The 72,089-nt window shown below is 42.8% G+C and overlaps 2 protein-coding genes across 2 annotated transcripts; both read right to left on the reverse strand.

Moving 5' to 3' along the window:
* Positions 1-43,217: 43,217 nt before the first annotated feature.
* LOC129842504 (uncharacterized protein C18orf19 homolog B-like) lies at positions 43,218-46,341 on the reverse strand. Its single transcript, XM_055911074.1, has 3 exons — positions 45,879-46,341; positions 45,047-45,158; positions 43,218-44,675 (listed from the first exon to the last, which is right to left on the reverse strand). The coding sequence occupies exons 1-3, from the start codon at positions 46,319-46,321 to the stop codon at positions 44,136-44,138; spliced, it is 1,095 nt and encodes a 364-aa protein (XP_055767049.1). The 5' UTR covers positions 46,322-46,341; the 3' UTR covers positions 43,218-44,135.
* An 8,649-nt stretch (positions 46,342-54,990) lies between these two features.
* Positions 54,991-55,908, reverse strand: LOC129842499 (adrenocorticotropic hormone receptor-like). Its single transcript, XM_055911069.1, has one exon. It carries the CDS (start codon positions 55,906-55,908, stop codon positions 54,991-54,993), a length of 918 nt encoding a protein of 305 aa, XP_055767044.1.
* Positions 55,909-72,089: the final 16,181 nt, after the last annotated feature.

Below are 72,089 nucleotides of genomic sequence, written 5' to 3' on the forward strand. Positions count from 1 at the left end.
CATTATCAACCTGCTACAACTAAACACAACATTATCAACCTGCTACAACTAAACACAACATTATCCACCTGCTACAACACAACATTATCCACATGTTACAACTAAACACAACATTATCCACCTGTTACAACTAAACACAACATTATCAACCTGTTACAACACAACATTATCCACATGTTACAACTAAACACAACATTATCCACCTGTTACAACTAAACACAACATTATCCACCTGTTACAACTACACACAACATTACCAACCTGCTACAACTAAACACAACATTATCCACCTGCTACAACTAAACACAACATTATCAACCTGTTACAACTAAATACAACATTACCCACCTGTTACAACTAAACACAACATTATCCACCTGCTACAACTAAACACAACATTATCCACCCGCTACACCTGCAACAACTAAACACAACATTATCAACCTGTTACAACTAAACACAACATTACCAACCTGCTACAACTAAACACAACATTATCCACCTGCTACAACTAAACACAACATTATCAACCTGCTACAACTAAACACAACATTATCAACCTGCTACAACACAACATTATCCACCTGCTACAACTAAACACAACATTATCCACCTGCTACAACTAAACACAACATTATCCACCTGCTACAACTAAACACAACATTATCCACCTGCTACAACTAAACACAACATTATCCACCTGCTACAACTAAACACAACATTATCCACCTGCTACAACTAAACACAACATTATCAACCTGCTACAACTAAACACAACATTATCAACCTGCTACAACTAAACACAACATTATCAACCTGCTACAACTAAACACAACATTATCCACCTGCTACAACACAACATTACCAACCTGCTACAACTAAACACAACATTATCCATCTGTTACAACTAAACACAACATTATCAACCTGCTACAACTAAACACAACATTATCAACCTGCTACAACTAAACACAACATTATCCACCTGCTACAACACAACATTATCCACATGTTACAACTAAACACAACATTATCCACCTGTTACAACTAAACACAACATTATCAACCTGTTACAACACAACATTATCCACATGTTACAACTAAACACAACATTATCCACCTGTTACAACTAAACACAACATTATCCACCTGTTACAACTACACACAACATTACCAACCTGCTACAACTAAACACAACATTACCAACCTGCTACAACTAAACACAACATGATCCACCTGCTACAACTAAACACAACATTATCCACCTGCTACAACTAAACACAACATTATCCACCTGCTACAACTAAACACAACATTATCCACCTGCTACAACTAAACACAACATTATCCACCTGCTACAACTAAACACAACATTATCAACCTGTTACAACACAACATTATCAACCTGTTACAACTAAACACAACATTACCAACCTGCTACAACATAACATTATCAACCTGCTACAACTAAACACAACATTATCCACCTGCTACAACTAAACACAACATTATCAACCTGCTACAACTAAACACAACATTATCAACCTGCTACAACACAACATTATCAACCTGCTACAACTAAACACAACATTATCAACCTGTTACAACTAAACACAACATTATCAACCTGTTACAACTAAACACAACATTACCAACCTGCTACAACACAACATTATCAACCTGCTACAACTAAACACAACATTATCAACCTGCTACAACTAAACACAACATTATCAACATGCTACAACACAACATTATCCACCTGCTACAACTAAACACAACATTATCAACCTGCTACAACTAAACACAACATTATCAACCTGCTACAACTAAACACAACATTACCAACCTGCTACAACTAAACACAACATTATCCACCTGCTACAACTAAACACAACATTATCAACCTGCTACAACTAAACACAACATTATCAACCTGCTACAACTAAACACAACATTATCAACCTGCTACAACTAAACACAACATTATCCACCTGCTACAACTAAACACAACATTATCCACCTGTTACAACTAAACACAACATTATCAACCTGCTACAACACAACATTATCAACCTGCTACAACTAAACACAACATTACCAACCTGTTACAACTAAACACAACATTATCAACCTGCTACAACACAACATTATCCACCTGCTACAACTAAACACAACATTATCAACCTGCTACAACACAACATTATCAACCTGCTACAACTAAACACAACATTATCCACCTGCTACACCTGCAACAACTAAACACAACATTATCAACCTGTTACAACTAAACACAACATTACCAACCTGCTACAACTAAACACAACATTATCCACCTGCTACAACTAAACACAACATTATCAACCTGCTACAACTAAACACAACATTATCAACCTGCTACAACACAACATTATCCACCTGCTACAACTAAACACAACATTATCCACCTGCTACAACTAAACACAACATTATCCACCTGCTACAACTAAACACAACATTATCCACCTGCTACAACTAAACACAACATTATCCACCTGCTACAACTAAACACAACATTATCAACCTGCTACAACTAAACACAACATTATCAACCTGCTACAACTAAACACAACATTATCCACCTGCTACAACACAACATTACCAACCTGCTACAACTAAACACAACATTATCCATCTGTTACAACTAAACACAACATTATCAACCTGCTACAACTAAACACAACATTATCAACCTGCTACAACTAAACACAACATTATCCACCTGCTACAACTCAACACAACATTATCAACCTGTTACAACACAACATTATCCACATGTTACAACTAAACACAACATTACCCACCTGTTACAACTAAACACAACATTAACCACCTGTTACAACTACACACAACATTACCAACCTGCTACAACTAAACACAACATTACCAACCTGCTACAACTAAACACAACATGATCCACCTGCTACAACTAAACACAACATTATCCACCTGCTACAACTAAACACAACATTATCCACCTGCTACAACTAAACACAACATTATCCACCTGCTACAACTAAACACAACATTATCCACCTGCTACAACTAAACACAACATTATCAACCTGTTACAACACAACATTATCAACCTGTTACAACTAAACACAACATTACCAACCTGCTACAACATAACATTATCAACCTGCTACAACTAAACACAACATTATCCACCTGCTACAACTAAACACAACATTATCAACCTGCTACAACTAAACACAACATTATCAACCTGCTACAACACAACATTATCAACCTGCTACAACTAAACACAACATTATCAACCTGTTACAACTAAACACAACATTATCAACCTGTTACAGCTAAACACAACATTACCAACCTGCTACAACACAACATTATCAACCTGCTACAACTAAACACAACATTATTAACCTGCTACAACTAAACACAACATTATCAACCTGCTACAACACAACATTATCCACCTGCTACAACTAAACACAACATTATCAACCTGCTACAACTAAACACAACATTACCAACCTGCTACAACTAAACACAACATTATCCACCTGCTACAACTAAACACAACATTATCAACCTGCTACAACTAAACACAACATTATCAACCTGCTACAACTAAACACAACATTATCAACCTGCTACAACTAAACACAACATTATCCACCTGCTACAACTAAACACAACATTATCCACCTGTTACAACTAAACACAACATTATCAACCTGCTACAAATACACACAACATTATCAACCTGCTACAACTACACACAACATTATCCACCTGCTACAACTAAACACAACATTACCAACCTGCTACAACTAAACACAACATTATCAACCTGTTACAACACAACATTATCAACCTGCTACAACTACACACAACATTATCAACCTGCTACAACTAAACACAACATTATCCACCTGCTACAACTACACACAACATTATCAACCTGCTACAACTACACACAACATTATCCACCTGCTACAACTACACACAACATTATCAACCTGCTACAACTACACACAACATTATCAACCTGTTACAACTAAACACAACATTATCCACCTGCTACAACTACACACAACATTATCAACCTGCTACAACTACACACAACATTATCCACCTGCTACAACTACACACAACATTACCAACCTGCTACAACTAAACACAACATTATCCACCTGCTACAACTAAACGCAACATTATCAACCTGTTACAACTAAATACAACATTACCCACCTGCTACAACTAAACACAACATTATCAACATGCTACAACTAAACACAACATTATCAACCTGCTACAACTAAACACAACATTATCAACCTGCTACAACTAAACACAACATTATCCACCTGCTACAACACAACATTACCAACCTGCTACAACTAAACACAACATTATCCATCTGTTACAACTAAACACAACATTATCAACCTGCTACAACTAAACACAACATTATCAACCTGCTACAACTAAACACAACATTATCCACCTGCTACAACACAACAGTATCCACATGTTACAACTAAACACAACATTATCCACCTGTTACAACTAAACACAACATTATCAACCTGTTACAACACAACATTATCCACATGTTACAACTAAACACAACATTATCCACCTGTTACAACTAAACACAACATTATCCACCTGTTACAACTACACACAACATTACCAACCTGCTACAACTAAACACAACATTACCAACCTGCTACAACTAAACACAACATGATCCACCTGCTACAACTAAACACAACATTATCCACCTGCTACAACTAAACACAACATTATCCACCTGCTACAACTAAACACAACATTATCCACCTGCTACAACTAAACACAACATTATCCACCTGCTACAACTAAACACAACATTATCAACCTGTTACAACACAACATTATCAACCTGTTACAACTAAACACAACATTACCAACCTGCTACAACATAACATTATCAACCTGCTACAACTAAACACAACATTATCCACCTGCTACAACTAAACACAACATTATCAACCTGCTACAACTAAACACAACATTATCAACCTGCTACAACACAACATTATCAACCTGCTACAACTAAACACAACATTATCAACCTGTTACAACTAAACACAACATTACCAACCTGCTACAACACAACATTATCAACCTGCTACAACTAAACACAACATTATCAACCTGCTACAACTAAACACAACATTATCAACCTGCTACAACACAACATTATCCACCTGCTACAACTAAACACAACATTATCAACCTGCTACAACTAAACACAACATTATCAACCTGCTACAACTAAACACAACATTACCAACCTGCTACAACTAAACACAACATTATCCACCTGCTACAACTAAACACAACATTATCAACCTGCTACAACTAAACACAACATTATCAACCTGCTACAACTAAACACAACATTATCAACCTGCTACAACTAAACACAACATTATCCACCTGCTACAACTAAACACAACATTATCCACCTGTTACAACTAAACACAACATTATCAACCTGCTACAACACAACATTATCAACCTGCTACAACTAAACACAACATTACCAACCTGTTACAACTAAACACAACATTATCAACCTGCTACAACTAAACACAACATTATCAACCTGCTACAACTAAACACAACATTATCCACCTGCTACAACTAAACACAACATTATCCACCTGTTACAACTAAACACAACATTATCAACCTGCTACAACACAACATTATCAACCTGCTACAACTAAACACAACATTACCAACCTGTTACAACTAAACACAACATTATCAACCTGCTACAACTAAACACAACATTATCCACCTGCTACAACTAAACACAACATTATCAACCTCCTACAACTAAACACAACATTATCAACCTGCTACAACTAAACACAACATTACCAACCTGCTACAACTAAACACAACATTACCAACCTGCTACAACTAAACACAACATGATCCACCTGCTACAACTAAACACAACATTATCCACCTGCTACAACTAAACACAACATTATCCACCTGCTACAACTAAACACAACATTATCCACCTGCTACAACTAAACACAACATTATCCACCTGCTACAACTAAACACAACATTATCAACCTGTTACAACACAACATTATCAACCTGTTACAACTAAACACAACATTACCAACCTGCTACAACATAACATTATCCACCTGCTACAACTAAACACAACATTATCCACCTGCTACAACTAAACACAACATTATCAACCTGCTACAACTAAACACAACATTATCAACCTGCTACAACACAACATTATCAACCTGCTACAACTAAACACAACATTATCAACCTGTTACAACTAAACACAACATTACCAACCTGCTACAACACAACATTATCAACCTGCTACAACTAAACACAACATTATCAACCTGCTACAACTAAACACAACATTATCAACCTGCTACAACACAACATTATCCACCTGATACAACTAAACACAACATTATCAACCTGCTACAACTAAACACAACATTATCAACCTGCTACAACTAAACACAACATTACCAACCTGCTACAACTAAACACAACATTATCCACCTGCTACAACTAAACACAACATTATCAACCTGCTACAACTAAACACAACATTATCAACCTGCTACAACTAAACACAACATTATCAACCTGCTACAACTAAACACAACATTATCAACCTGCTACAACTAAACACAACATTATCAACCTGCTACAACACAACATTATCAACCTGCTACAACTAAACACAACATTATCAACCTGTTACAACTAAACACAACATTACCAACCTGCTACAACACAACATTATCAACCTGCTACAACTAAACACAACATTATCAACCTGCTACAACTAAACACAACATTATCAACCTGCTACAACACAACATTATCCACCTGATACAACTAAACACAACATTATCAACCTGCTACAACTAAACACAACATTATCAACCTGCTACAACTAAACACAACATTACCAACCTGCTACAACTAAACACAACATTATCCACCTGCTACAACTAAACACAACATTATCAACCTGCTACAACTAAACACAACATTATCAACCTGCTACAACTAAACACAACATTATCAACCTGCTACAACTAAACACAACATTATCCACCTGCTACAACTAAACACAACATTATCCACCTGTTACAACTAAACACAACATTATCAACCTGCTACAACACAACATTATCAACCTGCTACAACTAAACACAACATTACCAACCTGTTACAACTAAACACAACATTATCAACCTGCTACAACTAAACACAACATTATCAACCTGCTACAACTAAACACAACATTATCCACCTGCTACAACTAAACACAACATTATCAACCTGCTACAACACAACATTATCAACCTGCTACAACTAAACACAACATTACCAACCTGTTACAACTAAACACAACATTATCAACCTGCTACAACTAAACACAACATTATCCACCTGCTACAACTAAACACAACATTATCAACCTGCTACAACTAAACACAACATTATCAACCTGCTACAACACAACATTATCAACCTGCTACAACTAAACACAACATTACCAACCTGTTACAACTAAACACAACATTATCAACCTGCTACAACTAAACACAACATTATCAACCTGCTACAACTAAACACAACATTATCCACCTGTTACAACTAAACACAACATTATCAACCTGCTACAACACAACATTATCAACCTGCTACAACTAAACACAACATTACCAACCTGTTACAACTAAACACAACATTATCAACCTGCTACAACTAAACACAACATTATCCACCTGCTACAACTAAACACAACATTATCAACCTGCTACAACTAAACACAACATTATCAACCTGCTACAACACAACATTATCAACCTGCTACAACTAAACACAACATTATCAACCTGTTACAACTAAACACAACATTATCAACCTGTTACAACTAAACACAACATTACCAACCTGCTACAACACAACATTATCAACCTGCTACAACTAAACACAACATTATCAACCTGCTACAACTAAACACAACATTATCAACCTGCTACAACACAACATTATCCACCTGCTACAACTAAACACAACATTATCAACCTGCTACAACTAAACACAACATTATCAACCTGCTACAACTAAACACAACATTACCAACCTGCTACAACTAAACACAACATTATCCACCTGCTACAACTAAACACAACATTATCAACCTGCTACAACTAAACACAACATTATCAACCTGCTACAACTAAACACAACATTATCAACCTGCTACAACTAAACACAACATTATCCACCTGCTACAACTAAACACAACATTATCCACCTGTTACAACTAAACACAACATTATCAACCTGCTACAACACAACATTATCAACCTGCTACAACTAAACACAACATTACCAACCTGTTACAACTAAACACAACATTATCAACCTGCTACAACACAACATTATCCACCTGCTACAACTAAACACAACATTATCAACCTGCTACAACACAACATTATCAACCTGCTACAACTAAACACAACATTATCCACCTGCTACACCTGCAACAACTAAACACAACATTATCAACCTGTTACAACTAAACACAACATTACCAACCTGCTACAACTAAACACAACATTATCCACCTGCTACAACTAAACACAACATTATCAACCTGCTACAACTAAACACAACATTATCAACCTGCTACAACAACATTATCCACCTGCTACAACTAAACACAACATTATCCACCTGCTACAACTAAACACAACATTATCCACCTGCTACAACTAAACACAACATTATCAACCTGCTACAACTAAACACAACATTACCAACCTGTTACAACTAAACACAACATTATCAACCTGCTACAACTAAACACAACATTATCAACCTGCTACAACTAAACACAACATTATCCACCTGCTACAACTAAACACAACATTATCCACCTGTTACAACTAAACACAACATTATCAACCTGCTACAACACAACATTATCAACCTGCTACAACTAAACACAACATTACCAACCTGTTACAACTAAACACAACATTATCAACCTGCTACAACTAAACACAACATTATCCACCTGCTACAACTAAACACAACATTATCAACCTGCTACAACTAAACACAACATTATCAACCTGCTACAACACAACATTATCAACCTGCTACAACTAAACACAACATTATCAACCTGTTACAACTAAACACAACATTATCAACCTGTTACAACTAAACACAACATTACCAACCTGCTACAACACAACATTATCAACCTGCTACAACTAAACACAACATTATCAACCTGCTACAACTAAACACAACATTATCAACCTGCTACAACACAACATTATCCACCTGCTACAACTAAACACAACATTATCAACCTGCTACAACTAAACACAACATTATCAACCTGCTACAACTAAACACAACATTACCAACCTGCTACAACTAAACACAACATTATCCACCTGCTACAACTAAACACAACATTATCAACCTGCTACAACTAAACACAACATTATCAACCTGCTACAACTAAACACAACATTATCAACCTGCTACAACTAAACACAACATTATCCACCTGCTACAACTAAACACAACATTATCCACCTGTTACAACTAAACACAACATTATCAACCTGCTACAACACAACATTATCAACCTGCTACAACTAAACACAACATTACCAACCTGTTACAACTAAACACAACATTATCAACCTGCTACAACACAACATTATCCACCTGCTACAACTAAACACAACATTATCAACCTGCTACAACACAACATTATCAACCTGCTACAACTAAACACAACATTATCCACCTGCTACACCTGCAACAACTAAACACAACATTATCAACCTGTTACAACTAAACACAACATTACCAACCTGCTACAACTAAACACAACATTATCCACCTGCTACAACTTAACACAACATTATCAACCTGCTACAACTAAACACAACATTATCAACCTGCTACAACACAACATTATCCACCTGCTACAACTAAACACAACATTATCCACCTGCTACAACTAAACACAACATTATCCACCTGCTACAACTAAACACAACATTATCCACCTGCTACAACTAAACACAACATTATCCACCTGCTACAACTAAACACAACATTATCAACCTGCTACAACTAAACACAACATTATCAACCTGCTACAACTAAACACAACATTATCCACCTGCTACAACACAACATTACCAACCTGCTACAACTAAACACAACATTATCCATCTGTTACAACTAAACACAACATTATCAACCTGCTACAACTAAACACAACATTATCAACCTGCTACAACTAAACACAACATTATCCACCTGCTACAACTCAACACAACATTATCAACCTGTTACAACACAACATTATCCACATGTTACAACTAAACACAACATTATCAACCTGTTACAACTAAACACAACATTATCCACCTGTTACAACTACACACAACATTACCAACCTGCTACAACTAAACACAACATTACCAACCTGCTACAACTAAACACAACATGATCCACCTGCTACAACTAAATACAACATGATCCACCTGCTACAACTAAACACAACATGATCCACCTGCTACAACTAAACACAACATTATCCACCTGCTACAACTAAACACAACATTATCAACCTGTTACAACACAACATTATCAACCTGTTACAACTAAACACAACATTACCAACCTGCTACAACATAACATTATCAACCTGCTACAACTAAACACAACATTATCCACCTGCTACAACTAAACACAACATTATCAACCTGCTACAACTAAACACAACATTATCAATCTGCTACAACACAACATTATCAACCTGCTACAACTAAACACAACATTATCAACCTGTTACAACTAAACACAACATTATCAACCTGTTACAGCTAAACACAACATTACCAACCTGCTACAACACAACATTATCAACCTGCTACAACTAAACACAACATTATTAACCTGCTACAACTAAACACAACATTATCAACCTGCTACAACACAACATTATTCACCTGCTACAACTAAACACAACATTATCAACCTGCTACAACTAAACACAACATTACCAACCTGCTACAACTAAACACAACATTATCCACCTGCTACAACTAAACACAACATTATCAACCTGCTACAACTAAACACAACATTATCAACCTGCTACAACTAAACACAACATTATCAACCTGCTACAACTAAACACAACATTATCCACCTGCTACAACTAAACACAACATTATCCACCTGTTACAACTAAACACAACATTATCAACCTGCTACAACACAACATTATCAACCTGCTACAACTAAACACAACATTACCAACCTGTTACAACTAAACACAACATTATCAACCTGCTACAACACAACATTATCCACCTGCTACAACTAAACACAACATTATCAACCTGCTACAACACAACATTATCCACCAGCTACAACTAAACACAACATTATCAACCTGCTACAACACAACATTATCAACCTGCTACAACTAAACACAACATTACCAACCTGCTACAACTAAACACAACATGATCCACCTGCTACAACTAAACACAACATTATCCACCTGCTACAACTAAACACAACATTATCCACCTGCTACAACTAAACACAACATTATCCACCTGCTACAACTAAACACAACATTATCCACCTGCTACAACTAAACACAACATTATCAACCTGTTACAACACAACATTATCAACCTGTTACAACTAAACACAACATTACCAACCTGCTACAACATAACATTATCAACCTGCTACAACTAAACACAACATTATCCACCTGCTACAACTAAACACAACATTATCAACCTGCTACAACTAAACACAACATTATCAACCTGCTACAACACAACATTATCAACCTGCTACAACTAAACACAACATTATCAACCTGTTACAACTAAACACAACATTATCAACCTGTTACAGCTAAACACAACATTACCAACCTGCTACAACACAACATTATCAACCTGCTACAACTAAACACAACATTATTAACCTGCTACAACTAAACACAACATTATCAACCTGCTACAACACAACATTATCCACCTGCTACAACTAAACACAACATTATCAACCTGCTACAACTAAACACAACATTACCAACCTGCTACAACTAAACACAACATTATCCACCTGCTACAACTAAACACAACATTATCAACCTGCTACAACTAAACACAACATTATCAACCTGCTACAACTAAACACAACATTATCAACCTGCTACAACTAAACACAACATTATCCACCTGCTACAACTAAACACAACATTATCCACCTGTTACAACTAAACACAACATTATCAACCTGCTACAAATACACACAACATTATCAACCTGCTACAACTACACACAACATTATCCACCTGCTACAACTAAACACAACATTACCAACCTGCTACAACTAAACACAACATTATCAACCTGTTACAACACAACATTATCAACCTGCTACAACTACACACAACATTATCAACCTGCTACAACTAAACACAACATTATCCACCTGCTACAACTACACACAACATTATCAACCTGCTACAACTACACACAACATTATCCACCTGCTACAACTACACACAACATTATCAACCTGCTACAACTACACACAACATTATCAACCTGTTACAACTAAACACAACATTATCCACCTGCTACAACTACACACAACATTATCAACCTGCTACAACTACACACAACATTATCCACCTGCTACAACTACACACAACATTACCAACCTGCTACAACTAAACACAACATTATCCACCTGCTACAACTAAACGCAACATTATCAACCTGTTACAACTAAATACAACATTACCCACCTGCTACAACTAAACACAACATTATCAACATGCTACAACTAAACACAACATTATCAACCTGCTACAACTAAACACAACATTATCAACCTGCTACAACTAAACACAACATTATCCACCTGCTACAACACAACATTACCAACCTGCTACAACTAAACACAACATTATCCATCTGTTACAACTAAACACAACATTATCAACCTGCTACAACTAAACACAACATTATCAACCTGCTACAACTAAACACAACATTATCCACCTGCTACAACACAACAGTATCCACATGTTACAACTAAACACAACATTATCCACCTGTTACAACTAAACACAACATTATCAACCTGTTACAACACAACATTATCCACATGTTACAACTAAACACAACATTATCCACCTGTTACAACTAAACACAACATTATCCACCTGTTACAACTACACACAACATTACCAACCTGCTACAACTAAACACAACATTACCAACCTGCTACAACTAAACACAACATGATCCACCTGCTACAACTAAACACAACATTATCCACCTGCTACAACTAAACACAACATTATCCACCTGCTACAACTAAACACAACATTATCCACCTGCTACAACTAAACACAACATTATCCACCTGCTACAACTAAACACAACATTATCAACCTGTTACAACACAACATTATCAACCTGTTACAACTAAACACAACATTACCAACCTGCTACAACATAACATTATCAACCTGCTACAACTAAACACAACATTATCCACCTGCTACAACTAAACACAACATTATCAACCTGCTACAACTAAACACAACATTATCAACCTGCTACAACACAACATTATCAACCTGCTACAACTAAACACAACATTATCAACCTGTTACAACTAAACACAACATTACCAACCTGCTACAACACAACATTATCAACCTGCTACAACTAAACACAACATTATCAACCTGCTACAACTAAACACAACATTATCAACCTGCTACAACACAACATTATCCACCTGCTACAACTAAACACAACATTATCAACCTGCTACAACTAAACACAACATTATCAACCTGCTACAACTAAACACAACATTACCAACCTGCTACAACTAAACACAACATTATCCACCTGCTACAACTAAACACAACATTATCAACCTGCTACAACTAAACACAACATTATCAACCTGCTACAACTAAACACAACATTATCAACCTGCTACAACTAAACACAACATTATCCACCTGCTACAACTAAACACAACATTATCCACCTGTTACAACTAAACACAACATTATCAACCTGCTACAACACAACATTATCAACCTGCTACAACTAAACACAACATTACCAACCTGTTACAACTAAACACAACATTATCAACCTGCTACAACTAAACACAACATTATCAACCTGCTACAACTAAACACAACATTATCCACCTGCTACAACTAAACACAACATTATCCACCTGTTACAACTAAACACAACATTATCAACCTGCTACAACACAACATTATCAACCTGCTACAACTAAACACAACATTACCAACCTGTTACAACTAAACACAACATTATCAACCTGCTACAACTAAACACAACATTATCCACCTGCTACAACTAAACACAACATTATCAACCTCCTACAACTAAACACAACATTATCAACCTGCTACAACTAAACACAACATTACCAACCTGCTACAACTAAACACAACATTACCAACCTGCTACAACTAAACACAACATGATCCACCTGCTACAACTAAACACAACATTATCCACCTGCTACAACTAAACACAACATTATCCACCTGCTACAACTAAACACAACATTATCCACCTGCTACAACTAAACACAACATTATCCACCTGCTACAACTAAACACAACATTATCAACCTGTTACAACACAACATTATCAACCTGTTACAACTAAACACAACATTACCAACCTGCTACAACATAACATTATCCACCTGCTACAACTAAACACAACATTATCCACCTGCTACAACTAAACACAACATTATCAACCTGCTACAACTAAACACAACATTATCAACCTGCTACAACACAACATTATCAACCTGCTACAACTAAACACAACATTATCAACCTGTTACAACTAAACACAACATTACCAACCTGCTACAACACAACATTATCAACCTGCTACAACTAAACACAACATTATCAACCTGCTACAACTAAACACAACATTATCAACCTGCTACAACACAACATTATCCACCTGATACAACTAAACACAACATTATCAACCTGCTACAACTAAACACAACATTATCAACCTGCTACAACTAAACACAACATTACCAACCTGCTACAACTAAACACAACATTATCCACCTGCTACAACTAAACACAACATTATCAACCTGCTACAACTAAACACAACATTATCAACCTGCTACAACTAAACACAACATTATCAACCTGCTACAACTAAACACAACATTATCAACCTGCTACAACTAAACACAACATTATCAACCTGCTACAACACAACATTATCAACCTGCTACAACTAAACACAACATTATCAACCTGTTACAACTAAACACAACATTACCAACCTGCTACAACACAACATTATCAACCTGCTACAACTAAACACAACATTATCAACCTGCTACAACTAAACACAACATTATCAACCTGCTACAACACAACATTATCCACCTGATACAACTAAACACAACATTATCAACCTGCTACAACTAAACACAACATTATCAACCTGCTACAACTAAACACAACATTACCAACCTGCTACAACTAAACACAACATTATCCACCTGCTACAACTAAACACAACATTATCAACCTGCTACAACTAAACACAACATTATCAACCTGCTACAACTAAACACAACATTATCAACCTGCTACAACTAAACACAACATTATCCACCTGCTACAACTAAACACAACATTATCCACCTGTTACAACTAAACACAACATTATCAACCTGCTACAACACAACATTATCAACCTGCTACAACTAAACACAACATTACCAACCTGTTACAACTAAACACAACATTATCAACCTGCTACAACTAAACACAACATTATCAACCTGCTACAACTAAACACAACATTATCCACCTGCTACAACTAAACACAACATTATCAACCTGCTACAACACAACATTATCAACCTGCTACAACTAAACACAACATTACCAACCTGTTACAACTAAACACAACATTATCAACCTGCTACAACTAAACACAACATTATCCACCTGCTACAACTAAACACAACATTATCAACCTGCTACAACTAAACACAACATTATCAACCTGCTACAACACAACATTATCAACCTGCTACAACTAAACACAACATTACCAACCTGTTACAACTAAACACAACATTATCAACCTGCTACAACTAAACACAACATTATCAACCTGCTACAACTAAACACAACATTATCCACCTGTTACAACTAAACACAACATTATCAACCTGCTACAACACAACATTATCAACCTGCTACAACTAAACACAACATTACCAACCTGTTACAACTAAACACAACATTATCAACCTGCTACAACTAAACACAACATTATCCACCTGCTACAACTAAACACAACATTATCAACCTGCTACAACTAAACACAACATTATCAACCTGCTACAACACAACATTATCAACCTGCTACAACTAAACACAACATTATCAACCTGTTACAACTAAACACAACATTATCAACCTGTTACAACTAAACACAACATTACCAACCTGCTACAACACAACATTATCAACCTGCTACAACTAAACACAACATTATCAACCTGCTACAACTAAACACAACATTATCAACCTGCTACAACACAACATTATCCACCTGCTACAACTAAACACAACATTATCAACCTGCTACAACTAAACACAACATTATCAACCTGCTACAACTAAACACAACATTACCAACCTGCTACAACTAAACACAACATTATCCACCTGCTACAACTAAACACAACATTATCAACCTGCTACAACTAAACACAACATTATCAACCTGCTACAACTAAACACAACATTATCAACCTGCTACAACTAAACACAACATTATCCACCTGCTACAACTAAACACAACATTATCCACCTGTTACAACTAAACACAACATTATCAACCTGCTACAACACAACATTATCAACCTGCTACAACTAAACACAACATTACCAACCTGTTACAACTAAACACAACATTATCAACCTGCTACAACACAACATTATCCACCTGCTACAACTAAACACAACATTATCAACCTGCTACAACACAACATTATCAACCTGCTACAACTAAACACAACATTATCCACCTGCTACACCTGCAACAACTAAACACAACATTATCAACCTGTTACAACTAAACACAACATTACCAACCTGCTACAACTAAACACAACATTATCCACCTGCTACAACTAAACACAACATTATCAACCTGCTACAACTAAACACAACATTATCAACCTGCTACAACAACATTATCCACCTGCTACAACTAAACACAACATTATCCACCTGCTACAACTAAACACAACATTATCCACCTGCTACAACTAAACACAACATTATCAACCTGCTACAACTAAACACAACATTACCAACCTGTTACAACTAAACACAACATTATCAACCTGCTACAACTAAACACAACATTATCAACCTGCTACAACTAAACACAACATTATCCACCTGCTACAACTAAACACAACATTATCCACCTGTTACAACTAAACACAACATTATCAACCTGCTACAACACAACATTATCAACCTGCTACAACTAAACACAACATTACCAACCTGTTACAACTAAACACAACATTATCAACCTGCTACAACTAAACACAACATTATCCACCTGCTACAACTAAACACAACATTATCAACCTGCTACAACTAAACACAACATTATCAACCTGCTACAACACAACATTATCAACCTGCTACAACTAAACACAACATTATCAACCTGTTACAACTAAACACAACATTATCAACCTGTTACAACTAAACACAACATTACCAACCTGCTACAACACAACATTATCAACCTGCTACAACTAAACACAACATTATCAACCTGCTACAACTAAACACAACATTATCAACCTGCTACAACACAACATTATCCACCTGCTACAACTAAACACAACATTATCAACCTGCTACAACTAAACACAACATTATCAACCTGCTACAACTAAACACAACATTACCAACCTGCTACAACTAAACACAACATTATCCACCTGCTACAACTAAACACAACATTATCAACCTGCTACAACTAAACACAACATTATCAACCTGCTACAACTAAACACAACATTATCAACCTGCTACAACTAAACACAACATTATCCACCTGCTACAACTAAACACAACATTATCCACCTGTTACAACTAAACACAACATTATCAACCTGCTACAACACAACATTATCAACCTGCTACAACTAAACACAACATTACCAACCTGTTACAACTAAACACAACATTATCAACCTGCTACAACACAACATTATCCACCTGCTACAACTAAACACAACATTATCAACCTGCTACAACACAACATTATCAACCTGCTACAACTAAACACAACATTATCCACCTGCTACACCTGCAACAACTAAACACAACATTATCAACCTGTTACAACTAAACACAACATTACCAACCTGCTACAACTAAACACAACATTATCCACCTGCTACAACTTAACACAACATTATCAACCTGCTACAACTAAACACAACATTATCAACCTGCTACAACACAACATTATCCACCTGCTACAACTAAACACAACATTATCCACCTGCTACAACTAAACACAACATTATCCACCTGCTACAACTAAACACAACATTATCCACCTGCTACAACTAAACACAACATTATCCACCTGCTACAACTAAACACAACATTATCAACCTGCTACAACTAAACACAACATTATCAACCTGCTACAACTAAACACAACATTATCCACCTGCTACAACACAACATTACCAACCTGCTACAACTAAACACAACATTATCCATCTGTTACAACTAAACACAACATTATCAACCTGCTACAACTAAACACAACATTATCAACCTGCTACAACTAAACACAACATTATCCACCTGCTACAACTCAACACAACATTATCAACCTGTTACAACACAACATTATCCACATGTTACAACTAAACACAACATTATCAACCTGTTACAACTAAACACAACATTATCCACCTGTTACAACTACACACAACATTACCAACCTGCTACAACTAAACACAACATTACCAACCTGCTACAACTAAACACAACATGATCCACCTGCTACAACTAAATACAACATGATCCACCTGCTACAACTAAACACAACATGATCCACCTGCTACAACTAAACACAACATTATCCACCTGCTACAACTAAACACAACATTATCAACCTGTTACAACACAACATTATCAACCTGTTACAACTAAACACAACATTACCAACCTGCTACAACATAACATTATCAACCTGCTACAACTAAACACAACATTATCCACCTGCTACAACTAAACACAACATTATCAACCTGCTACAACTAAACACAACATTATCAATCTGCTACAACACAACATTATCAACCTGCTACAACTAAACACAACATTATCAACCTGTTACAACTAAACACAACATTATCAACCTGTTACAGCTAAACACAACATTACCAACCTGCTACAACACAACATTATCAACCTGCTACAACTAAACACAACATTATTAACCTGCTACAACTAAACACAACATTATCAACCTGCTACAACACAACATTATTCACCTGCTACAACTAAACACAACATTATCAACCTGCTACAACTAAACACAACATTACCAACCTGCTACAACTAAACACAACATTATCCACCTGCTACAACTAAACACAACATTATCAACCTGCTACAACTAAACACAACATTATCAACCTGCTACAACTAAACACAACATTATCAACCTGCTACAACTAAACACAACATTATCCACCTGCTACAACTAAACACAACATTATCCACCTGTTACAACTAAACACAACATTATCAACCTGCTACAACACAACATTATCAACCTGCTACAACTAAACACAACATTACCAACCTGTTACAACTAAACACAACATTATCAACCTGCTACAACACAACATTATCCACCTGCTACAACTAAACACAACATTATCAACCTGCTACAACACAACATTATCCACCAGCTACAACTAAACACAACATTATCAACCTGCTACAACACAACATTATCAACCTGCTACAACTAAACACAACATTACCAACCTGTTACAACTAAACACAACATTATCAACCTGCTACAACTAAACACAACATTATCAACCTGCTACAACTAAACACAATATTATCAACCTGCTACAACACAACATTATCAACCTGCTACAACTAAACACAACATTACCAACCTGTTACAACTAAACACAACATTATCAACCTGCTACAACTAAACACAACATTATCAACCTGTTACAACTAAACACAACATTATCAACCTGCTACAACTAAACACAACATTATCAACCTGCTACAACTAAACACAACATTATCAACCTGCTACAACTAAACACAACATTATCCACCTGTTACAACTAAACACAACATTATCAACCTGCTACAACTAAACACAACATTATCAACCTGCTACAACACAACATTATCAACCTGCTACAACTAAACACAACATTACCAACCTGTTACAACTAAACACAACATTATCAACCTGTTACAACTAAACACAACATTATCCACCTGCTACAACTAAACACAACATTATCAACCTGCTACAACTACACACAACATTATCAACCTGCTATAACTAAACACAACATTATCAACCTGCTACAACACAACATTATCAACCTGCTACAACTACACACAACATTATCAACCTGCTACAACTAAACACAACATTTTCAACCTGCTACAACATAACATTATCAACCTGCTACAACTAAACACAACATTATCAACCTGCTACAACTAAACACAACATTATCCACCTGCTACAACACAACACAACATTATCAACCTGCTACAACTAAACACAACATTATCAACCTGTTACAACTAAACACAACATTACCAACCTGCTACAACATAACATTATCAACCTGCTACAACTAAACACAACATTATCAACTTGCTACAACTAAACACAACATTATCAACCTGCTACAACTAAACACAACATTATCAACCTGTTACAACACAACATTATCAACCTGTTACAACTAAACACAACATTACCAACCTGCTACAACATAACATTATCAACCTGCTACAACTAAACACAACATTATCCACCTGCTACAACTAAACACAACATTATCAACCTGCTACAACTAAACACAACATTATCAATCTGCTACAACACAACATTATCAACCTGCTACAACTAAACACAACATTATCAACCTGTTACAACTAAACACAACATTATCAACCTGTTACAGCTAAACACAACATTACCAACCTGCTACAACACAACATTATCAACCTGCTACAACTAAACACAACATTATTAACCTGCTACAACTAAACACAACATTATCAACCTGCTACAACACAACATTATTCACCTGCTACAACTAAACACAACATTATCAACCTGCTACAACTAAACACAACATTACCAACCTGCTACAACTAAACACAACATTATCCACCTGCTACAACTAAACACAACATTATCAACCTGCTACAACTAAACACAACATTATCAACCTGCTACAACTAAACACAACATTATCAACCTGCTACAACTAAACACAACATTATCCACCTGCTACAACTAAACACAACATTATCCACCTGTTACAACTAAACACAACATTATCAACCTGCTACAACACAACATTATCAACCTGCTACAACTAAACACAACATTACCAACCTGTTACAACTAAACACAACATTATCAACCTGCTACAACACAACATTATCCACCTGCTACAACTAAACACAACATTATCAACCTGCTACAACACAACATTATCCACCAGCTACAACTAAACACAACATTATCAACCTGCTACAACACAACATTATCAACCTGCTACAACTAAACACAACATTACCAACCTGTTACAACTAAACACAACATTATCAACCTGCTACAACTAAACACAACATTATCAACCTGCTACAACTAAACACAATATTAACAACCTGCTACAACACAACATTATCAACCTGCTACAACTAAACACAACATTACCAACCTGTTACAACTAAACACAACATTATCAACCTGCTACAACTAAACACAACATTATCAACCTGTTACAACTAAACACAACATTATCAACCTGCTACAACTAAACACAACATTATCAACCTGCTACAACTAAACACAACATTATCAACCTGCTACAACTAAACACAACATTATCCACCTGTTACAACTAAACACAACATTATCAACCTGCTACAACTAAACACAACATTATCAACCTGCTACAACACAACATTATCAACCTGCTACAACTAAACACAACATTACCAACCTGTTACAACTAAACACAACATTATCAACCTGTTACAACTAAACACAACATTATCCACCTGCTACAACTAAACACAACATTATCAACCTGCTACAACTACACACAACATTATCAACCTGCTATAACTAAACACAACATTATCAACCTGCTACAACACAACATTATCAACCTGCTACAACTACACACAACATTATCAACCTGCTACAACTAAACACAACATTTTCAACCTGCTACAACATAACATTATCAACCTGCTACAACTAAACACAACATTATCAACCTGCTACAACTAAACACAACATTATCCACCTGCTACAACACAACACAACATTATCAACCTGCTACAACTAAACACAACATTATCAACCTGTTACAACTAAACACAACATTACCAACCTGCTACAACATAACATTATCAACCTGCTACAACTAAACACAACATTATCAACTTGCTACAACTAAACACAACATTATCAACCTGCTACAACTAAACACAACATTATCAACCTGCTACAACAACACACAACATTATCAACCTGCTTACAACTACACACAACATTATCAACCTGTTACAACTAAACACAACATTATCAACCTGCTACAACTACACACAACATTATCAACCTGTTACAACTAAACACAACATTATCCACCTGCTACAACTAAACACAACATTATCAACCTGCTACAACTACACACAACATTATCAACCTGCTACAACTAAACACAACATTACCAACCTGCTACAACTAAACACAACATTATCAACCTGTTACAACTAAACACAACATTATCAACCTGCTACAACTAAACACAACATTACCAACCTGCTACAACTAAACACAACATTATCAACCTGCTACAACACAACATTATCTACCTGTTACAACTAAACACAACATTATCCACCTGCTACAACACAACATTATCAACCTGCTACAACTAAACACAACATTACCAACCTGCTACAACTAAACACAACATTATCCACCTGTTACAACTAAACACAACATTACCAACCTGTTACAACTAAACACAACATTATCAACCTGTTACAACTAAACACAACATTATCAACCTGCTACAACTAAACACAACATTATCAACCTGCTACAACTAAACACAACATTATCAACCTGTTACAACTGAACACAACATTATCCACCTGCTACAACTAAACACAACATTATCAACCTGCTACAACTAAACACAACATTATCAACCTGCTACAACTAAACACAACATTATCAACCTGCTACAACTAAACACAACATTATCAACCTGCTACAACTAAACACAACATTACCAACCTGTTACAACTAAACACAACATTATCAACCTGTTACAACACAACATTATCAACCTGCTACAACTAAACACAACATTATCCACCTGCTACAGCTAAACACAACATTATCAACCTGTTACAACTGAACACAACATTATCCACCTGCTACAACTAAACACAACATTATCAACCTGCTACAACTAAACACAACATTATCAACCTGCTACAACTAAACACAACATTATCAACCTGCTACAACTAAACACAACATGATCCACCTGTTACAACTCAACACAACATGATCAACCTGCTACAACTAAACACAACATTACCAACCTGCTACAACTAAACACAACATTATCCACCTGTTACAACTAAACACAACATTATCAACCTGCTACAACTAAACACAACATTATCAACCTGCTACAACTAAACACAACATTATCAACCTGCTACAACTAAACACAACATTATCAACCTGCTACAACTAAACACAACATTACCAACCTGTTACAACTAAACACAACATTATCAACCTGTTACAACACAACATTATCAACCTGCTACAACTAAACACAACATTATCCACCTGCTACAGCTAAACACAACATTATCAACCTGTTACAACTGAACACAACATTATCCACCTGCTACAACTAAACACAACATTATCAACCTGCTACAACTAAACACAACATTATCAACCTGCTACAACTAAACACAACATTATCAACCTGCTACAACTAAACACAACATGATCCACCTGTTACAACTCAACACAACATGATCAACCTGCTACAACTAAACACAACATTACCAACCTGCTACAACTAAACACAACATTATCCACCTGTTACAACTAAACACAACATTACCAACCTGTTACAACTAAACACAACATTATCAACCTGTTACAACTAAACACAACATTATCAACCTGCTACAACTAAACACAACATTATCAACCTGCTACAACTAAACACAACATTATCAACCTGTTACAACACAACATTATCAACCTGCTACAACTAAACACAACATTATCCACCTGCTACAGCTAAACACAACATTATCAACCTGTTACAACTAAACACAACATTATCCACCTGCTACAACTAAACACAACATTATCAACCTGCTACAACTAAACACAACATTATCAACCTGCTACAACTAAACACAACATTATCAACCTGCTACAACTAAACACAACATTATCCACCTGTTACAACTCAACACAACATTATCCACCTGCTACAACTAACCACAACATTATCAACCTGCTACAACTAAACACAACATTATCAACCTGCTACAACTAAACACAACATTTTCCACCTGCTACAACTACACACAACATTATCAACCTGCTACAACTAAACACAACATTATTCACCTGCTACAACTACACACAACATTATCAACCTGCTACAACTAAACACAACGTTATCCACCTGTTACAACTAAACACAACATTATCAACCTGCTACAACTAAACATAACATTATCCACCTGCTACAACTAAACTAAACACAACATTAGCCACCTGCTACAACTAAACACAACATTATCCACCTGCTACAACTAAACACAACATTATCAACCTGTTACAACTAAACACAACATTATCAACCTGCTACAACACAACATTATCCACCTGCTACAACTCAACACAACATTATCCACCTGCTACAACTAAACACAACATTATCAACCTGTTACAACTAAACACAACATTATCAACCTGCTACAACTAAACACAACATTATCAACCTGCTACAACTCAACACAACATTATCCACCTGTTACAACACAACATTATCAACCTGCTACAACACAACATTATCAACCTGCCTCAACACAACATTATCAACCTGTTACAACTAAACACAACATTACCAACCTGCTACAACTAAACACAACATTATCCACATGTTACAACTCAACACAACATTATCCACCTGCTACAACTAAACACAACATTATCCACCTGCTACAACTAAACACACCATTATCAACCTGCTACAACTAAACACAACATTATCAACCTGCTACAACAACACACAACATTATCCACCTGCTACAACACAACATTATCCACCTGCTACAACTAAACACAACATTACCAACCTGCTACAACTAAACACAACATTAACAACCTGTTACAACTAAACACAACATTATCCACCTGCTACAACTAAACACAACATTACCAACCTGCTACAACTAAACACAACATTATCAACCTGTTACAACTAAACACAACATTATCCACCTGTTACAACTAAACACAACACAGAGAGGAACCAAGCATGAAAACATTTATTTTTTCATTAATTGAAAGTCTGTACCGACCCGCCGGACTGAGGGGTTTTATACAGACCAGGGTCAGTACCGACCCGCCGGACTGAGGGGTTTTATACAGACCAGGGTCAGTACCGACCCCCTGGACTGAGGGGTTTTATACAGACCAGGGTCAGTACCGACCCGCTGGACTGAGGGGTTTTATACAGACCAGGGTCAGTACCGACCCACTGGACTGAGGGGTTTTATACAGACCAGGGTCAGTACCGACCCACTGGACTGAGGGGTTTTATACAGACCAGGGTCAGTACCGACCCGCTGGACTGAGGGGTTTTATACAGACCAGGGTCAGTACCGACCCACTGGACTGAGGGGTTTTATACAGACCAGGGTCAGTACCGACCCCCTGGACTGAGGGGTTTTATACAGACCAGGGTCAGTACCGACCCGCTGGACTGAGGGGTTTTATACAGACCAGGGTCAGTACCGACCCACTGGACTGAGGGGTTTTATACAGACCAGGGTCAGTACCGACCCCGAGCTGGACTGAGGGGTTTTATACAGACCAGGGTCAGTACCGACCCGCTGGACTGAGGGGTTTTATACAGACCAGGGTCAGTACCGACCCACTGGACTGAGGGGTTTTATACAGACCAGGGTCAGTACCGACCCGCTGGACTGAGGGGTTTTATACAGACCAGGGTCAGTACCGACCCCCTGGACTGAGGGGTTTTATACAGACCAGGGTCAGTACCGACCCGCTGGACTGAGGGGTTTTATACAGACCAGGGTCAGTACCGACCCGCTGGACTGAGGGGTTTTATACAGACCAGGGTCAGTACCGACCCCGAGCTGGAATGAGGGGTTCTATACAGACCAGGGTCAGTACCGACCCGCTGGACTGAGGGGTTTTATACAGACCAGGGTCAGTACCGACCCACTGGACTGAGGGGTTTTATACAGACCAGGGTCAGTACCGACCCACTGGACTGAGGGGTTTTATACAGACCAGGGTCAGTACCGACCCCCTGGACTGAGGGGTTTTATACAGACCAGGGTCAGTACCGACCCGCTGGACTGAGGGGTTTATACAGACCAGGGTCTGGACTGAGGGGTTTTATACAGACCAGGGTCAGTACCGACCCGCTGGACTGAGGGGTTTATACAGACCAGGGTCTGGACTGAGGGGTTTTATACAGACCAGGGTCAGTACCGACCCACTGGACTGAGGGGTTTTATACAGACCAGGGTCAGTACCGACCCCGAGCTGGACTGAGGGGTTTTATACAGACCAGGGTCAGTACCGACCCGCTGGACTGAGGGGTTTTATACAGACCAGGGTCAGTACCGACCCCCTGGACTGAGGGGTTTATACAGACCAGGGTCAGTACCGACCCGCTGGACTGAGGGGTTTATACAGACCAGGGTCAGTACCGACCCGCTGGACTGAGGGGTTTATACAGACCAGGGTCAGTACCGACCCGCTGGACTGAGGGGTTTATACAGACCAGGGTCAGTACCGACCCCCTGGACTGAGGGGTTTATACAGACCAGGGTCAGTACCGACCCCCTGGACTGAGGGGTTCTATACAGACCAGGGTCAGTACCGACCCCCTGGACTGAGGGGTTTATACAGACCAGGGTCAGTACCGACCCACTGGACTGAGGGGTTTTATACAGACCAGGGTCAGTACCGACCCCCTGGACTGAGGGGTTTATACAGACCAGGGTCTGGACTGAGGGGTTTTATACAGACCAGGGTCAGTACCGACCCGCTGGACTGAGGGGTTTTATACAGACCAGGGTCAGTACCGACCTGCTGGACTGAGGGGTTTTATACAGACCAGGGTCAGTACCGACCCACTGGACTGAGGGGTTTTATACAGACCAGGGTCAGTACCGACCCACTGGACTGAGGGGTTTTATACAGACCAGGGTCAGTACCGACCCACTGGACTGAGGGGTTTTATACAGACCAGGGTCAGTACCGACCCCCTGGACTGAGGGGTTTTATACAGACCAGGGTCAGTACCGACCCGCTGGACTGAGGGGTTTTATACAGACCAGGGTCAGTACCGACCCCGAGCTGGACTGAGGGGTTTTATACAGACCAGGGTCAGTACCGACCCACTGGACTGAGGGGTTTTATACAGACCAGGGTCAGTACCGACGCCGAGCTGGACTGAGGGGTTTTATACAGACCAGGGTCAGTACCGACCCCCTGGACTGAGGGGTTTTATACAGACCAGGGTCAGTACCGACCCACTGGACTGAGGGGTTTTATACAGACCAGGGTCTGGACTGAGGGGTTTTATACAGACCAGGGTCAGTACCGACCCACTGGTCTGAGGGGTTTTATACAGACCAGGGTCAGTACCGACCCACTGGACTGAGGGGTTTTATACAGACCAGGGTCTGGACTGAGGGGTTCTATACAGACCAGGGTCAGTACCGACCCACTGGTCTGAGGGGTTTTATACAGACCAGGGTCAGTACCGACCCACTGGACTGAGGGGTTTTATACAGACCAGGGTCAGTACCGACCCCCTGGACTGAGGGGTTTTATACAGACCAGGGTCAGTACCGACCCACTGGACTGAGGGGTTTTATACAGACCAGGGTCAGTACCGACCCCGAGCTGGACTGAGGGGTTTTATACAGACCAGGGTCAGTACCGACCCGCTGGACTGAGGGGTTTATACAGACCAGGGTCAGTACCGACCCCCTGGACTGAGGGGTTTTATACAGACCAGGGTCAGTACCGACCCGCTGGACTGAGGGGTTTATACAGACCAGGGTCAGTACCGACCCACTGGACTGAGGGGTTTTATACAGACCAGGGTCAGTACCGACCCCCTGGACTGAGGGGTTTTATACAGACCAGGGTCAGTACCGACCCACTGGACTGAGGGGTTTTATACAGACCAGGGTCAGTACCGACCCCCTGGACTGAGGGGTTTTATACAGACCAGGGTCAGTACCGACCCACTGGACTGAGGGGTTTATACAGACCAGGGTCAGTACCGACCCACTGGACTGAGGGGTTTTATACAGACCAGGGTCAGTACCGACCCTCTGGACTGAGGGGTTTTATACAGACCAGGGTCAGTACCGACCCGCTGGACTGAGGGCTTTTATACAGACCAGGGTCAGTACCGACCCACTGGACTGAGGGGTTTTATACAGACCAGGGTCAGTACCGACGCCGAGCTGGACTGAGGGGTTTTATACAGACCAGGGTCAGTACCGACCCACTGGACTGAGGGGTTTTATACAGACCAGGGTCAGTATCGACTCCGAGCCGGACTGAGGGGTTTTATACAGACCAGGGTCAGTACCGACCCGCTGGACTGAGGGGTTTTATACAGACCAGGGTCAGTACCGACCCCCTGGACTGAGGGGTTTTATACAGACCAGGGTCAGTACCGACCCACTGGACTGAGGGGTTTTATACAGACCAGGGTCAGTACCGACCCCGAGCTGGACTGAGGGGTTTTATACAGACCAGGGTCAGTACCGACCCGCTGGACTGAGGGGTTTTATACAGACCAGGGTCTGGACTGAGGGGTTTTATACAGACCAGGGTCAGTACCGACCCGCTGGACTGAGGGGTTTTATACAGACCAGGGTCTGGACTGAGGGGTTTTATACAGACCAGGGTCAGTACCGACCCGCTGGACTGAGGGGTTTTATACAGACCAGGGTCAGTACCGACCCCCTGGACTGAGGGGTTTTATACAGACCAGGGTCAGTACCGACCCGCTGGACTGAGGGGTTTTATACAGACCAGGGTCTGTACCGACCCGCTGGACTGAGGGGTTTTATACAGACCAGGGTCAGTACCGACCCCCTGGACTGAGGGGTTTTATACAGACCAGGGTCAGTACCGACCCCCTGGACTGAGGGGTTTTATACAGACCAGGGTCAGTACCGACCCCCTGGACTGAGGGGTTTTATACAGACCAGGGTCAGTACCGACCCACTGGACTGAGGGGTTTTATACAGACCAGGGTCAGTACCGACCCCCTGGTCTGAGGGGTTTTATACAGACCAGGGTCAGTACCGACCCGCTGGACTGAGGGGTTTTATACAGACCAGGGTCAGTACCGACCCCCTGGACTGAGGGGTTTTATACAGACCAGGGTCAGTATCGACTCCGAGCCGGACTGAGGGGTTTTATACAGACCAGGGTCAGTACCGACCCACTGGACTGAGGGGTTTTATACAGACCAGGGTCAGTATCGACTCCGAGCCGGACTGAGGGGTTTTATACAGACCAGGGTCAGTACCGACCCACTGGACTGAGGGGTTTTATACAGACCAGGGTCAGTATCGACTCCGAGCCGGACTGAGGGGTTTTATACAGACCAGGGTCAGTACCGACCCCCTGGACTGAGGGGTTTATACAGACCAGGGTCAGTACCGACCCCCTGGACTGAGGGGTTTATACAGACCAGGGTCAGTACCGACCCCCTGGACTGAGGGGTTTTATACAGACCAGGGTCAGTACCGACCCCCTGGACTGAGGGGTTTTATACAGACCAGGGTCAGTACCGACCCACTGGACTGAGGGGTTTTATACAGACCAGGGTCTGGACTGAGGGGTTTTATACAGACCAGGGTCAGTACCGACCCCCTGGACTGAGGGGTTTTATACAGACCAGGGTCAGTACCGACCCACTGGACTGAGGGGTTTTATACAGACCAGGGTCAGTACCGACCCCCTGGACTGAGGGGTTTTATACAGACCAGGGTCAGTACCGACCCACTGGACTGAGGGGTTTTATACAGACCAGGGTCAGTATCGACTCCGAGCCGGACTGAGGGGTTTTATACAGACCAGGGTCAGTACCGACCCGCTGGACTGAGGGGTTTTATACAGACCAGGGTCAGTACCGACCCCCTGGACTGAGGGGTTTTATACAGACCAGGGTCAGTACCGACCCACTGGACTGAGGGGTTTTATACAGACCAGGGTCAGTACCGACCCCGAGCTGGACTGAGGGGTTTTATACAGACCAGGGTCAGTACCGACCCGCTGGACTGAGGGGTTTTATACAGACCAGGGTCAGTACCGACCCCCTGGACTGAGGGGTTTTATACAGACCAGGGTCAGTACCGACCCGCTGGACTGAGGGGTTTTATACAGACCAGGGTCTGTACCGACCCGCTGGACTGAGGGGTTTTATACAGACCAGGGTCAGTACCGACCCCCTGGACTGAGGGGTTTTATACAGACCAGGGTCAGTACCGACCCCCTGGACTGAGGGGTTTTATACAGACCAGGGTCAGTACCGACCCACTGGACTGAGGGGTTTTATACAGACCAGGGTCAGTACCGACCCCCTGGTCTGAGGGGTTTTATACAGACCAGGGTCAGTACCGACCCGCTGGACTGAGGGGTTTTATACAGACCAGGGTCAGTACCGACCCCCTGGACTGAGGGGTTTTATACAGACCAGGGTCAGTACCGACCCCCTGGACTGAGGGGTTTTATACAGACCAGGGTCAGTATCGACTCCGAGCCGGACTGAGGGGTTTTATACAGACCAGGGTCAGTACCGACCCCCTGGACTGAGGGGTTTATACAGACCAGGGTCAGTACCGACCCCCTGGACTGAGGGGTTTATACAGACCAGGGTCAGTACCGACCCCCTGGACTGAGGGGTTTTATACAGACCAGGGTCAGTACCGACCCACTGGACTGAGGGGTTTTATACAGACCAGGGTCAGTACCGACCCCGAGCTGGACTGAGGGGTTTTATACAGACCAGGGTCAGTACCGACCCGCCGGACTGAGGGGCTTTATACAGACCAGGGTCAGTACCGACCCACTGGACTGAGGGGTTTTATACAGACCAGGGTCAGTACCGACCCACTGGACTGAGGGGTTTATACAGACCAGGGTCAGTACCGACCCCCTGGACTGAGGGGTTTTATACAGACCAGGGTCAGTACCGACCCCCTGGACTGAGGGGTTTTATACAGACCAGGGTCAGTACCGACCCCCTGGACTGAGGGGTTTATACAGACCAGGGTCAGTACCGACCCCCTGGACTGAGGGGCTTTATACAGACCAGGGTCAGTACCGACCCCCTGGACTGAGGGGTTTATACAGACCAGGGTCAGTACCGACCCGCCGGACTGAGGGGTTTTATACAGACCAGGGTCAGTACCGACCCACTGGACTGAGGGGTTTTATACAGACCAGGGTCAGTACCGACCCCCTGGACTGAGGGGTTTTATACAGACCAGGGTCAGTACCGACCCCCTGGACTGAGGGGTTTTATACAGACCAGGGTCAGTACCGACCCACTGGACTGAGGGGTTTTATACAGACCAGGGTCAGTACCGACCCACTGGACTGAGGGGTTTTATACAGACCAGGGTCAGTACCGACCCACTGGACTGAGGGGTTTTATACAGACCAGGGTCAGTACCGACCCACTGGACTGAGGGGTTTATACAGACCAGGGTCAGTATCGACCCCCTGGACTGAGGGGTTTTATACAGACCAGGGTCAGTACCGACCCCCTGGACTGAGGGGTTTTATACAGACCAGGGTCAGTACCGACCCGCTGGACTGAGGGGTTTTATACAGACCAGGGTCAGTACCGACCCACTGGACTGAGGGGTTTTATACAGACCAGGGTCAGTACCGACCCGCTGGACTGAGGGGTTTTATACAGACCAGGGTCAGTACCGACCCCCTGGACTGAGGGGTTTTATACAGACCAGGGTCAGTACCGACCCCCTGGACTGAGGGGTTTTATACAGACCAGGGTCAGTACCGACCCACTGGACTGAGGGGTTTTATACAGACCAGGGTCTGGACTGAGGGGTTTTATACAGACCAGGGTCAGTACCGACCCGCTGGACTGAGGGGTTTTATACAGACCAGGGTCAGTACCGACCCACTGGACTGAGGGGTTTATACAGACCAGGGTCAGTACCGACCCCCTGGACTGAGGGGTTTATACAGACCAGGGTCAGTACCGACCCCCTGGACTGAGGGGCTTTATACAGACCAGGGTCTGTACCGACCCGCTGGACTGAGGGGTTTTATACAGACCAGGGTCAGTACCGACCCACTGGACTGAGGGGCTTTATACAGACCAGGGTCAGTACCGACCCCCTGGACTGAGGGGCTTTATACAGACCAGGGTCAGTACCGACCCACTGGACTGAGGGGTTTTATACAGACCAGGGTCTGGACTGAGGGGTTTTATACAGACCAGGGTCAGTACCGACCCGCTGGACTGAGGGGTTTTATACAGACCAGGGTCAGTACCGACCCACTGGACTGAGGGGTTTTATACAGACCAGGGTCAGTACCGACCCACTGGACTGAGGGGTTTTATACAGACCAGGGTCAGTACCGACCCGCTGGACTGAGGGGTTTTATACAGACCAGGGTCAGTACCGACCCCCTGGACTGAGGGGTTTTATACAGACCAGGGTCAGTACCGACCCACTGGACTGAGGGGTTTATACAGACCAGGGTCAGTACCGACCCACTGGACTGAGGGGTTTTATACAGACCAGGGTCAGTACCGACCCCCTGGACTGAGGGGTTTTATACAGACCAGGGTCAGTACCGACCCGCCGGACTGAGGGGTTTTATACAGACCAGGGTCAGTACCGACCCACTGGACTGAGGGGTTTATACAGACCAGGGTCAGTACCGACCCACTGGACTGAGGGGTTTTATACAGACCAGGGTCTGTACCGACCTGCTGGACTGAGGGGTCAGGGTTCAACCAAGATGGAGGAGGAACGACTCAAACATCGAAATCTTAGTGCCACGGTTACCGTGGAAACAGAGGAGGGGAACTGACTTGTCTAAGTAACTAACATTAAAAAAAAAAATCGTTATATGAAGTTGTATTGTCTACTTGTTGAAGCGTAAAGAGAGAAACACTAGATGTGATGATGTGTGTTGTTGTCCTGTCAGGAGTGGATGGATTGGTTGATTGGTTGGTTGAACTCTGGCTCCAAAGGTAAGGGAGGAGCAGATGGTAGGGCCAGGCCTCTTTCTATTGGAGCACCAACAGCCTATTATCTATCGGTCCCACTACCACACAGTAACCAACTACCCTGTAGAACCCAGCCTAGTATCTATCAGTCCCACTACCACAAAGTAACCAACTACCCTGTAGAACCCAGCCTAGTGTCTATCGGTCCCACTACCACACAGTAACCAACTACCCTGTAGAACCCAGCCTAGTGTCTATCAGTCCCACTACCACACAGTAACCAACTACCCTGTAGAACCCAGCCTAGTATCTATCAGTCCCACTACCACACAGTAACCAACTACCCTGTAGAACCCAGCCTAGTATCTATCAGTCCCACTACCACAAAGTAACCAACTACCCTGTAGAACCCAGCCTAGTGTCTATCGGTCCCACTACCACACAGTAACCAACTACCCTGTAGAACCCAGCCTAGTATCTATCGGTCCCACTACCACACAGTAACCAACTACCCTGTAGAACCCAGCCTAGTATCTATCGGTCCCACTACCACACAGTAACCAACTACCCTGTAGAACCCAGCCTAGTATCTATCGGTCCCACTACCACACAGTAACCAGCTACCCTGTAGAACCCAGCCTAGTATCTATCAGTCCCACTACCACACAGTAACCAACTACCCTGTAGAACCCAGCCTAGTGTCTATCAGTCCCACTACCACACAGTAACCAACTACCCTGTAGAACCCAGCCTAGTATCTATCAGTCCCACTACCACACAGTAACCAGCTACCCTGTAGAACCCAGCCTAGTATCTATCAGTCCCACTACCACACAGTAACCAACTACCCTGTAGAACCCAGCCTAGTGTCTATCGGTCCCACTACCACACAGTAACCAACTACCCTGTAGAACCCAGCCTAGTATCTATCGGTCCCACTACCACACAGTAACCAACTACCCTGTAGAACCCAGCCTAGTATCTATCGGTCCCACTACCACACAGTAACCAACTACCCTGTAGAACCCAGCCTAGTATCTATCGGTCCCACTACCACACAGTAACCAGCTACCCTGTAGAACCCAGCCTAGTATCTATCAGTCCCACTACCACACAGTAACCAACTACCCTGTAGAACCCAGCCTAGTGTCTATCAGTCCCACTACCACACAGTAACCAACTACCCTGTAGAACCCAGCCTAGTATCTATCAGTCCCACTACCACACAGTAACCAGCTACCCTGTAGAACCCAGCCTAGTATCTATCAGTCCCACTACCACACAGTAACCAACTACCCTGTAGAACCCAGCCTAGTGTCTATCGGTCCCACTACCACACAGTAACCAACTACCCTGTAGAACCCAGCCTAGTATCTATCGGTCCCACTACCACACAGTAACCAACTACCCTGTAGAACCCAGCCTAGTATCTATCGGTCCCACTACCACACAGTAACCAACTACCCTGTAGAACCCAGCCTAGTATCTATCAGTCCCACTACCACACAGTAACCAACTACCCTGTAGAACCCAGCCTAGTGTCTATCGGTCCCACTACCACACAGTAACCAACTACCCTGTAGAACCCAGCCTAGTATCTATCGGTCCCACTACCACACAGTAACCAACTACCCTGTAGAACCCAGCCTAGTATCTATCAGTCCCACTACCACACAGTAACCAGCTACCCTGTAGAACCCAGCCTAGTATCTATCAGTCCCACTACCACACAGTAACCAACTACCCTGTAGAACCCAGCCTAGTATCTATCGGTCCCACTACCACACAGTAACCAGCTACCCTGTAGAACCCAGCCTAGTATCTATCAGTCCCACTACCACACAGTAACCAACTACCCTGTAGAACCCAGCCTAGTATCTATCAGTCCCACTACCACACAGTAACCAACTACCCTGTAGAACCCAGCCTAGTATCTATCGGTCCCACTACCACACAGTAACCAACTACCCTGTAGAACCCAGCCTAGTATCTATCAGTCCCACTACCACACAGTAACCAACTACCCTGTAGAACCCAGCCTAGTATCTATCAGTCCCACTACCACACAGTAACCAACTACCCTGTAGAACCCAGCCTAGTATCTATCAGTCCCACTACCACACAGTAACCAACTACCCTGTAGAACCCAGCCTAGTATCTATCAGTCCCACTACCACACAGTAACCAACTACCCTGTAGAACCCAGCCTAGTATCTATCAGTCCCACTACCACACAGTAACCAACTACCCTGTAGAACCCAGCCTAGTATCTATGGGTCCCACTACCACACAGTAACCAGCTACCCTGTAGAACCCAGCCTAGTATCTATCGGTCCCACTACCACACAGTAACCAGCTACCCTGTAGAACCCAGCCTAGTATCTATCAGTCCCACTACCACACAGTAACCAACTACCCTGTAGAACCCAGCCTAGTATCTATCGGTCCCACTACCACACAGTAACCAACTACCCTGTAGAACCCAGCCTAGTATCTATCGGTCCCACTACCACACAGTAACCAACTACCCTGTAGAACCCAGCCTAGTATCTATCAGTCCCACTACCACACAGTAACCAACTACCCTGTAGAACCCAGCCTAGTATCTATCAGTCTCACTACCACACAGTAACCAACTACCCTGTAGAACCCAGCCTAGTATCTATCAGTCCCACTACCACACAGTAACCAACTACCCTGTAGAACCCAGCCTAGTATATATCGGTCCCACTACCACACAGTAACCAACTACCCTGTAGAACCCAGCCTAGTATATATCGGTCCCACTACCACACAATAACCAGCTACCCTGTAGAACCCAGCCTAGTATCTATCAGTCCCACTACCACACAGTAACCAGCTATAATATAAATAAGGTGCCTAATGTCATGTTTAAGCAGGCATAGGAACCCTAATGTCATGTTATGAACAGTCATAGGACCCCTAATGTCCTTGTTGAGAAGACATAGGAACCCTAATGTCATGTTAGGAGCAGACAAAGGAAACCTAATGACCTGTTATGAACAGACATAGGACCCCCTAGTGTCCTTATTGAGAAGACATAGGAACCCTAATGTCATGTTATGAACAGACATAGGAACCCCTAATGTCCTTGTTGAGAAGACATAGGAACCCTAATGTCATGTTATGAGCAGACATAGGAACCCTAATGTCATGTTATGAGCAGACACTCAAAAGCTCCCACCTTTGTTGTGCCTCACTTGCAATGGTGCTTTTTCACTAGTCTGTCTTTGTTAGTAAGGTGCTGTATATAACTGTAATATATTACATATCCTGCCCAGTGGTAGAAAACCACAGAAAACATTGTCAATATAATGTCTAGATTATATCAACATTTTAAGGCAGCATCAAATGTGCTCCTTTTAATGAACAAGAAAAAGGTTTGTAAAGTAATGCTTAAATACGAAAATGCAAAATGAATACAAATGACTACTTATAATATTTTCCTGTAACTAATAGTCTGTTATGATACAGGATGACATCATTCTGGATGAAGGAAAGGGTTTAACAGAATATTAATCCCTGTTATAGTTTATCTTCAACAAAACAGAGTTTGGTATTATTCAGATATCGGTCAACTGCTGTTTTTTTTGTTACTAGTATTTACCATGATTAACAAATGTAAATATAGTTATATAAGAGACACTTCTATAACAGAGAATATAACTCACAGAAGAGGCTGTTGGACAAAGGTGATCTTTCCGCGTTTTATTCAATGAGCTTTGCACATCAAATAGATTGACTGGTGTCGTAGTGCTTCTCTACAGTCAACAACTGCAACAGATTTAGACGACTAGGTTCAGTTGTGTGTCTCTGCGTTAAACTACATGCTCAGCATCACCTCTCTGACAGGACATTCTCTAGTGTAGCACGTCAGCCCAGGCTGACACTGAGATAATAATGACACCAAGATGCTACACTGTTGTGACATTTACTCCTGAGGTGCTGACTTGTTGCACCCTCGACAACTACTGGGATTATTATTATTTGACCCTGCTGGTCATCTATGAACATTTGAACATCTTGGCCATGTTCTGTTATAATCTCCACCCGGCACAGCCAGAAGAGAACTGGCCACCCCTCATAGCCTGGTTCCTCTCTAGGTTTCTTCCTAGGTTTTAGCCTGTCTAGGGAGTTTTTCCTAGCCACCGTGCTTCTACACCTGCATTGCTTGCTGTTTGGGGTTTTAGGCTGGGTTTCTGTACAGCACTTTGAGATATCAGCTGATGTAAGAAGGGCTTTATAAATACATTTGATTTGATTTGATTTGTGTAAAGAAGCAGAGCCTGTCAACCACACTGACCAGAGATAATAATAACACCAAGATGCTGCACTGTTGTGTAAGTAAGCAGAGCCTGTCAACCAGGAAAGGATATGGTCAAAGATTTTAGTTTGGTGCATTGTTATCTCAAGTCAGAGTTTTGGTTTAAGTCTTACAGAGGCCATTTTTAATGGAGTTATTTTGAAATGTAGAATCGCTCTCAGTAGAGGCATTGACAACTGTAGAGTATTTGAACACAATGAGGATTTGAGAAGTGATACTTTATTTGAAAGCGTTTTAATAAATAGAAACCAGCCAGAACAAAGTGGTCATTCATTCCTGTGGAGGACAGTGATGTTATGACAGGTGATAACCAGGTGATGTTATGAAAGGTGATAACCAGGTGATGTTATGACAGGTGATAACCAGGTGATGTTATGAAAGGTGATAACCAGGTGATGTGATGGAAAGTGATAACCAGGTGATGATATGGAAGGTGATAACCAGGTGATGTTATGAAAGGTGATAACCAGGTGATGTTATGGAAGGTGATAACCAGGTGATGTTATGAAAGGTGATAACCAGGTGATGTGATGGAAAGTGATAACCAGGTGATGATATGGAAGGTGATAACCAGGTGATGATATGAAAGGTGATAACCAGGTGATGTTATGAAAGGTGATAACCAGGCGATGTTATGAAAGGTGATAACCAGGTGATGTTAACCAGGTGATGATATCAAAGGTGATAACCAGACGATGTTATGAAAGGTGATAACCAGGTGATGTTATGACAGGTGATAACCAGACGATGTTATGAAAGGTGATAACCAGGTGATGTTATGACAGGTGATAACCAGACGATGTTATGAAAGGTGATAACCAGGTGATGTTAACCAAGTGATGTTATGAAAGGTGATAACCAGGTGATGTTATGAAAGGTGATAACCAGGTGATGTTATGAAAGGTGATAACCAGGTGATGATATCAAAGGTGATAACCAGACGATGTTATGAAAGGTGATAACCAGGTGATGTTATGAAAGGTGATAACCAGGTGATATTATGACAGGTGATAACCAGGTGATGTTATGAAAGGTGATAACTGGGTGATGATATGACAGGTGATAACCAGGTGATGTTATGAAAGGTGATAACCGGGTGATGATATGAAAGATGATAACCAGGTGATGTTATGAAAGGTGATAACCAGGTGATGATATCAAAGGTGATAACCAGACGATGTTATGAAAGGTGATAACCAGGTGATGTTATGAAAGGTGATAACCAGGTGATGATATGAAAGGTGATAACCAGGTGATGTTATGAAAGGTGATAACCAGGTGATGTTATGAAAGGTGATAACCAGGTGATGTTATGAAAGGTGATAACCAGGTGATGTTATGACAGGTGATAACCAGGTGATGTTATGAAAGGTGATAACCAAGTGATGTTATGACAGGTGATAACCAGGTGATGTTATGAAAGGTAATAACCAGGTGATATGACAGGTGATAACCAGGTGATATTATGAAAGGTGATAACCAAGTGATGTTATGACAGGTGATAACCAGGTGATGTTATGAAAGGTAATAACCAGGTGATGATATGACAGGTGATAACCAGGTGATATTATGACAGGTGATAACCAGGTGATGATATGGAAAGTGATAACCAGGTGATAACCAGGTGATAACCAGGTGAAAGTACACTGAGTGGATGATACCGCTCAACAAACTGTCATTTTCTGTTATTATGTGAATGTGGCCCACAGTAGTGGACCACAAGTCATGTTTAACTGCTTCCATTATTCCTGTACTAAGACTCCACTGTACGATACCCGTTACGCATGGCCATGCTTCCATTATTCCTGTACTAAGACTCCACTGTACGATACCCGTTAAGCATGGCCATGCTTCCATTATTCCTGTACTAAGACTCCACTGTACGATAACCGTTGAGCATGGCCATTCTGAATTACAGGTCATGTTCATAACAATACCATTTTCAAAAGCACCAGATGAGTGGCAAACGTTGTTTTCACAGATCTATTCATTGTAATTCTTGTTCAAGCCACAGACTGTAGACTTTCTACGTTGCACTAGGTTGAAGCACTAACGTCGGGCTGTGCACTGATCTCCTGCAGTCCACTCCTTTTCCCAGTCGACAGAGTCTGTCACACTGACACACAGTAGCTGTTTGTAATGTTGAATCCTGTCTGGACAGTTAGACAGTAGCTGTTTGTAATGTTGAATCCTGTCTGAACAGTTAGACAGTCACCAGACAGTAGCTGTTTGTAATGTTGAATCCTGTCTGAACAGACAGACAGTAGCTGTTTGTAATGTTGAATCCTGTCTGAACAGACAGACAGTAGCTGTTTTAAATGTTGAATCCTGTCTGGACAGTTAGACAGACAGACAGTAGCTGTTTGTAATGTTGAATCCTGTCTGAACAGTTAGACAGAAGCTGTTTTTAATGTTGAATCCTGTCTGAACAGACAGACAGACAGACAGAAGCTGTTTGTAATGTTGAATCCTGCCTGAAGAGTTAGACAGAAGCTGTTTTTAATGTTGAATCCTGTCTGAACAGACAGACAGACAGACAGTAGCTGTTTTTAATGTTGAATCCTGTCTGAACAGTTAGACAGAAGCTGTTTTTAATGTTGAATCCTGTCTGAACAGACAGACAGACAGACAGAAGCTGTTTGTAATGTTGAATCCTGCCTGAAGAGTTAGACAGAAGCTGTTTTTAGTGTTGAATCCTGTCTGAACAGTCAGTAGCTGTTTTTAGTGTTGAATCCTGTCTGAACAGTCAGACAGTCACCAGACAGGACTGCTCCCATCTTGGGTTTTGTAATATCTGATTTATTTACATTATGACCCCGTCTCGGGGTCATATATATACCTGTATATAGTCACAAATATACAAATATATATGTATATAGTCACAAATATACAAATATATATGTATATATATACACGAATAGAGGTAAAGCTAGTTTGCCTCTTTGTGTTGTTGCTCTTGTGATGTACTAGGTTTTAGGCCTAAGGTCTGTTATCGCAATACTTTTACAGAAAATGGCGAAATGTATCTCCAAGCGCTGTTGTAGTCCAAGATGTGACGCTTCGATTTATATGACGTGGTCAAACTGCAGATTAATACGACTTTAAAATACTGTAATGAGAAAATATCAACCTTGGTTTGCAGCAGCAGCAGTCAAGGTTGCACCTGTTTCCTCAGTAAATGTCTCCAGGTGTGTAAATACGTACATGGTTATTCCTTACCTCAGCCACTTCTTCAGTATATCCCACACTCTGCATGAACTATATCAAATCAAATGTTATTGGTCACATGCTTGGTAAACAACAGCTGGAGACTAACAGTGAAATGCTTCCTGACGGGTCCTTTTCCAACAACGCAGAGAGAAGGAACATAGAGAATTAATAACATGAGCAATAATTACACACGGAGTCAATGATAACATGGATACTGTATATACACTGGGTATCAGTACTGAGTCAATGATAACATGGCTATATACACTGGGTACCAGTACTGAGTCAATGATAACATGGCTATATACACAGGGTACCAGTACTGAGTCAATGTGCAGGGGTACCAGGTAATAACGTGGCTATATATACTGGGGTACCAGTACTGAGTCAATGGGCAGGGGTACCAGGTAATAACGTGGCTATATATACTGGGGTACCAGTACTGAGTCAATGTGCAGGGGTACGAGGTAATAACATGGCTATATACACCGGGTACCAGCACTGAGTGAATGTGCAGGGGTACGAGGTAATAACATGGTTATATACACCGCCCTCACCACCTGAGGGCGGCCCGTCAGGAAGTCCAGGATCCAGTTGCAGAGGGAGGTGTATAGTCCCAGGGTCCTTAGCTTAGTGATGAGCTTGGCGGGCACTATGGTGTTGAATGCTGAGCTGTTGTCGATGAACAGCATTCTCTCGTGGGGGTTCCTCTTGTCCAGGTGGAAAAGGGCAGTGTGGACAGCAATAGAGATTGCATCCTATGTGGATCTGTTGGGGCGGTATGCAAATTGGAATGCGTCCGGGGAGTCTGGGATGATGGTGTGGATGTGAGCCATGACCAGCCTTTCAAAGCATTTTATGGCTACAAATGTGAGTGCTACAGGGCGATAGTCATTTAGACAGGTTACCTTGGCGTTCTTGGGCACAGGTACTATGGTGGTCTGCTTGAAACGTATGTATTACAGACTGTGTCAGGGAGAGGTCGAAAATGTCAGTGAAGACACTTGCCAGATGTTAGCGTGGCCTTGTGAATGTTAACCTGTTCAAAGGGTCTTACTCACATTGGCTATGGTGAGCAAGATCACACAGTCGTTCGGAACAGCTGGTGCTCTCATGTATGGTTCAGTGTTGCTTTCCTCAATGCAGATTTAGCTCGTATGGTAGGCTCGCGTCACTGGGCAGCTCGCAGCTGTTTCCCTCTGTAATCTGTGATAGTTTGTAAGCCCTGCCACATCCGACGAGCGTCAGAGACGGCATGGTATGCTTCCGATCTTCGTCCTGTATTGACGTCTTGACTGTTTGACGGCTCGTTGGAGGTCGTAGCAGGATTTCTAACAAGCGTCTGGGATTAGTGTCTCTCTCCTTGAAAGCGACAGCTTTAGCCTTTATCAAGGCTGCTGGTAATCAGTTGTTGGACTTTCAATTCCAAACATGATTTTGGAGTGAACCGTCCCATAGTTACGTACTCAGAACATGGAATGAAGACAGGAACCTGAACGATGTTTAGAAGCTCAATATTCTGCTTTATTGTAAATTGTGATCATACCAGACATGATTTTAAATGACAGTAACAGTCCAATAACTGGTACTACAGTATCCAACACCCCTCTGTTCAGACTGTGGGTTTTCATTCTATTGCATTTCGGCTTTATATTTCTGTAATATCCACGGAGCAACTTAGAAGGATACTTCTGGATTTTGGCCATGAGTTCATCTGACTCTGTGGAAGTAGATAAAGGGCCTCATTGTCAACATCTGACTCTGTGGAAGTAGATAAAGGGCCTCATTACCAACATCTGACTCTGTGGAAGTAGATAAAGGGCCTCATTGTCAACATCTGACTCTGTGGAAGTAGATAAAGGGCCTCATTGTCAACATCTGACTCTGTGGAAGTAGATAAAGGGCCTCATTGTCAACATCTGACTCTGTGGAAGTAGATAAAGGGCCTCATTGCCAACATCCAGAAGAATCCCTTTAAGGAACCAATCAACCGACTTCTCTAATCACACTTCCTATTATAGGCACAATTCTCAGTTGATTAGACATTAGGAACACAAAAATAATACACAATATATTAAACTTTGGGTATTGGATAAAAAAAGACATTAGAAAACGTGATTGAAAGACACACAAGCAGTTACAGCCTCAATGAGGCTTTGATGGACGATGTTGAATTGAACAGGAAGTTTGTTTCATACCCAGAATTCATAAATGCTCCTCAGTGTATTCTAATAGAACTGAGAAATGCCTCCTCCTTATAGCAGGTATAATGGTACTAGCTGGGGCAGTCAGGATGGCAGAAGGACAGTGTCTGGACTCATTCGTCTCTCAACAGGTTCATAATACGTGCCTTAATTCTGTCTTTGACCCCAACCACATTGAAGACACCAAACGTGTGTTTATTCACAACCACTTGTAAACAAGACTAATCTAGCTTCTTTCGGTAAGATACTTTGTCTTTGGTTTCCTGTAGTTTATCAGAGAACATGTCTTTAGTCTCCCCCATCTTTCCAGAGAAACGTTCTTTCGTCTCCCCCATCTTTCCAGAGAAACGTTCTTTCGTCTCCTCCATCTTTCCAGAGAGACGTTCTTTCGTCTCCTCCACCTTTCCAGAGAAACGTTCTTTCGTCTCCTCCATCTTTCCAGAGAAACGTTCTTTCGTCTCCTCCATCTTTCCAGAGAGACGTTCTTTCGTCTCCTCCATCTTTTCGGAAATACCAGACAATCGTTCTTTCGTATCTTCCATTTTCCCCGAGAGTAGTTCTTTAGTTTCCTCCATTTTTTCAGAGAACAGTTCCTTAGTCTCCTCCATTTTCTCTGTGAGTTTCTCCCTGGTCTCTTCCATCCGGTCCTGCAGGTAGTCTTTGACAGGCGGCGGGGTAGAGAAGTAGCCGTGTTTACGGAGGTACTGCACTGAGAAGGACGTCCCACCCAGAGTCACTGTGTATCTGGCAGGTGTTGCAATCTGAAGGAAATCAGGATAAAGAAAGCCATCAAATTCAGTAGAGACAAGTGAATTGAAGCTGATGTTGCAATCTGAGTATTTCTGCTCACCCTGAACAGGGCGTCGTATGTACAAGTCATAGTCCGTGAGTACTCTTACCCTGAACAGGGCGTCGTATGTACAAGTCCTTTTACCTTGTACAAGTCATAGTCCGTGAGTATTCTTACCTTGTACATGGCGTAGGCAGTGAGTTATCTTACCTTGTACAAGGCGTAGGCAGTGAGTTATCTTACCTTGTACAAGGCGTAGGCAGTGAGTATTCTTACCATGTACAAGGCGTAGGCAGTGAGTTATCTTACCTTGTACATGGCGTAGGCAGTGAGTTATCTTACCTTGTACATGGCGTAGGCAGTGAGGGCGTAGCCACCAGAAGAGTGATTCAGCAGACCAACAATCTTCTCTGGTAAACCAATAAACTCCAGAAAAGGCACCACATTCACTCCCCTGTGAAATACACAGTGAGGTTATTAACTAAGGCCAGATACTGCGCCTTCCCGTGAAACACTCAGTGGCCAGTTTATTAGGTACACCACCCTGCTCACCAAAACGGTTAGCTTCTATAAAACAGTGAGTCACATGACCGTGGCAGACAGACGTTCGACTGGGGAAAAAACAAGTCAGACTAATTGACTGTCATCGCTCCACATTATGTCAGACTAATTGACTGTCCTAGCGCCACATTATGTCAGACTAATTGACTGTCCTAGCCCCACATTATGTCAGACTAATTGACTGTCCTAGCCCCACATTATGTCAGACTAATTGACTGTCCTAGCCCCACATTATGTCAGACTAATTGACTGTCCTAGCCCCACATTATGTCAGACTAATTGACTGTCCTAGCGCCACATTGTCAGACTAATTGACTGTCATCGCCCCACATTATGTCAGACTAATTGACTGTCCTAGCGCCACATTATGTCAGACTAATTGACTGTCCTAGCCCCACATTATGTCAGACTAATTGACTGTCCTAGCCCCACATTATGTCAGACTAATTGACTGTCCTAGCGCCACATTATGTCAGACTAATTGACTGTCCTAGCGCCACATTATGTCAGACTAATTGACTGTCCTAGCCCCACATTATGTCAGACTAATTGACTGTCCTAGCCCCACATATAATGGAATCCCCAGGGAGATTAGACCAGACAGGTGACTCACTGCATAGCAGCGTAGTAGAAGGTCCCGAACCAGACGCTGGAGGTCAGGAGATGGACAGGTATCATCACCTTCCCGTACTGCTTAAAGGTCTTCTTGAATCTCTGGACCAGACCAATGGACTTGTCCTGCAGAGGGTCTATCTCTGGGGCCTCCGGCGGGGCCTCCGGCAGGGCCTCCACAGGCAGCTTGGAGGAGTCTGCCCCGTAGACGGGCTCTGTTCCAGCCAGGCCGGGTGGGTCCTGGTCCTCCGGTTGGAGCTTGGGCCGTTCCACTGCCCTGTTAAAGGCTGAGGTACTGACCCAACGCTGGACGGGCCCGGTGGGCAGGCGGCCTACAATACACACCGACACGGCCAGGCGAGCCTCACACACCGACAGGCCCACGACCACGGACCGCACGTAGGCCATCTGCCGCAATGCACCCTGGGACAGAACACGATGCATCTCCTCCTCCCTGAGACGTTTGACCACAGAGGCTGCAGACAGCACACATCATCAGAGTTTACAAATGACTATCAATTACAAGAGGAGTAATCATTTATGTTGATAAGTATATATTAAGTTAGGAAACGTTATAATCAGAGTGAAGAAACGTATCTGATGGTATGATAAGACATAATACCAAAACATACCTCCAACTAGAGTAGGACAACCATTAATCCAGCACCTGAAATGAAAACGTCCAAATAAAAATATTATAAACACAATCTAAGCACAGAAGTTAGCCACAACAGACTAATCCAGTGGACACTACTGTGGATGATTCTCAGCAAAACAACCAAAGTTCTGGTTTAACTACGTTTACTAGCTACACACAGCCATGTTCGGATATATAGCTAACAAGGCAAATAAAAAAAATAGCTAGCAAGCCAACTATAGTAAGTAGCTAGTCAGCTAGCTAAGTGGCTATCTAGCCAAGTTACATGTGCAAAGGTTCACTACAGAACTTGCAAAACATCTAGTTATCTTTCTAGAGCTAGCTGTCTGGCTAGCTGTCACATACGCAGTGGCTTCTGTGTGGTTGACATTGGGGGGGGGTCTGGAGGACGGCAAACTTCCTTCACTTATAAAGCTTCCAGAACAACCCAGTGTAAACACGGGCCAGTTTTAGATATGGTTAGCTAACGTTAGTTGTCTGGCTAATGCCTGATTCTGACAGAAAGCTAACTCGGGTTGTTTTGCTTGCTAGCTAAGTTAGCTAGCCGACACTTGGCAAAGTAGTTGTTTACATTTTTCGGGAAGTTGTAAAACTACGTGACAAAGCTCACACGTAACGGAATACATACATTGAAATTCAAGAGGTGTTTGATCCAGTCAAAAGTGTTTTCTGTAGTTGTATGAGCCATAAGTACATAGAATGACCGTCCGGTCAGTAGAAGACCTTACAGCAGAGATAGAGGGGATCCGCGTGTCCTCGGGCCGCGCAATGCATCATGGGATTCCTAGTTCATTTGTCGCGAGATTTGGTGTCTGTAAACTGGGTAAAAACAACACTTCCCGAAATGCCTAAAACCTTTCGGTCAGAATTTCCATTTCTATGAAAGAGATACAAACCTCTAGTCCAGCGGATAACAACCAAATATACCCAAAGATCGTTCCACTTTCTGTTGCAAGTATCAAACTTGGTACACTAACACTCAAATGTTACCTTTTTATTTTGTAAATATAGTCATCACATATTCACTGCACTTAGTCTGTAATAAAACCTTAAGTCCGTCTTTATGGAACTAACTGCACATTCTCTCTTATATTCAATGTGATGTTTCTCTGTTCCTTGTTTCTCTCGTCTCTGTGCTGCAGATCTTTTAAAACAACTTGATGGTATAGCAAAAGCCGAATAAACTTGACATTAACTTGAATGGTCTCTCTTCATTTTACCCACAAACAAAATCACTTATAGTCTAGGTATAGTCCCCTGTATCTCAGGTGGTAGCGCATGGTGCTTGTAATACCAAGGTTGTGGGTTTGATTCCCACGGGGGTGAAGTATGAACAAATAAAAAGTACATAAATGTATGCACTCACTAATGTAAGTGGTGTCTGCTGAATGTAAAGCATATTGTTTTTTTAAATTATTGCCAGTGTAACGGATGTGAAATGGCTAGCTAGTTAGCGGGTACGTGCTAGTAGCGTTTCAATCAGTTACGTCACTTGCTCTGAAACCTAGATGTAGTGTTGCCCCTTGCTCTGCAAAGGCCGCGGCTTTTGTGGAGCGATGGGTAACGACGCTTCGTGGGTGTCAGTTGTTGATGTGTGCAGAGGGTCCCTGGTTCGCGCCCGTGTCGGGGCGAGGGGACGACGTAAAGTTATACTGTTACACCAGTATAACTTAGCAGCTTTGACGTGCGTCGACCAAACAGCGGCTGAAGGGCAAATATGATCTAATGGTGACGTCATCTTGCCAATGTGCCAACGCTCTCCATACTACATCAGCCCAATGTATAATGTATACATCGAGCCGACGTCGGCGAGATGTATGTGTGCTGTCTGGGAAGACCTTACGGGGGTCATATTGAGGTCATTTTGACCATAGTCTAGCAGCTACGGAAAGAATTGTGGACTTTCTGATAGAGCCACCACATTTCACACACAGCTGGGGCATGTCTAAAGGAAGTATTTTTTGGCTGTAGTGCCATCACAGATTTAGTCCATTACCCCCTGGCGGCCATTTCCAATATGGCGGCCATTCAGCTGCAGGGGGTCATATTGGACTAGATTCACTTGGCCATATCTCCACACATAATTGGTACATACGGCCCAATGATGACTTTAAATGTTTGAGGGGGTCATGTAAAAAAAAATGATCAAAAGGCCCCAAAATGCCATATATACATATCCTTTAAACGTTTAGTAGAAAATGGTGAAAGCGAGTGCCAAATTACTGCTTTTTGTAAATGTTTTCGTGGCTAGTTCCAATAGTTTACACGTAAACACTCTAAAAAGTAATATATATATACACATTGGTGTTCCCTGAAGTTTACAGATTGCAATGACATATAATGACATATTTTTTTGTGTAAATTTTAATACAAATTACAGGAAACCTGCCCTGTACACGTCACTTTAGGTCAAATCAAATCAAATGTATTTATAAAGCCCTTATTACATCAGCTGATATCTCAAAGTGCTGTACAGAAACCCAGCCTAAAACCCCAAACAGCAAGCAATGCAGGTGTAGAAGCACGGTGGCTAGGAAAAACTCCCTAGAAAGGCCAGAACCTAGGAAGAAACCAAGAGAGGAACCAGGCTATGAGGGGTGGCCAGTCCTCTTCTGGCTGTGCTGAGTTAAAATCCCATAGGAATGTATTATGTCCAGCAGAGAGAGAGGTAACCCACTAAATACTATTTATGATGAGGCCTTCCAGCCATTAGACAAAGGAAAAGTCTAAAGGAAGATGTGTAGCTATAGTTGCAGATTTACCCTGTTATACTCAGTGGTGTAGTTTTGTAAGTCTTTGTTGTTTGCTTCCAAGTTAAGAGGTCGTTTGTTTCCTATTTTCATGTATATTTTAGTTAATCATTACGTTGAGATGTCACGTAATTTCCTTATTTTCCTTATTTGAGATGTATTGGTTTAATAGATTTATCCTTGTCACCTTTACCTTCACCTTTACCTGCAACCTGCTTATCATGTCTGCCCTGTTGCAGAACCACACACCACCTTTACCACGCCGAACCACAAGTCCTTAATAAATAACCAATCCAACTTTACCACATCCAACCACTAGTCCTTAATAAATAACCAATCCAACTTTACCACGTCCAACCACAAGTCCTTAATAAATAACCAATCCAACTTTACCACGTCCAACCACAAGTCCTTAATAAATAACCAATCCAACTTTACCACGTCCAACCACAAGTCCTTAATAAATAACCAATCCAACTTTACCACGTCCAACCACAGGTCCTTAATAACCAATCCACCTTTACCACGTCCAACCACAAGTCCTTAATAAATAACCAATCCACCTTTACCACGTCCAACCACAGGTCCTTAATAATTAACCAATCCAACTTTACCACGTCCAACCACAGGTCCTTAATAACCAATCCACCTTTACCACGTCCAACCACAAGTCCTTAATAATTAACCAATCCAACTTTACCACGTCCAACCACAAGTCCTTAATAAATAACCAATCCAACTTTACCACGTCCAACCACAGGTCCTTAATAACCAATCCACCTTTACCACGTCCAACCACAAGTCCTTAATAAATAACCAATCCACCTTTACCACGTCCAACCACAGGTCCTTAATAATTAACCAATCCAACTTTACCACGTCCAACCACAGGTCCTTAATAACCAATCCACCTTTACCACGTCCAACCACAAGTCCTTAATAAATAACCAATCCACCTTTACCACGTCCAACCACAGGTCCTTAATAATTAACCAATCCAACTTTACCACGTCCAACCACAGGTCCTTAATAACCAATCCACCTTTACCACGTCCAACCACAAGTCCTTAATAATTAACCAATCCAACTTTACCACGTCCAACCACAGGTCCTTAATAATTAACCAATCCACCTTTACCACGTCCAACCACAAGTCCTTAATAATTAACCAATCCAACTTTACCACGTCCAACCACAGGTCCTTAATAATTAACCAATCCACCTTTACCACGTCCAACCACAAGTCCTTAATAATTAACCAATCCAACTTTACCACGTCCAACCACAAGTCCTTAATAAATAACCAATCCAACTTTACCACGTCCAACCACAAGTCCTTAATAATTAACCAATCCAACTTTACCACGTCCAACCACAAGTCCTTAATAAATAACCAATCCAACTTTACCACGTCCAACCACAAGTCCTTAATAAATAACCAATCCAACTTTACCACGTCCAACCACAAGTCCTTAATAACCAATTCAACTTTACCACGTCCAACCACAAGTCCTTAATAAATAACCATTTCAACTTTACCACGTCCAACCACAAGTCCTTAATAAATAACCAATCCAACTTTACCACGTCCAACCACAAGTCCTTAATAAATAACCAATTCAACTTTACCACGTCCAACCACAAGTCCTTAATAAATAACCATTTCAACTTTACCACGTCCAACCACAGGTCCTTAATAAATATGTGAACTGTGGAACTCACACCTGTGATGTGGTTATTCACAGTAGACTACCAGCCTGCAGTGCTACCAACAGATGGTGGTATCGCTTTCTTAAAATAAAGGCCAATATTGTGTGAGACTCTTCTGTGGTTTACAGTGGACAGCTGGGAACCAGAGCTATTTAGCCTTTTGCACATTGGATGAGGTGAAAACTCCCTCTGTAGAATAGAATAACTTTGTGGTAATGGTTGCCTCTCATGGTCCCCTATGACGACAGTGGGCTGGGGCAGGGCTGAGGTGGCGAAGCTCAACCAGCTGGCATTAAATAATATAGACAGTGGGCTGGGGCAGGGCTGAGGTGGCGAAGCACTACCAGCTGACATTAAATAATATAGACAGTGGGCTGGGGCAGGGCTGAGGTGGTGAAGCACTACCAGCTGACATTAAATAATATAGACAGTGGGCTGGGGCAGGGCTGAGGTGGTGAAGCACTACCAGCTGACATTAAATAATATAGACAATGGCAACAGAATGATCATAAGTGATCTACTTTATATTGATGGGTTGACGATCTCATCCTAAATCAGTCATCAATCCCCTTGTGACAGGGGAATGGAGGTTTGTTGTGTGCAACAGGGAGGGGCAACTGAATGCAAGCTTCACCCCCAAAAAATACATTGTTTAAACATTTCTGGCCTGTCCATCTATGGGTAACAGGGTTAACAATGGCCAAACACCAGACAATGGCCAACCACCAGACAATGGTCAACCACCAGACAATGGCCTAACATCAGACAATGGCCAAACACCAGATAATGGCCAAACACCAGACAATGGCCAAACACCAGACAATGGCCAATCACCAGATAATGGCCAAACACCAGATAATGGCCAAACACCAGACAATGGCCATACACCAGACAATGGTCAACCACCAGACAATGGCCAAACACCAGACAATGGCCATACACCAGACAATGGCCATACACCAAACAATGGCCAAACACCAGACAATGGCCAAACACCAGATAATGGCCAAACATCAGACAATGGCTTTAAACACCAGACAATGGCTTTAAACACCAGACAATGGCCAAACACCAGATAATGGCCAAACACCAGACAATGGCTTAACACCAGACAATGGCTTAACACCAGACAATGGCCAAACACCAGACAATGGCTTTAAACACCAGACAATGGCTTTAAACACCAGACAATGGCCAAACACCAGATAATGGCCAAACACCAGATAATGGCCAAACACCAGACAATGGCTTAACACCAGACAATGGCCAAACACCAGACAATGGCTTTAAACACCAGACAATGGCCAAACACCAGACAATGGCTTTAAACACCAGACAATGGCCAAACACCAGATAATGGCCAAACACCAGACAATGGCCAAACACCAGATAATGGCCAAACACCAGACAATGGCCAAACACCAGACAATTTTTTATATTAAAAAAGGAATATTTCCACCATATTAAAACGAGAGTTCTGTTCACGTAAAGAGGATTAAGTGGGTTAGAATCTTCCTAGAAGTGACAAAGGGTTGACAGAGAGATATAAAAATTATACATTTTGGCACTGTAGCAGCCTTTATAAATGTGATTTATTGAATGGTCAATATTAAAGGCCACTTCATTTAATATTTTAAGCTTTTAAAATTCAATATTCGGTGGACAATTTCCCACTTGAAATATCAAAGGGACGCAAAAGGCACTCATTTGGTGGAACGACCCATGAGTCACTGCAATAATTTTAAAGAAGTATATTATCAGTCTCGTTAAATACACCGCTGCATGTAGTCTTTGTTATGAAAGCCTTTAGATCATCATGTCTTGACATTTAATCAGACAGACAGCATGTCATTAGTAAAGATTGAAAAAAGTAAGGGGCCTAGACAGCTGCCCTGGGGAATTCCTGATTCTACCAGTAAGTGGCCTAGACAGCTGCCCTGGGGAATTCCTGATTCTACCTGGATTATGTTGGAGAGGCTTCCATTAAAGAACCCTCTCTGTATTCTGTTAGACAGATAACTCTTTATCCACAATATAGCAGGGGGTGTAAAGCTAGACTATAATCGATAATGACAAAAGCCGCACTGAAGTCTAACAAAACAGCTCCCAAAATCTTTTATCATCACTTTCTCTCAGCCAATCATCAGTCATTTGTGTAAGTGGTGTGCATGTTGAATGTCCTTCCCTATCAGCGTGCTGTAAATCTGTTGTTCATTTATTTACTGTAAAATAGCATTGTATCTGGTCAAACACACATTTTCCCAAAAGTTTACGAAGGGTTGGTAACAGGCGGATTGGTCGGCTATTTGAGCCAGTAAAGGGTGATTTGCTATGGATAGCGGAATGACTTTTGCTTCCATCCAGACCTGAGGGCACACACTTTTTTGTAAGCTTAGATTGAAGATATGGCAAATAGAAGTGGCAATATCGTCTGCTATTATCCTCAGTAATTTTCCATCCAAGTTATCAGACCCCGGTGGCTTTTCAATAGTTTTTTCACCTCTTCCACACTCACTTTACGGAATTCAAAATTACAATGCTTGTCTTTCATATTTTGGTCAGTTTTACTTGGATGTGGAGGTTCGGCTTTTGGCCGAATGTCATGCCTAAGTTTGCTAATCTTGCCAATTAAAAAAATCATTCAAGTAGTTGGCAATATCAGTGGGTTTTGTGATGAATGAGCCATCTAATTCAATGAGTTGAGTTTGACTTTTTGCCCAAAATTTCATTTAAGGTGTTCCAAAGCTTTTTACTGTCATTCTTTATATAATTTGTCTTTGTTTTTTTAGTATAGTTTCTTCTTCCTTTTGTTCCGTTTAGTCACATGATTTCTCAATTTGCAGTAGGTTTGCCAATCGGTTATTCAGCCAGACAGTCTTTTAGGTGCCTTTTGGCAAACTCCAAGTGGGCTGTCATGTGCCTTTTACTGAGGAGTGGCATCCGTCTGGCCACTCTACAATAAAGGACTGATTGGTGGAGTGCTGCAGAGATGGTTGTCCTTCTGGAAGGTTCTCCCATCTCCACACTGTCAGTGTGACCATTGGGTTCTTGGTCACCTCCTTGAACAAGGCCTTTCTCCCCGATTGCTCTGTTTGGCAAGGCAGCCAGCTCTAGGAAGAGTCTTGGTGGTTCCAAACTTGTTCCATTTAAGAATGATGGAGGACACTGTGTTCTTGGGGACCTTCAATGCTGCAGACATGTTTTGGTACCCTTCCCCAGACATGTGCCTCAACACAATCCTGTCTCGAAGCTCTACGGACACTTTCTTTGACATGGTTTTTGCTCTGACATGCACTGTCAACTACGGGACCTTATATAGACAGGTGTGGCTTTCCAAATGCACCTGAGCTCAATTTCAAGTCTCATAGCAAAGGGTCTGAATACTTATGTAAATAAGGTATTTCTTTTTTTTATTTGTTATAAATGTGCAAACATTTCAAAAAACCTGTTTTGCTTTGTCATTATGGGGTAATTCCCCATATAGTGCCCTACCTTTAACCAAGGCCCTATTCCACATATAGTGCTCTACCTTTAACCAAGGCCCTATTCCCCATATAGTGCCCTACCTTTAACCAAGGCCCTATTCCCCATATAGTGCCCTACCTTTAACCAAGGCCCTATTCCCCATATAGTGCCCTACCTTTAACCAAGGCCCTATTCCCCATATAGGGCCCTACCTTTAACCAAGGCCCTATTCCCCATATAGTGCCCTACCTTAAACCAAGGCCCTATTCCCCATATAGTGCTCTACCTTTAACCAAGGCCCTATTCCCCATATAGGGCCCTACCTTTAACCAAGGCCCTATTCCCCATATAGTGCCCTACCTTTAACCAAGGCCCTATTCCCCATATAGTGCCCTACCATATAGTGCCCTACCCACGGGGTCAAACACTCCGGTGGAAAGTTGTGCATTATCTAGGGAATAGGGTACAGCCAAAGCCCCTCAGTGGAACAGAGCTTTGACCTCGTAGCAGAGTGGTGCAGCCAAAGCCCCTCAGTGGAACAGAGCTTTGACCTCGTAGCAGAGTCGTGAGTCTGAGCAGAGCAGCATCTTCCTGAAGGTGTGTCGTAGCTCTGCGCTGCGGAAGGCGTAGATGGCCGGGTCTATCACAGCGTGACTCATCAGCAGAACCAAATTCAGCTGGAACAGAGAGCGGTAGCACTCACAGTAGGGGTTCTCTACACACACCATGAGGAGGAGGAGATGGAGGAAGAAAGGTGCCCAGCACACAACAAACACACCGAATAGCATGGTGAGCGTGAGCGCCCCCCGGAGGCTGCGGTGCGGCATGGCACTCCCGGGCAGCGCCGCAATCTTCCTGGCGTGGGACCGAGCCAGCAGGAACATGTGGACGTAGAGGAAGAGGATGAGGAGCAGCGAGATGAGGAAGAGCACGATGAAAAGGATCTTGATGACCGTGGCATCACAGAATGCCACCATGACCGTCCCGGCGACGCCGCACAGCGCCCAGATCCCCGCCAAGGCGGCGGCGGCTCGCCTCATGGTCATGATGTTGTGGTAGCGCAGCGCGTGGAAGATGGTGACGTAGCGGTCCACGGCGATGGCCAGGAAGCTACAGATACAACCGATAAAGGACATGCAGAGCAGTGCGTCTATGATGTCGTCCACCCTCCGGACGGAGTCCCCTCGGGAGTCCAGGTGTCCGACATCGCTGAACACCATCATCAGGGTCTCCCAGGTCTTGGAGAGGGAGGAGATGGTGTTGAACGTGGCCAGGCTACAGATAAACATGTACATCGGGGAGTGGAGGTTCTTGTTGCGCACCACGGCCACCACCACCAACAGGTTCTCACTGAGAGACACCATACCCAACACGAAGAACGCCAGGTGGGGGACCTTCACCACCTGACAGTCTGTGTGGTTGGAGGGGAGAACTGAGCCATCATTCATTATGGAGACCACAGACAGTGTCAGAGCAACGTCCACAGTAGATCGGATCAGGGTATTTCAGAATAGATCAGAACAGGGTGTTTTAGAATAGATCAGAACAGGGTGTTTCAGAGTAACGTCCAGATCAGAACAGAACAGGGTGTTTCAGAATAGATCAGAACAGGGTGTTTCAGAATAACGTCCAGATCAGATCAGAACAGGGTGTTTCAGAGTAACGTCCAGATCAGATCAGAACAGGGTGTTTCAGAGTAACATCCAGATCAGAACAGGGTGTTTCAGAGTAACGTCCAGATCAGAACAGGGTGTTTCAGAGTAACATCCAGATCAGATCAGAACAGGGTGTTTCAGAGTAACGTCCAGATCAGAACAGAACAGGGTGTTTCAGAGTAACGTCCAGATCAGAACAGGGTGTTTCAGAGTAACATCCAGATCAGAGCAGAACAGGGTGTTTCAGAGTAACGTCCAGATCACAACAGGGTGTTTCAGAGTAACGTCCAGATCAGAACAGGGTGTTTCAGAGTAACGTCCAGATCAGAACAGAACAGGGTGTTTCAGAGTAACGTCCAGATCAGAACAGGGTGTTTCAGAGTAACATCCAGATCAGATCAGAACAGGGTGTTTCAGAGTAACGTCCAGATCACAACAGGGTGTTTCAGAGTAACGTCCAGATCAGATCAGAACAGGGTGTTTCAGAGTAACGTCCAGATCACAACAGGGTGTTTCAGAGTAACGTCCAGATCAGAACAGGGTGTTTCAGAGTAACATCCAGATCAGATCAGAACAGGGTGTTTCAGAGTAACATCCAGAACAGAACAGGGTGTTTCAGAGTAACGTCCAGATCAGATCAGAACAGGGTGTTTCAGAGTAACGTCCAGATCAGATCAGAACAGGGTGTTTCAGAGTAACGTCCAGATCAGATCAGAACAGGGTGTTTCAGAATAACGTCCAGATCAGAACAGGGTGTTTCAGAATAACGTCCAGATCAGAACAGAACAGGGTGTTTCAGAGTAACATCCAGAACAGAACAGGGTGTTTCAGAGTAACGTCCAGATCAGATCAGAACAGGGTGTTTCAGAGTAACGTCCAGATCAGATCAGAACAGGGTGTTTCAGAGTAACGTCCAGAACAGAACAGGGTGTTTCAGAGTAACGTCCAGATCAGAACAGGGTGTTTCAGAGTAACGTCCAGATCAGAACAGAACAGGGTGTTTCAGAATAACGTCCAGATCAGAACAGAACAGGGTGTTTCAGAGTAACGTCCAGATCAGAACAGAACAGGGTGTTTCAGAATAGATCAGAACAGGGTGTTTCAGAATAACGTCCAGATCAGATCAGAACAGGGTGTTTCAGAGTAACATCCAGATCAGAACAGAACAGGGTGTTTCAGAATAACGTCCAGATCAGAACAGAACAGGGTGTTTCAGAATAACGTCCAGATCAGAACAGAACAAGGTGTTTCAGAATAACGTCCAGATCAGAACAGAACAGGGTGTTTCAGAATAACGTCCAGATCAGAACAGAACAGGGTGTTTCAGAGTAACGTCCAGATCAGAACAGAACAGGGTGTTTCAGAATAGATCAGAACAGGGTGTTTCAGAATAACGTCCAGATCAGATCAGAACAGGGTGTTTCAGAGTAACATCCAGATCAGAACAGGGTGTTTCAGAATAGAACAGGAGCAGAAGCAGAGCAGGAGTGTCAGATCTTTGGTTCAGACAGTTAGCTGAAATGTTTCATCTTTGGTTCAGACGGTTGGCGGAAATGTCTAGTGAGGTTTGGTTCAGACAGTTGGCTGTACTGTCTCCTCAGTGTGATGGCACTCTGCATGGACCTGCTGGGTGGTGGTTGGGTTGTGATGGATCACCTTAGTAGACCAGGTACTGTAGAGAGGAGATGATTCTAGAGAGGAGACGATTCTAGAGAGGAGATGATTCTGGAGAGGAGACGATTCTGGAGAGGAGACGATTCTAGAGAAGAGACGATTCTAGAGAGGAGACGATTCTGGAGATGATTCTAGAGAGGAGATGATTCTGGAGAGGAGATGATTCTGGAGAGGAGACGATTCTGGAGAGGAGATGACCCCACCTGTGGAAAGAGAACAAAAACATGAAAGAAATTACATCAAATTTAATTGAACACATGATGAGTGTGATAGTGTGTGTGTGTGTGTGTTTGTGTGTGTGTGTGTACGTGTGTGTGTGTATGTAGTGTATGTGCACGTGTGGGGAAGCCAAGCCCCCCCACCCCCCAAAAATATCATTTTACAACCTGTGTGTTGTGATAATTGCGTTATTTGCTCTATAACCTGTTAGTTCATATGCCTTGACATCGTGATATATAGACCTAAGGCCTTGTGATAGATAGGCCTAAGGCCTTGTGATATATAGGCCTAAGGCCTTGACATTGTGATATATAGGCCTAAGGCCTTGACATCGTGATATATAGGCCTTGACACTGTGATATATAGGCCTAAGGCCTTGACATCGTGATATATAGGCCTAAGGCCTTGACATCGTGATATATAGGCCTAAGGCCTTGACATCGTGATATATAGGCCTAAGGCCTTGACATCGTGATATATAGGCCTAAGGCCTTGACATCGTGATATATAGGCCTAAGGCCGAGACATTGGCATATATAGGCCTAAGGCCTTGACATCGTGATATATAGGCCTTGACACTGTGATATATAGGCCTAAGGCCTTGACATCGTGATATATAGGCCTAAGGCCGAGACATTGGGATATATAGGCCTAAGGCCTTGACATCGTGTAATATAGGCCTTGACACTGTGATATATAGGCTTAAGGCCGAGACATTGGGATATATAGGCCTAAGGCCTTGACACCGTGATATATAGCCCTAAGGCCTTGACATCGTGATATATATGCCTAAGGCCTTGACACCGTGATATATAGGCCTAAGGCCGAGACATTGGGATATATAGGCCTAAGGCCTTGACACCGTGATATATAGCCCTAAGGCCTTGACATCGTGATATATAGGCCTAAGGCCTCTGATAGGGCACCAACTCATCATCAAGCTTTGATGATTTGAATCAGCTGTGTAGAGCTAGGGCAAACAACTAAACATGCACCCAGGACCGAGGTTGGGAAACCTTGTGCCTGGGCACCAAGACCATCTGCTAGGGCACCAAGGCCATCTGATAGGGCACCAAGGCCATCTGATAGGGCACCAATGCCATCTGCTAGAGCACCAAGGCCATCTGCCAGGGCACCAAGGCCATCTGCCAGGGCACAAGGCCATCTGATAGGGCACCAAGGCCACCTGCCAGGGCACCAAGGCCATCTGCTAGGGCACCAAGGCCATCTGCCAGGGCACCAAGGCCATTGACCAAAACAGACAATTATACTGATTTGAAAACTGAAAAACACGAGCTATTCTGTTAAGAAAAACATACGTTTATGTAAATGTACATAAATAATTAGTCTACATGTCAAAGTGTAGGTGATAGTCTGTGGTATTAACTACAGTCTATGGTATTAACTACAGTCTGTCATGTCAAAGTGTAGGTGGTAGTCTGTGGTATTAACTACAGTCTGTGGTATTAACTACAGTCTGTCATGTCTAAGTGTAGGTGATAGTCTGTGGTATTAACTACAGTCTGTGGTATTAACTACAGTCTGTCATGTCTAAGTGTAGGTGATAGTCTATGGTATTAACTACAGTCTATGGTATTAACTACAGTCTGTCATGTCAAAGTGTAGGTGATAGTCTATGGTATTAACTACAGTCTATGGTATTAACTACAGTCTGTCATGTCAAAGTGTAGGTGATAGTCTATGGTATTAACTACAGTCTATGGTATTAACTACAGTCTGTCATGTCAAAGTGTAGGTGATAGTCTATGGTATTAACTACAGTCTATGGTATTAACTACAGTCTGTCATGTCTAAGTGTAGGTGATAGTCTATCTGTGGTATTAACTACAGTCTATGGTATTAACTACAGTCTGTCATGTCTAAGTGTAGGTGATAGTCTATGGTATTAACTACAGTCTATGGTATTAACTACAGTCTGTCATGTCAAAGTGTAGGTGATAGTCTATGGTATTAACTACAGTCTATGGTATTAACTACAGTCTGTCATGTCAAAGTGTAGGTGATAGTCTATGGTATTAACTACAGTCTATGGTATTAACTACAGTCTGTCATGTCAAAGTGTAGGTGATAGTCTATGGTATTAACTACAGTCTATGGTATTAACTACAGTCTGTCATGTCAAAGTGTAGGTGATAGTCTATCTATGGTATTAACTACAGTCTATGGTATTAACTACAGTCTGTCATGTCAAAGTGTAGGTGATAGTCTATGGTATTAACTACAGTCTGTCATGTCTAAGTGTAGGTGATAGTCTATGGTATTAACTACAGTCTATGGTATTAACTACAGTCTATGGTATTAACTAGTCTGTCATGTCAAAGTGTAGGTGATAGTCTATGGTATTAACTACAGTCTATGGTATTAACTACAGTCTGTCATGTCTAAGTGTAGGTGATAGTCTATGGTATTAACTACAGTCTATGGTATTAACTACAGTCTGTCATGTCAAAGTGTAGGTGATAGTCTATGGTATTAACTACAGTCTATGGTATTAACTACAGTCTATGGTATTAACTACAGTCTATGGTATTAACTACAGTCTACATGTCTAAGTGTAGGTGATAGTCTATGTCCTAGATCTATCAAAGCTGAACTGTATCCACCATGTCCCAGATCTATCAAAGCTGAACCGTATCCACCGTGTCCTAGATCTATCAAAGCTGAACCGTATCCGCCATGTCCTAGATCTATCAAAGCTGAACCGTATCCACCATGTCCTAGATCTATCAAAGCTGAACTGTATCCACCATGTCCGTATCCACCATGTCCTAGATCTATCAAAGCTGAACCATATCCACCATGTCCCAGATCTATCAAAGCTGAACCGTATCCACCATGTCCTAGATCTATCAAAGCTGAACCGTATCCACCCTGTCCCAGATCTATCAAAGCTGAACCGTATCCACCACGTCCTAGATCTATCAAAGCTGAACCGTATCCACCGTGTCCCAGATCTATCAAAGCTGAACCGTATCCACCGTGTCCTAGATCTATCAAAGCTGAACTGTATCCAACATGTCCCAGATCTATCAACGCTGAACCGTATCCACCGTGTCCCAGATCTATCAAAGCTGAACCGTATCCACCATGTCCCAGATCTATCAAAGCTGAACCGTATCCACCATGTCCCAGATCTATCAAAGCTGAACCGTATCCACCATGTCCTAGATCTATCAAAGCTGAACTGTATCCACCATGTCCTAGATCTATCAAAGCTGAACCGTGTCCACCATGTCCCAGATCTATCAAAGCTGAACCGTATCCACCATGTCCGTATCCACCATGTCCTAGATCTATCAAAGCTGAACTGTATCCACCGTGTCCTAGATCTATCAAAGCTGAACCGTATCCACCATGTCCGTATCCACCATGTCCCAGATCTATCAAAGCTGAACCGTATCCACCGTGTCCTAGATCTATCAAAGCTGAACCGTATCCACCATGTCCGTATCCACCATGTCCCAGATCTATCAAAGCTGAACCGTATCCACCATGTCCTAGATCTATCAAAGCTGAACCGTATCCACCATGTCCGTATCCACCATGTCCTAGATCTATCAAAGCTGAAACATATCCACCATGTCCCAGATCTATCAAAGCTGAACCGTATCCACCATGTCCTAGATCTATCAAAGCTGAAACGTATCCACCATGTCCTAGATCTATCAAAGCTGAACCGTATCCACCATGTCCAAGATCTATCAAAGCTGAACCGTATCCACCATGTCCCAGATCTATCAAAGCTGAACCGTATCCACCATGTCCCAGATCTATCAAAGCTGAACCGTATCCACCGTGTCCTAGATCTATCAAAGCTCCACTGTATCCACCATGTCCGTATCCACCATGTCCTAGATCTATCAAAGCTCCACTGTATCCACCATGTCCGTATCCACCATGTCCGTATCCACCATGTCCGTTTCCACCATGTCCCAGATCTATCAAAGCTGAACCGTATCCACCATGTCCCAGATCTATCAAAGCTGAACCATATCCACCATGTCCCAGATCTATCAAAGCTGAACTGTATTCACCATGTCCTAGATCTATCAAAGCTGAACCGTATCCACCATGTCCGTATCCACCATGTCCCAGATCTATCAAAGCTCCACTGTATCCACCATGTCCGTATCCACCATGTCCGTATCCACCATGTCCCAGATCTATCAAAGCTGAACTGTAACCACCGTGTCCCAGATCTATCAAAGCTCTACTGTATCCACCATGTCCGTATCCACCATGTCCTAGATCTATCAAAGCTGAACTGTATCCACCATGTCCTAGATCTATCAAAGCTGAACCGTATCCACCCGGTCCTAGATCTATCAAAGCTGAACCGTATCCACCATGGCCGTATCCACCATGTCCTAGATCTAACAAAGCTGAACTGTATCCACCGTGTCCTAGATCTATCAAAGCTGAACCGTATCCACCATGTCCTAGATCTATCAAAGCTGAACCGTATCCGCCATGTCCCAGATCTATCAAAGCTGAACCGTATCCACCATGTTCTAGATCTATCAAAGCTCCACTGTATCCACCAGGTCCGTATCCACCATGTCCCAGATCTATCAAAGCTCCACTGTATCCACCATGTTCGTATCCACCATGTCCGTTTCCACCATGTCCCAGATCTATCAAAGCTGAACCGTATCCACCATGTCCCAGATCTATCAAAGCTGAACCGTATCCACCGTGTCCCAGATCTATCAAAGCTGAACCGTATCCACCATGTCCTAGATCTATCAAAGCTGAACCGTATCCACCTTGTCCTAGATCTATCAAAGCTGAACCGTATCCACCGTGTCCCAGATCTATCAAAGCTGAACCGTATCCACCATGTCCGTATCCACCATGTCCTAGATCTATCAAAGCTGAACCATATCCACCGTGTCCTAGATCTATCAAAGCTGAACCGTGTCCACCATGTCCCAGATCTATCAAAGTTGAACCGTATCCACCCTGTCCGTATCCACCATGTCCTAGATCTATCAAAGCTGAACCGTATCCACCATGTCCCAGATCTATCAAAGCTGAACCGTATCCACCATGTCCGTATCCACCATGTCCTAGATCTATCAAAGCTGAACCGTATCCACCATGTCCTAGATCTATCAAAGCTGAACCGTATCCACCATGTCCTAGATCTATCAAAGCTGAACCGCATCCACCATGTACTAGATCTATCAAAGCTGAAACGTATCCACCATGTCCCAGATCTATCAAAACTGAACCGTATCCACCATGTCCTAGATCTATCAAAGCTGAACCGTATCCACCATGTCCGTATCCACCATGTCCGTATCCACCATGTCCTAGATCTATCAAAGCTGAAACGTATCCACCATGTCCCAGATCTATCAAAACTGAACCGTATCCACCATGTCCTAGGTCTATCAAAGCTGAACCGTATCCACCATGTCCGTATCCACCATGTCCGTATCCACCATGTCCTAGATCTATCAAAGCTGGAACGTATCCACCATGTCCCAGATCTATCAAAGCTGAACCGTATCCACCATGTCCTAGATCTATCAAAGCTGAACCGTATCCACCATGTCCCAGATCTATCAAAGCTGAACCGTATCCACCATGTCCCAGATCTATCAAAGCTGAACCGTATCCACCATGTCCGTATCCACCATGTCCCAGATCTATCAAAGCTGAACCGTATCCACCATGTCCTAGATCTATCAAAGCTGAACCGTATCCAACGTGTCCTAGATCTATCAAAGCTGAACTGTATCCACCATGTCCGTATCCACCATGTCCTAGATCTATCAAAGCTGAACCGTATCCACCATGTCCTAGATCTATCAAAGCTCCACTGTATCCACCATGTCCGTATCCACCATGTCCCAGATCTATCAAAGCTCCACTGTATCCACCATGTCCGTATCCACCATGTCCCAGATCTATCAAAGCTGAACCGTATCCACCATGTCCTAGATCTATCAAAGCTGAACCGTATCCACCATGTCCCAGATCTATCAAAGCTGAACCGTATCCACCATGTCCTAGATCTATCAAAGCTCCACTGTATCCACCATGTCCGTATCCACCATGTCCCAGATCTATCAAAGCTCCACTGTATCCACCAGGTCCGTATCCACCATGTCCGTTTCCACCATGTCCCAGATCTATCAAAGCTGAACCGTATCCACCATGTCCTAGATCTATCAAAGCTGAACCGTATCCACCATGTCCCAGATCTATCAAAGCTGAACCGTATCCACCATGTCCTAGATCTATCAAAGCTGAACCGTATCCACCATGTCCCAGATCTATCAAAGCTGAACCGTATCCACCGTGTTCTAGATCTATCAAAGCTGAACCGTATCCACCATGTCCCAGATCTATCAAAGCTGAACCGTATCCACCGTGTTCTAGATCTATCAAAGCTGAACTGTATCCACCATGTCCGTATCCACCATGTCCCAGATCTATCAAAGCTGAACTGTATCCACCATGTCCCAGATCTATCAAAGCTGAACCGTATCCACCATGTCCCAGATCTATCAAAGCTGAACCGTATCCACCGTGTTCTAGATCTATCAAAGCTGAACTGTATCCACCATGTCCCAGATCTATCAAAGCTGAACCGTGTCCACCATGTCCCAGATCTATCAAAGCTGAACCGTATCCACCATGTCCGTATCCACCATGTCCGTATCCACCATGTCCCAGATCTATCAAAGCTGAACTGTATCCACCATGTCCCAGATCTATCAAAGCTGAACCGTATCCACCATGTCCTAGATCTATCAAAGCTGAACTGTATCCACCATGTCCTAGATCTATCAAAGCTGAACCGTATCCACCATGTCCGTATCCACCATGTCCGTATCCACCATGTCCCAGATCTATCAAAGCTGAACTGTATCCACCATGTCCCAGATCTATCAAAGCTGAACTGTATCCACCATGTCCCAGATCTATCAAAGCTGAACCGTATCCACCATGTCCCAGATCTATCAAAGCTGAACTGTATCCACCATGTCCGTATCCACCATGTCCGTATCCACCATGTCCCAGATCTATCAAAGCTGAACCGTATCCACCATGTCCTAGATCTATCAAAGCTGAACCGTATCCACCATGTCCTAGATCTATCAAAGCTGAACTGTATCCACCATGTCCCAGATCTATCAAAGCTGAACTGTATCCACCATGTCCGTATCCACCATGTCCGTATCCACCATGTCCCAGATCTATCAAAGGGAAATGAAGCACCATATGAAATCACAACACAAGACTAGCCTGTAGTGTACAGCTCTCGTAAGAGGAACCCACGGCCCTATTGATGAATCTGATCAGCATGACGATCTCTGTCCAAACGCTCTCCAACCTGATGACTAGAGTCTTCAGGGCTGTTTAAAATCCTTACCTTTGACTCTTTACAGGCTGCTGTGTTGTCCAATCATTGTCCTGTCGCTCTGTAGGAGAGTGGAACTGTACACTTCCTGCAGTAGGAGACTGAGGATATGTACCAAATGGCACCCTATTCCCTACATAGCGCCCTGTGGGCCCTGGTCTAAAGTAGTGCACTACATAGGGAATAAGGTGCCATAGGGCCCTGGTCTAAAGTAGTGCACTACATAGGGAATAGGGTGTCATTTGGGAGGCAGCCCTGTGAGGAACACTACTCTGTTATTGTACCCTTGGATGATGTCATCGCCGAGGGTGACAGAGATGTTATCAGACCGGTTGATGTTCTCTCTGCTGTTTCACAAGGCCTTCTGAGAAGCAGAAGACACGTTTTTGAACGACAACCCTAAACCCAGAAGCTGAAGCAAATTAAATGTTTTCTGCTATTGAAAGACATGTGTTTTTCACCTACAGAAAAGCTCTGACAATTATTATTTATTATCTAAATGAAATCTATTAGAAATGCATAACGGGACCCAGTGCAGACCAACAGCATACCATAACAGGACCCAGTGCAGACCAACAGCATACCATAACAGGACCCAGTGCAGACCAACAGCATACCAGGACCCAGTGCAGACCAACAGCATACCATAACAGGACCCAGTGCATACCAACACCATACCAGGACCCAGTGCAGACCAACAGCATACCATAACAGGACCCAGTGCAGACCAACAACATACCATAACAGGACCCAGTGCAGACCAACAGCATAACAGGACCCAGTGCAGACCAACAGCATACCATAACAGGACCCAGTGCATACCAACAGCATACCATAACAGGACCCAGTGCAGACCAACAGCATACCATAACAGGACCCAGTGCAGACCAACAGCATACCATAACAGGACCCAGTGCAGACCAACAGCATACCATAACAGGACCCAGTGCAGACCAACAACATACCATAACAGGACCCAGTGCAGACCAACAGTATACCATAACAGGATCCAGTGCAGACCAACAGCATACCATAACAGGACCCAGTGCAGACCAACAGCATACCATAACAGGACCCCATGCAGACCAACAGCATAACAGGACCCAGTGCAGACCAACAGCATACCATAACAGGACCCAGTGCATACCAACAGCATACCATAACAGGACCCAGTGCAGACCAACAGCATACCATAACAGGACCCCATGCAGACCAACAGCATAACAGGACCCAGTGCAGACCAACAGCATACCATAACAGGACCCAGTGCATACCAACAGCATACCATAACAGGACCCAGTGCAGACCAACAGCATACCATAACAGGACCCAGTGCAGACCAACAGCATACCAGGACCCAGTGCAGACCAACAGCATACCATAACAGGACCCAGTGCATACCAACAGCATACCATAACAGGACCCAGTGCAGACCAACAGCATACCATAACAGGACCCAGTGCAGACCAACACCATAACAGGACCCAGTGCATACCAACAGTATACCATAACAGGACCCAGTGCAAACTAACAGCATAACAGGACCCGGTGCAGACCAACAGCATACCATAACAGGACCCAGTGCAGACCAACAGCATACCATAACAGGACCCGGTGCAGACCAACAGCATACCATAACAGGACCCAGTGCATACCAACAGTATACCATAACAGGACCCAGTGCAAACTAACAGCATAACAGGACCTTGTGCAGACCAACAGTATACCATACCAGGACCCAGTGCAGACCAACAGTATACCATAACAGTCCTCTCTCTCCTCCCCTTGGCTGCAGCAGGCCATATCACCAGGTAACATTCTGAGTATGTTGTCTAGCAGCACCATATCACCAGGTAACATTCTGAGTATGTTGTCTAGCAGCACCATATCACCAGGTAACATTCTGAGTATGTTGTCTAACAGCACCATATCACCAGGTAACATTCTGAGTATGTTGTCTAGCAGCACCATATCACCAGGTAACATTCTGAGTATGTTGTCTAGCAGCACCATATCACCAGGTAACATTCTGAGTATGTTGTCTAGCAGCACCATATCACCAGGTAACATTCTGAGTATGTTGTCTAACAGCACCATATCACCAGGTAACATTCTGAGTATGTTGTCTAGCAGCACCATATCACCAGGTAACATTCTGAGTATGTTGTCTAACAGCACCATATCACCAGGTAACATTCTGAGTATGTTGTCTAACAGCACCATATCACCAGGTAACATTCTGAGTATGTTGTCTAGCAGCACCATATCACCAGGTAACATTCTGAGTATGTTGTCTAACAGCACCATATCACCAGGTAACATTCTGAGTATGTTGTCTAACAGCACCATATCACCAGGTAACATTCTGAGTATGTTGTCTAGCAGCACCATATCACCAGGTAACATTCTGAGTATGTTGTCTAACAGCACCATATCACCAGGTAACATTCTGAGTATGTTGTCTATCACTAACAGCACCATATCACCAGGTAACATTCTGAGTATGTTGTCTAACAGCACCATATCACCAGGTAACATTCTGAGTATGTTGTCTAGCAGCACCATATCACCAGGTAACATTCTGAGTATGTTGTCTAGCAGCACCATATCACCAGGTAACATTCTGAGTATGTTGTCTAGCAGCACCATATCACCAGGTAACATTCTGAGTATGTTGTCTAGCAGCACCATATCACCAGGTAACATTCTGAGTATGTTGTCTAACAGCACCATATCACCAGGTAACATTCTGAGTATGTTGTCTATCACTAACAGCACCATATCACCAGGTAACATTCTGAGTATGTTGTCTAACAGCACCATATCACCAGGTAACATTCTGAGTATGTTGTCTAGCAGCACCATATCACCAGGTAACATTCGGAGTATGTTGTCTAGCAGCACCATATCACCAGGTAACAGTCTGAGTATGTTGTCTAACAGCACCATATCACCAGGTAACATTCGGAGTATGTGTACATGTACTTGGTAAATAAAGGTGATTCTGAAAAGAACACGTTAGCTTTTTTTAATGGACAGGCTTTTCCCCACTATCCCCATTTAGTTTGACTGGTCAGTAATAATGACCTTTTAAAGGTCAAGACAGAGCAGTGGCATGGAAGGATGATGGATGAATGCTGGATGCTGGATGGATGCTGGATGGATGATCAATGTGGAGGAGAGCAGTCCTCCATGAGACAATAATTGGATCATATTATGATGGATGGATAATGGATGGATAATGTGGAGAGCAGCCTTCCATGAGACAATCATTGGATTATAGTATTATGATGGATAATGGATAATGGATGGATAATGTGGAGGAGAGCAGCCTTCCATGAGACAATCATTGGATTATAGTATTATGATGGATAATGGATGGATAATGTGGAGGAGAGCAGCCTTCCATGAGACAATCATTGGATTATAGTATTATGATGGATAATGGATGGATAATGTGGAGGAGAGCAGCCTTCCATGAGACAATCATTGGATTATAGTATTATGATGGATAATGGATGGATGGATAATGGATGGATAATGTGGAGGAGAGCAGTCTTCCATGAGACAATAATTGGATCATATTATTATGATGGATAATGGATGGATGATGGATGGATAATGTGGAGAGCAGTCTTCCATGAGACAATAATTGGATCATATTATTATGATGGATAATGGATGGATAATGTGGAGAAGGAGAGTCGTCTTCCATGAGACATTAATTGGATCATATTATTAAACAATGCTTACCTGTTAGATTTTAATTTGTCAAATTAAATAGAAATAGGCTCTGTAACAGTGAACATTTACAAAACATTTACAAAAAAAAGGGACATTTATATTGTACACAACGAGCGTCACAAAACAGGATCTGAACATCATATTTACAAAGTCATGCTTCACATATAGAACCGGAAACAGAGCGTCAAGGGGAACGTGGTGAGTTAACCAACAGATCAATAACACGGACATTAAAACGAGTCCCAGAAGTTCAGTCCACGGCAGGATTCAAGGTGTCAGATCTAAAAGGACCTAGGGCCTAGGGGTTAGGGGCTAGGAGCTAGGGGCTAAACGAGTCCCAGAAGTTCAGTCCACAGCAGGGTTCAAGGAGTCAGATCTAAAAGGTATGGATAGGTAACAGCAAAATGGATGCTGCTTCACCTTGCCCTCTGATAGGCAACATTCTTGGACCTAGGAAATCCTTTCAGACCTGTACAAGTGGCAATGTACCTAGGGGTTAGGAGCTAGGGGTTAGGGGCTAGGGGTTAGGGGCTAGGGGTGTGGAGGTGTTGTAGTGGAGGCAATGTACCTAGGGGTTAGGAGCTAGGGGTTAAGGGTGTGAGGGGTTAAGGACTAGGGATTAGGAGCTAGGGATTAAGAACTAGGGGTTAAGGACTAGGGGTTAAGGACTAGGGGTTAGGGGTGTGGAGGGGTTAAGAGCTAGGGATTAGGAGCTAGGGGTTAAGGACTAGGGGTTAAGGATTAGGGGTTAAGGACTAGGGGTTAAGGACTAGGGGTTAAGAGCTAGGGGTTAAGGACTAGGGGTTAAGAGCTAGGGATTAGGAGCTAGGAATTAGGAGTGTGGAGGGGTTAAGGACTAGGGATTAGGAGCTAGAGGTTAGGAGTGTGTAGCTGTTAAGGACTAGGGATTAGGAGCTAGGTTTTAGGGACTAGGGTCTGATGTGTCGGCAGAGCGAGGCGATCTGTGTGATGCAGCTGGTGACAGCGGGGGGGACGGGCTGGGTGGTCTCTCCTCGCCATGACGCCAGCGCAGCCAGAGCCTCCTTGGGGTTGCTAGGCGACAGGTCGTAGACGGTGTAGACAGCTGCCAGCTGGACCTCCCAGGGAACACCTGGAAATGACATCACAGAGACTCATTGGTTGGCCATCTGTCCAATACAGACACACAGATCTGTCCAGTCTCATCTGTAAAAACAAAATAAAAAGTAATTCTGCTCAGATGAGACTGGACAGATGTCTGTCCAGTCCCGCCTGCCCAGTCCCGCCTGCCCAGTCCCGTCTGCCCAGTCCCGCCTGCCCAGTCCCGATCCTGCCCAGTCCCGATCCTGCCCAGTCCCGATCCTGCCCAGTCCCGATCCTGCCCAGTCCCGATCCTGCCCAGTCCCGATCCTGCCCAGTCCCGTCTGCCCAGTCCCGCCTGCCCAGTCCCGATCCTGCCCAGTCCCGATCCTGCCCAGTCCCGATCCTGCCCAGTCCCGATCCTGCCCAGTCCCGATCCTGCCCAGTCCCGCCTGCCCAGTCCCGCCTGCTCAGTCCCGCCTGCCCAGTACCGCCTGCCCAGTCCACACATTCAGCCCTGGCAGTATATTCATCCTGACAAGGGAAGCATTAAACTACACACATTCAGCCCTGGCAGTATATTCATCCTGACAAGGGAAGCATTAAACTCCACACATTCAGCCCTGGCAGTATATTCATCCTGCCAATAGATATTCTGCCTGGGCCTCCCGGGTGGCGCAGTGCCACCACAGACTCTGTGTTCGAGCCCAGGCTCTGTCGCAGCCGACCGCGACCCGGGAGGCTCAGGGGGCACAATTGGCCCAGCGTTGTCTGGGTTAGCGACTCCTGTGGCGGGCCGGGCGCAGTGCACGCTGACCAGGTGTACGGTGTTTCCTCCGACACATTGGTGCGGCTGGCTTCCGGTTTGGAGGCGCGCTGTGTTAAGAAGCAGTGCGGCTTGGTTGGGTTGTGTTTTGGAGGACGCATTGCTCTCGACCTTCGTCTCTCCCGAGTCCGTGCGGGAGTTGTAGCGATGAGACAAGACAGTAACTACTAACAATTGGATACCACGAAATAGGGGAGAAAATCAAAGAAAAAACTAAAGATATTCTGCCGGTTAAAGCAACGGGGATGTTAGTCCGTCTGAGTAGAACGACTGACGTTAGTCCGTCTGAGCAGAATGACTGACGTTAGTCCGTCTGAGCAGAATGACTGACGTTAGTCCGTCTGAGCAGAATGACTGACGTTAGTCCGTCTGAGCAGAATGACTGACGTTAGTCCGTCTGAGCAGAACGACTGACGTTAGTCCGTCTGAGCAGAACGACTGACGTTAGTCCGTCTGAGCAGAACGACTGACGTTAGTCCGTCTGAGTAGAACGACTGACGTTAGTCCGTCTGAGCAGAACGACTGACGTTAGTCCGTCTGAGCAGAACGACTGACGTTAGTCCGTCTGAGCAGAACGACTGACGTTAGTCCGTCTGAGCAGAACGACTGACGTTAGTCCGTCTGAGCAGAACGACTGACGTTAGTCCGTCTGAGCAGAATGACTGACGTTAGTCCGTCTGAGCAGAAAGACTGACGTTAGTCCGTCTGAGTAGAACGACTGATGAAATATCGATGAACCATTTCAGAAGCTTCCCAGTAGATTACCTTCTGACCGTCCATGTCTGGCGAACGTGTTGATGACCCTGGCGATGTTCTTCACAGACGAGCCGCATCGCTCCTTTATCCCCTGCTGCCCAAGGCGTCCTAACGAGGTGGTTCTCATGGTTACGCTTCATTGGTCAGTACAAATTATATTTAAAAAAAAAAGTGTTTGATGAAACCATTCTACACAGAACAAACTCCACCCACCTATGAGTCTGAGGACTGCAGCCACAGTGACATCCTGGATGGGTGTTTGTCTGGATCTGGGCTGGGTCACCCAGGAGTTCATTACCG

This window comes from Salvelinus fontinalis, unplaced genomic scaffold (assembly GCF_029448725.1).
Source record: "Salvelinus fontinalis isolate EN_2023a unplaced genomic scaffold, ASM2944872v1 scaffold_0044, whole genome shotgun sequence".
Taxonomy (NCBI): Eukaryota; Metazoa; Chordata; class Actinopteri; order Salmoniformes; family Salmonidae; genus Salvelinus; species Salvelinus fontinalis.

Excerpts from the sequence above, each read along its gene's own strand:
- LOC129842499 (XM_055911069.1), bottom strand. The coding sequence starts at position 55,908 with ATGAATGATGGCTCAGTTCTCCCCTCCAACCACACAGACTGTCAGGTG.
- LOC129842504 (XM_055911074.1), bottom strand. The coding sequence starts at position 46,321 with ATGCATCGTGTTCTGTCCCAGGGTGCATTGCGGCAGATGGCCTACGTG. Across the intron at positions 45,159-45,878 it reads TTCTACTACGCTGCTATGCA|GGGAGTGAATGTGGTGCCTT; the intron begins GTGAGTCACCTG and ends TGTATTTCACAG. Across the intron at positions 44,676-45,046 it reads CTGCCTACGCCATGTACAAG|ATTGCAACACCTGCCAGATA; the intron begins GTAAGATAACTC and ends GATTTCCTTCAG.